The 72,089-nt window shown below is 38.0% G+C and overlaps 1 pseudogene; it reads left to right on the top strand.

Moving 5' to 3' along the window:
- RPL23P10 (ribosomal protein L23 pseudogene 10) lies at positions 33,697-34,088 on the top strand (annotated as a pseudogene).

Genomic DNA, 72,089 nt, shown 5'->3' with positions numbered 1-72,089 from the left:
TTTTATACAAATTTTAGGATTTTTTTTCTATTTCTGTGAAGGATGTCTTTCGTATTTTTATATGGACTGCATTGAATCTGTAGATTGCTTTGGGTAGTATTGTCATTTTAACAATATTAATTCTACCAATCCATAAGTATGAGATGTCTTTCCATTTTTTTATGTGTGGGTGTGTGTGTAATCATATTAATATTTTTACATCAACAGCCAGATAGAGGAAATACGTAATATTTTCTTAACAGATGTGAGAAAACTGTCTATGGCACGTTGTAGTTACAATTGATGAATATAATTATGTGAACGTCCACTTGACATATCCTTTGTCATTAATGAAAGGTGTACAGAGCACATATTATATCACATAGCTTACAGACTTTTTGAGAAAGTACATAATTCATGTCTAAATTTTTTTGCTAAAAACAACATTTTTAAGATAGAAGAGAAAGACAGATAATTATGAATCACATTGTGATCAGGAATTACATTTGGTAAATATTAAAAGTAAAAAGGTATGGAAGAAATTAGCCATATCATCTTAGAATCTGTAATGATAAAGATAAGGAAAAACATATAAGCTTGTTTATGCTAGTGTTTACGAAGACACATTTTGAGAACAGGAAACACAAGGGTATAATAAAATACTTATCTTGTATAAATATTGATACAATATTGATAAGTATATAAATATTGATAAATTTACTTAAAATGAACAGAGAATAGATCTTTAAAAAAGATCTAATACAATAAGATATGACTTTCAAATGAAAATGGTATATTCAATTGAAAGAAGGTGACAATGTTGAACTATCTGAGACTACTCTTCCCACTTTTTTGTGTCCCAAGAAAGGGCTTATTGCAAAGAAATACGCTTCCCCATGTGATTTTCGTAAGACTCGCAGATTTCCCCTCTTTTTTTAAACCTATGACTAGGCCAGAAACAGACTCTCTACATTCCCATTCTTTGCCTCAAAAATAATAAGCTATACTGTTTGTACCCACAATCAATCAGAAAAAAATACCTGCTAACTTGATTTGACTAAACTTTTGTCAGCCATCTCTCCTTCCTTAGGGCCTTGAACTGTGAGGCTTCCTCAGCCTGAGCCACCATTGTAGTGGGGAATGCTGAATGTTTAGGGTCTCCTTTATGGACTCTCCCAAGAATCTGCTGAACTTAATTTAAGGAAAGGCATTCCTGCTTAACGGTTCCATTGCTTTACCCTTTTATTCCAGTATCCTATACCAAGTTTTTGTAGGCATACTTATTCCTCCTTATAAAAGAAAATCCCTTTCTGCCCAATCTTATGGACTGAGAATTTTCCCTTTTATAATTTTCTTTACTTATTGTTATAATCTTTTTGAATAAAGCCATTTCTTAATTAAGTCTACATTTGTTTTTTATTTTACTCAGAAAAAAATTTAATGAGAAAAGTTAATGGAAAATGAAAAATTATATGATGAAACATAAATCTACTAAAAATAGGGTAGTTATAAATGGATTAGACATACCAATTAAAAAAATGAAAACTCTTAGATTAAATTAAAAACAAAACCTAAAAACTTGCCTGAAAGACACATACTTAAAACAAGAAGAGAAGGATTAGAAGTGAAGGGATATAAAATATCTCAAAGAAAACAGAACCAAAGGAAAGCTGGCATTGTATTCATAATATGTGAGTAAATAAAATTTAAGGCAGAAGTAGCATAATGTTCAAAGGAGAATATTATATACTTGTATAAGATATAATAAAACAGTGGCATACACATATATGCATCTAGAAATATAACCTCCAAATGTATGAAACATTGACTGGCAGAAATGATGACAAAAAGAGAGAACAGTTATCAGAAATCGTAACACCTGTTTTTAGAAATTAAGACCTTAAACTAGCAGAAGAAGCAAAGATTTTGAATACTAAAAAGCATTAAAAACAATCTACACTCAACAGAGGTGGTATTTTTTTAAACATGTACAAACATTTGGCCAAAAAAAAAAGGTCTGTATTAGGACATAACAGAAGTCTCAATAAATGTTAAAGAATCAATATAAGACAAAATATCGTTTTTATAAAATCCAATATTTTTGAAAACTAAATAATAAAGATTATTAAGTAACCCTTTGGTTAAAAAGGAAATATTAAAGAAAATTAAGAAGTTTTCAGAATTAGTGATCATAAGCATGTTAAAAATCAAATTTTGGGAAAGAGCTAAAGCAGTGCTTAAAAAAGATTGCAGAGCTATAAGTACAATTATCAAGAAAGAAGAAAGGTGGAAGGTAAATTATTTTCACACTCAAGTCAGAAAGTTAGAGAGGAAAAAACATATCAAACTCAAAGAAGCAAGAAACAAGAATATAACCAAGGTAAAAGAAGATATAACACAATTTAGATCATAAACAAATGAGAAAGAAGATTAGCAAATGGGAAACTGACTCTTCCAAAAGATTATTAAGACATACAAACTTCTGTCAAGACTGACCAAGAAGAAAGAGGGAAAATATGCTAACAGGCAAAATAAAGAATGAAAAGGTAGAAGTAGCTACAAATTAAAAACTAAAAAGGAAGAAATAACTATTGAGATTTTAACATGTATTGTGAATTACCATAAGTAATACATTTGAAAGCCAGATGAAACTGGTAAATTTCTTAAAATTATCCATACAATTTTAAAAGGTCACCTAAAACAGTGTAAGTGAATGAATGAGACTGCATTTTCCTTGACTCTGACTTGCAACAGGGATTCTAATTAGTTAGTTGAATAAAATAATAAATGAATGGGGGAAGGATGATACTCAGATATCCTCTGTGATACTGAATGAAAGTACAGAGGTGGTTTCAGAGTACTGTTGTGATGGTGAAAATGCATTGGAGGAGAATTGAAATGGCTGAGATTGAAATGGACAAGAAAAGCAGTTAGAGGAATTCCATGCAGGAGGAGGAACGATGTGGTGAGCAAGCAAGACGAATAGCTCTAAGATTTAAGACCTTTATAAAAACAGACTTTGAGAAAAGTGTTCGTGCAAACAACCACCACCAGCACCACAACAACAAAACAGATTTCCTTTTCATGAACCACTTTAATTTTGGGATAACTAAAGTAAACTTTTCCTTTTACCTTTTCACGCACTGCATCCTAAAGCCAATTTCCATGATATTAAAAGAACAGAATTACTAAGAGCAAGACACTTTTGGGCAACATTAAAATGCCTGAGGGAAATCTGAATAAATAAAGAAAGCGAGATAATGAAGGTAATCTTTTTCCTCCCATTGTGGAATGGCAATTGACTCTATATGCAAAAAGTGAGCTTGGAAAGAGAAAGACACTGTGGTGGCAATATCTTTCAGGAAATTGGCTAACAGGTTTATCATCATAAATTTCAGATAAAATTAAACGGAAAACAGTCTAGTGGCATGGTATGTTGTTAATAAGGACATTCTCAATGGGCACTATTTCAAGGCATTCAACTCTGGTTGGGAAATGTGACAGATCCAGGAGGCATGAGTTCCTGTGTCTGTGCCAGCTCCCAGGGTGCACAGCTGGCCTCCATCCTGAGAATATGCACATATGACAAAGACCATGATTTTGTAAGGAAAATATAGATCCTCCTCTTCTATATTTTAGGTTTGGGTTTTAAAGGCTTTGCTTTTTGAAGTCTGTTGACTTTTTTATTCAACTCACTAGGGAAACCCAGATCTAACTTGGTCTGTGGTTGGGTTAACACCTATATTTAGGGTCTCAAGACTAATGTTGGGGAGGAGAAACACCTTTTCCTCACCCATCTAAGTTCATGACTTAAGCCCTGAAACAAAAGACAGACTAACAAAAAAAAAAAAAAAAAAACACATGTCAACTTATTTAATATAAGTTTTATGTGACATGAGACCCTCATAAGGAAATGAAGGCCCTAAGAAACAGTTAAACTTGTGTTGTATTTATATGCTAAGTTTGACGACAAGTGGACAGTTGTAAAGAAATTGGACAAAAGAGATGTGATCTAAGGATAATGAACTGGGGGATACTTAGCAAGGCCATTTGTTCAGTTTCTTCTCTCTGACCCTGTGTCTTCAGAGGCAAGGATGTTCCTTGCCTTTACTTACAGGGAGGGCACCTCTCTAATGAGGGTCTCATCCCCACTTCAGGGAAGGTCAGAAAATCCATCCTAGGTTTTATGATTTGCTTCAGGAGAGGGTGAGAATAACCCTCCTGCTTCTGTTGTTTTCTCAAAATCCTTCAGCTTAAAATAATCAATATTCCAAAGTGCCATTATTTTGGGATAGGGTGTCCTAAACCCCACGGCTAACTTTGTCTCCACAGCTCTCTCTTTTCTCTGCCCTGACCAAAGTGCTCTTCAGGGGATATTTTCTCAATTCCCAAGCTTCACAGAAGTCTTAAAATTTAATTGTGTTCTCTTTAGCATCTGTCCTTTTCCCCTGACTTCTCCTCTGATATTAGATTAAAAAATCTTTTTGTATTTCCTTAATGTTTATGGCTTTAGAGCAGAGATGTGTGAGGTTAAAGGGTGCAGGTTAGAAACAAAAATGTCTAAGATATCAAAGATGGTCTAATCCTTAATTCACTAAAGATAAATGGCTGTCTTATGCTCTGCATCTGGTGTCTCAGCCATGACTGACCTTGCTTTTCTAGAAAAATCTGCACAAGTCTGGGTAACTTGCTTTACTAAATCCTACTTCCTTTTGATCTGTAAAATCCTGAATGCTTTATGCTCCACTTGAACTCTACTCAGGCAAATTTTTAATTCACTTTGCTTTAGTTTTCCCACCTGGGCCAATTGTTAGTACTTTCTGCTCTCTGAAGGAAGGTACTTTTCTATCCTATCATAGATTTATCTTTTGGCTTCAGAGCCTTTACTGTTGCTGATATTAGGTCAAATATTCTTTCTAAAATCTGTAGGTAAGTTAAATATTTGAAACAAGTATAGATAAATGGTTAATATATTAATGTATAAAAATGTTATGCAAATAGATGAGAACAAGACCAAAAAGAGAAAAGAGAAAATATAAATGCATAAAATATAAAAGATAATGGAAATGTGAAATATTAATGACTCTAGTAACCACAGAAATGTAAATAAAAATATTGAGATTAGCCTTTTTCTCATAAATGAACAACAAATAAATAAATTTTATTAATGTTAGGTACTTTGAAATTGTTCTTCTTATAAATTCTATGAATATAAATTACACAAAACTTCTTAGGAAGCTAGTTAGTAGTAAGACTTGATAACATTAAAAATATTTATCCCTTTTAAGTAGTTTCTCCCCTACTAAGAGTTCACTCTAAGAAAGTAATCAGAAATGTTGCAAAAGACTAATTCATAAGCATATTCATTTATAAAAAAAATTAAAGAATAGTTAAATTAGTTATGATCCCACCAGAAAAAGTAAAATATTATTCCACATTTGAATATTATATTTATAAAGAATCTTAATGATATGAGAAAGTATTTAAAATATTAAGTGAAAAAGCAGGGTAATATAAGATATACAGTAAAATCTCAAATATGCCTGTTTTATATCTCTGTGGCTCCTATCCATCTTGTATTTCTTTTATGCAGCTCATCTATTCTCATTGTCTCTGCTTAAATATGGAGAGTTGATTTCTTCCTCTGTCAACATTCTCTTGTTTTACTTAGTTTAATACCTCCTCCTACTTTCTCAAGTATGAACAGAAGGTCTCAATAGTATGGATTTTTAATAGTAGGCCTTCAAATTTTAGCCACTCATCATTTAGTCACTTATAAAATGTTTGCAGATCAAAAGTGATGTGTCAAATATAATTTAAGTCCTAGCAAGTCAGCAGTGAAGAAGATAGAGTTACTGCTATAAGGGGCTTATACACAGGTATCTGTAATATGTGTCTGATGGGAGAAGGGTGGAGACAATACAAATAAATAATAAAAATGTTGAGAACCAAGAAGTGATAAGAAAGAATATGATAATAATAATGAGATAGCTAGAGTGTGGGGTTGGCTGGAAGAGGCCTCTTTGAGTAAGTGATACTAGGTTTAACATCTGAGTAATGTGCAAAGGAAAGAACAAATGCCAAGGATTTGGAATGATACAGTAGAAGAATGGAAAGAAGGTTAATATCTCTATTGAAAGGGATATTAGAGAGAGATGGGACTGGAGAGCTGGACAAGTGTAAGTTTATGGACCATAATAAACAGTTGTTTTTTTAAAAAAATATTTGGAGGCTGTTGGAGAACTAATAGCAGAGGAGAGACATGATCTGAGTTATTCTTAAGAATATCCTGAGGGCACTGTGGCAAATGCACTTTGGATGAAAAGAGTGGAGACAGGAAGAGCTGATGGGAGACTGTAGCAGTAGTTCATGCTGGAGAAAACAAGGGTTTGGATAGACCCATGACATTGGAGAGAGTGAAATGCAGTCAATTCAGAGTATATTTTGAAGTCTATCTTATGGGACTTGGGAATTACTGATGACTTAGATGTAGAAGGTGAAGAGATGAAAGAAAGCCAGATTTCTGGCAGGAACAACTAGATTGTTAGTACATTGTGGGTAGATACAGAGGGCATAGATTTGAGGATTTGGTAGCATCTACTAAAGATAGAGAAACCAATACAGGAGAGAAGCCAGTGATGAAATGAAGTTCTTCATAAGACATCCTGGGGATAGAAAGCAGGGCTCAAGTGTAATGAGGTGTCTAGAATATTAGTAAGTGTACATCTTTCATTGAGATGGGCAGGAAGAAAGAGCACTGTGCATAGAAAGAGCTTCTGGTGGAAATAATGAATAAATGAGATAACTTATCTAATGTCTCTACTAAGTCCATGTTGAGGTTATCAGATGCATATAGGGTATAAAAAGTGGGAAGTTGGATGATTTGAGGAGAAACATGTATAAAATAATCACCTAAGATTGTGGAAAATAAATTTAATCAGTAAAGTGAAACAAAGTCTTATGATATTGAGTACCTGTTTTAGAATTGTAATCTGAAATTTGAAGTGAGTACAGTCACCATGGTTCTGTGACTTTTCTCCCCAGTGGCAAAATTCAGTGGACCATTTACAAGTGTTGAATAAGTAGACATTTGAGTTTAAATAAAATTGAAGTTGTGTGAGATAAGTAGAGTGGAGAGAAACAGATTGGGGGTGGATTAAAGAGGGAAGATGTTTCTTATGAATTCTAGACAGGATAAGGAGGACAGGGAGGAAGGTAAGGAGGAAAATGAAGAGTGGAAATGTGGAAGTGTCAATAGATGTAAGACCTCACTGGTGGAGTGAGTAAGTGGGGTAGAAAACTAGGGCATGATTGACCTTTAAACTAAGAGTTTGGTGAAATGTAGTAATTGATGATTACTCCAGAAGTGGGTATCAGGTAGGATAAAATGTAACACTAATGAGTTCAAGAACTGAGAGGCCATCTACATAAGGTTTAGTTTCTGAAAATTAATACTAAAAGTGTGGCAGGGAGAAAGTGAACAAGATGTTGAAATTATAAATTCAGGATGGGGCGTGATTAGAAGATATGCAGTGAAAACAACCTATTAAGAAATGGTAAAATCTGATGACATTTACAATAATGGGGCCCTGAGTTTTGAAGGAGAAAGTAGGAAAGGCAATTTGGAAACATCTGTGGAAAGCAAGAGGAATTCCTACCTCAATCTTAGGCCTGTAGATCTTAGATCTTAGAGGTGTATAGATTATGGGAAAAAGACAATCTATACCTGAGATGTTGCAGGCAAAATGGTTTTGGGTTTAGTTTCAGTTAGTGTCCAGAAGATGCATTTTGAGAATGTTTTTGGAGTTGTGGGGCTTGATGGCAGATTCTGAATTCCAGAGTGTGCAATGGAAGAGCTTGGGAAGGCAATGAAAGATGAAAGATTAGGAGTAGTACAGAGAATCACTTCAGTGTAAAAATGAGAAATCATATGATGAGGCTTGGAATCCATAGGTGCCTAAGGAGCCCAGGGATGTGAGGCTGATGCCATTGGCCCTAGATGCTAGAGCACTCCACAACTGAATGTCAGCTTGCTCTATTTGCAAACACAATACTTTAAATACATCCAAGTATAATATGAATAATGTTTAGTAGGAAGTGATTTTCCTGCAATAGTATTGCACTTCCACTGGCATGGTGGGAGGGAATTAAAGGGACCTGGCCAGGGTGTCAGGAATGCTGAGGCAAGTCATCATGAAAGAAGCAAGTGACAGTCAGGGTGGGTGATTCCACATGGTTCTGAAGCATTGAGGTTGAGGTGGTTAAAAGACCAAAGAAACAGGAACCGGAAAACCAAAGTGAGGACTTTAGTAATAATAATGTATCGTATTTACAGGTATATTGTATCTTATTGTGCTTCTCTTTACTGTGTTTTCACAGATATTGTGTTTCTTACTAATTGAAGGTTTGTGGCAACCCTGCACAGTGCAAGTCTATAGATGCCATTTTTTCAACAGCATGTACTCACTTCATGTCTCTGTATCACATTTCAGTAATTCTCAAAATATTTCAAATTTGTTTATTATTATTATATCTGTTATGGTGAACTGTGATCATCGATCTTTGATGTTACTATTGTAATTTTTTTGAGGCATCATGAACAGTGCCCATATAAGACAGCTAACTTAATCAATAAATGTTATGGGTGTTCTGATTGTTCCATTGATCAGCCATTCCACAGGCTTCTTCATTTCCTGATACACAACAATGTTGAAATTAGGTCAATTCATAACTCTATAATGGCCTCTAAATGTTCTAGTAAAAGGAGGAGTCACACATCTCTCACTTTAAATTAAAAGCTAGACATGGTGAAGCTTAGTGAGGAAGGCATGTTAAAAGCTGAGATATGTTGAAATCTAGGTGTCTTGTAACAAATAGCCAAATTGCGAATGCAAAGGAAAACTTCTTGAAGGAAATTAAAAATGCTACCCCAGTGAACCCATACATGATAAGAAAGCAAAACAACTTTATTGCTGATATGGAGAAAATTTTAGTGGTTTGGATAGAAGATCAAATCAGTCACAATATTCTCGGCTGGGCCTGGTGGCTCATGCCTGTAATCCCAGCACTTTGGGAGGCCGAGGCGGGTGGATCACAAGGTCAGGAGATCGAGACCATCCTGGCTAACACAGTGAAACCCCATCTCTACTAACAATACAAAAAAAATTAGCCGGGTGTGGTGGCGGGTACCTGTAGTCCCAGCTACTCAGGAGGCTGAGGCAGGAGAATGGTGTGAACCCGGGAAGCGGAGCTTGCAGTGAGCTGAGATCGTGCTACTGCACTCCAGCCTGGGCAAGAGCAAGACTCTGTCTCAAAAAAAAAAAAAAAAAAAAAAAAAAAAAAAATATATATATATATATATATATATGTTCTCTTTAGCCAAAGCCAAAGCCAGAGGAAAGCCCTAACTCTTTTCAATTCTATGAAGGCTGAGAGAGGTGAGGAATCTGCAGAAGAAAAGTTGGAAGCTAACAAAGATTGATTCATGAAGTTTAAGGAGAGAAGTCATCTCTGTAACATAAATGTGAAAGGTGAAGCAGCAAGTGCTGATGTAGAAGCTTTAGCAAGTTATCCAGAAGATCTAGTTAAGCTCATTGATGAAGGTGGCTACACTAAACAACAGATTTTTAATATAGATAAAACAACCTTTTATTGAAGAAAGATGCCATCTAGGACTTTCATAGCTAGAGAGAAAAAAATCAATGCCTACTTTCAAAGCTTCTAAAGACAGGCTGAATATTTTATTAGGAATGAATGGAGCTGGTGACTTTAACATGAAACCAATGCTTATTTGCCATTTCAAAAATATAGGGCCCTTATGAACTATGCCAAATCTACTCTGTCTGTGCTGTAAAAATGGAACAATAAAGCCTGAATGACAGCACATCTGTTTACAGCATGGTTTACTGAATATTTTAAGTCTACTGTTGAGACCTACTGCTTGGAAAAAAGATTTCTTTTCAAAACATTACCCCACTCATTGACAACATATCTGGTCACCTAAGAGCTCTGATGGAGATGTACAATGAGGCAAATGTTGTTTTCATGCCTGCTAACACAATATCCATTCTGCAGTGCATGGATCAAATAGTAATTTCTACTTTCAAGTCTTCTTATTTAAAAATGTGTGTCATAAGGCTATAGCTGCCATAGATAGTGATACCTTTGATGGGTAATTATGTATCAAATAGCATAATAAGTTGAAAACCTTCTGGAAAGGATTCACCATTCTAGATGCAATTAAGAACATTCATGGTTTATGGGAGGAGGTAAAAATGTCAACATTAACAGGAATTTGAAAGAAGTTGATTGCAATCCTCACAGAAGACTTTGAGGGGTTCAAGATTTCAGTGGCAGAAGTAACTGCAGGTGTGGTAGAAATAGCAAGAAAACTAGAATTAGTAGAGCCCACATCCATTTAGGGAGATGTGACTGAATTGCTGCAATCTCATGATAAAACTTGAACAGAGGAAGAGTTGCTTTTTATGAATAAGCAAAGAAAGTAGTTTCTGGAGATAAAATCTACTCATAGTGAAGCTCCTATGAACATTGTTGAAATGACAACAAAATATTTAGAATATTACATAAACTTAGTTAATAAAGCTTTAGTGGGATTTGAGAGAATTGACTCTCATTTGGAAAGGAATTCTACTGTGGGTAAAAATGCTATCAAATAACATTTCATGCTACAGAAAAATCTTCTGTGAGAGAAAGAGTCAATTACTGTGTCAAACTTTACTGTTGTCTTTTTCTTAAGAAATTGCCACAGCCATCCCAACCTTCAGCAACCATCACCCTGATCAGTCAACAACCATCAACATTGAGGCAAGACCCTCCATCAGCAAAATGATTACAGATTACTAAAGACTCAAATGATAGTTAGCATTCTTTAACAATGAAGTGTTTTCTAAATAAGGCATATACATTTTTTTCAGACAATAATCACCCTGATAAGTCAACAGCCATCAACATTGAGGCAAGACCCTCCATCAGCAAAATGATTACAGATTACTAAAGACTCAAATGATAGTTAGCATTCTTTAGCAATGAAGTGTTTTCTAAATAAGGCATATACATTTTTTTCAAACATAATACTATTGCACGTATAATAGACTATACCTACTGTAAACATAACTTTTTATATGTACAGGGAAACCAAACAAATGTTTGTGACTCATTTTATTGCAATATATGCTTTATTGCAGTGTTCTGAAACTGAACAATTTCTCAGAGGTATGTTACTATGAATAAGCTTTTTCTATGTATTTTATGTGCATTAACCCATGTGGTCCTCAAACAAGTCTCTAATGGAGATATTTACATTTAACCATAGTCTATAGATTTGAAAACTGAGGTACAAAATGGTGAAAACTGGTAGAAGACATCCAGCTAAGAAGTAGCAGTGTTAGGAAGGAAACACAAAGCCTGGTTTCAGGGCCCATGCCTTCACCACCCCTCTGGGCTCCAGGTCAAGGAGTACCCAAGTACATGTTACCCAAGCCAACAACTATGGAATCATTCCAAAGTCCAAGTTCTTCCTCATTGAGTTAATCACCAAGAGCAATTTGTTCTGACCTGTAAATATCTCTTATTCTGTTTACTTTTTTCCCATCCACATTACTACCATTCTACCCCAATCCTTCATCACCAGGATTACAGCAATTACTGCTTCAAACGTTTCCTTGTACCTTACCTTGGCCCCTCCAAGCAAAGGTCTTTAGTGGAGTTAGATCTTTCAAAAGCTCAATCTTATCACACCACTTTCCTGCTTAAAACTTTACTATTGCTTTTCATTGCTCTTGGGGTAAAGTCAACTGTATAATAAACTATTAGAAGTTCTCCATGATTTCACGCCAGCTTACCCCTCCAGCTTTACTTCTCTCCTCTCTATTCTGTATAATATATACTTTACTTTTATTAGACTTGTTTCAGTTCTTTATCAGGTGTGTAAAGGTGTTCTCTCAAATCTTGGCTTCTTTTTGTTTTTTTCTGAGATGGAGTCTTTCTCTGTCACCCAGGCTGGAGTGCAGTGGTGCAATCTTGGCTCACTGCAACCTCTGCCTCCTGGGTTCAAGCAATTCTCCTGCCTCAGCCTCCCAAGTAGCTGGGATTACAGGCACACGTCACCAGCCCGTCTAATTTTTGTATTCTTAGTAGAGACGGGGTTTCACCGTGTTGGCCAGGCCAGTCTTAAACTCTTGACCTCGTGATCTGCTCGCCTTGGTCTCCCAAAGTGCTGAGATTACAGGCATGAGCCACCATGCCTGGCCCACATCTTGGCTATTGTATGTTTCTCTGCCTACATGTTACCCTGCTCTTCTCTTCGTCTTCTATATGTTAAGATGTTTTCAGTGCAAGTCACTGAAAATTCAACTTATAATGGCTGCAATGAAGAGATACCTAAAGTATCCCATAAGTATCCCATAAATGCTCTAAGAGCTCTAAGTTAGGTATTTCCAGGATTCTGTCATCCAAAAGACCACCAGGACAGCTATACTAGAAAAGAGTTTTATTAGTTTGCAAACCAGGAAAAGACAGTCTCTAGGCATGTGCTTAAAGTGCTCTCTCTTTGAAGAGAGGAAGGACAAGTAGGGTTTTATGCCTCACAGGGCCAGTATCATACATATTCAGCAGGTTTGGGGGGAAAGCTATACATATTTATTAGGGGAGTCAAGTGCATACAGATTGGGTAAACATATATGTAACATACATCCCATGTTTACCTTGGGTCAGAGTTTTAGCATTAAAATGAGGTGGAATATGGCTCTTTATGTCAAAAGGTGAACTATAGGACACAAAGACAGTTTGTGCACAGCCTCTATAAGCTGGCTGAAACTGGCTTAAGGTCTGCAGTTGCTTATCAGAAAAAAAGAATGTTTGTAAGGCTGGTCCTGTGTCCAACCAGAGTTTTAGTGGTCTGGGTTGTAAATCAGACCTGATGGCTCCCATTGTTCAGGAGTTTAGTCACAGACATTCAGAAATTTGCTATGCAAGCAGGTCCCTGAGCTCTTGACCTATAGGTAACTTTGTTTCCTTAACCTTTGGGTCTGTCTCAGTTGATAGATGGGTGTCTATTTTGGTCTCTTACATCACAGTTCTAAGAACCAGCCTCTTTCCATTCTGCCATTTTTAGAGTGTTGGCTTTTACCATTATGCTTATCACTGCAGGGGCCCAGATGGAGTATGTAGCTTGTGAAGAAGCCACTCAAATCTTCTTTAATGAAAGGACCTGTTGGTTCTAGTTTTGGAAATAGCCTTAGCAGACACCCTTTAGCTGTCAGCTTCTTTAGGGATTGTCTCAGTTGCAAAGAGCGACATTACAAAAATTCAAGACCTTTCTGGGGTGGCCTGTATGCAATGACTGATTGATATGGGTTCATAAACACCTGGCTGTCTAGTCCCAGTGGGGGACAATTCTGAAGGGCCTTTCTTGTACCAGAGTTCCTGGTTGGCTAAGGCATTATATTCAACCTCTTACTCTCTCTGATCCAGCATCTGCTCTTTTTCTTTCACAGGTTTTATCCCAAGGGTATTCCCAAACATCCTGCATGCTAAGCTCTGTCTGAGAGTCTACTTCTGAATGTCAGTCGTTGGTACCTGGATGGTCAGGACAGCAACCATTAAGAGGGTGTTTTTGAGCTGGATCACTTGCTGCCAGGCTAGTGATGAGGATCCCCTTAATGGAAGTAGACAGTCCCTGGCACAACTGGTGATCAGATGCTAGAACTCTTACCAGTGGTGAAGTGGGCTGGTATATCACCAGAAGAGAATGCACTGGCTTGTATAACTTATAAGCATTGGAAAAATATAAAGTAATAACTATAAGAACAATAGAACCAGGCAAAGTGGCGTGTGCCTCTAGTCCCAGGTACTCTGGAGGCTGAGGTGGGAGGATCCCTTGAGGCCAGGATTTCAGGAACAGCCTAGGCAACATAGTGAGACCCTGTCTCTACAAAAATAAAAAAGAAAATTAGCCAGTCATGGTTGTATGTGCCTGTAGTCCCAGCTACTCAGGAAGCTGAGGTGAGAAGATCAATTCAGCCCAGGAGTTCACAGCTGCAGCGAGCTATGATCACACCCCTGCACTCCAGCCTGGGCAATAGAGTGAGACCCTGTCTCAAAAGCAAACAAACAAAACTATACTAAACTACTTGAGCTTTGGAAAAAGGTAATAAAAAATATAAGGGAAATTAATAGTCGATTGAAAGATAAGGGTGAAGTCCAGATGTCCCTGTTGAAGGCATATAAAGAGAATCTCAGCTTTTCCAAAAGCAGGGTAGAGACCATTATGAAACAGACCTAGGACTTAATTTTCAGACTAGTGGGATTCTGAAAGCCAGTCTCTTTAAGATTTCTCAAATGCATAGGACTCAAACTCTGCACTTTGTGTCTCCTGTGTGAGACGGCAGTTGAACTTTCTTGCTCAGCCTTTACAGCTGACATTCTGTTGCATTCCTCTAAGCATCTTGTAATCTTCGCTGAGCACGTGCAGTTCAGGGTTTAGCTTAGTTTTTGAGGGGATCTTATGAGCAGAGTGGGAGCACCCCTCTGTAGCTCATGCTCTTTAAAGGATTTTCCCTCTTCATTTCAATTTCTAGCCACTTGTGTCCAATAAGACTGAGGTTTTCTTCTTGATTTCTAACTGTCCAGCACCATGTGCTCTTGGAGGAAAAGCTATACCATAATGGGCCTCACTCAATGTGATTTTATTCTTTCAATAGTGAACCTTCCAAGTTTCTTTCTGCCTTTGGCTTCTTTTCGGTGACTTTGAGTAGCCGCTTTTTAAATATTTTGTCCAGAGCTTGTACAGAAAGGATTAATTTCATTCCAGCTCCTCCAGTATTATTCAAATGAGAGCTGTCAATATTACAGTTTTCTGAATAAGAAAGAAGTAAACCATCCACCCATTACCACATAACACAACTTTGCCTGGCTAAGTCCTCCTCGATATTTAGGTTTGAGATTAAACATCCTTGTCCATATGTGATCTGTCTTCCTGAGTTTTAGAGGAGGTTAGGTCTACTCACTTATGATGTATCTTCCTATATTTCCCTGTATACCTACCATGACAACACTCATCATGATTTTTTTGAAGTGATGTTTTTAATGTCTGTTTATCTGAATAGACTAAAAATTCTCTGAGGACAGCAATCATGTGTCTCATGTTTTTTGTTGTATCCAAGGGCCTCCCACATGGTAGACAAATGATAAACATAAATGAATGAAAAAGTGAATAAATCCAGATTGGTAGGGAAAATCACATAGTTTAAGATTAAAAAATAGAGCAGAAAGAGAGAAAAGGCTCTGTAAGCCTTGAACACTGACGTTGCCTCCACCAACTGGACATAGCTCATTGGACAGCTCTTGAGTCTCTACTCGATCTCTTGACCTTTGAGATCCTCACAGGATCCCATGAAGACACCCCATGTGGGTTGAGGCCAGGGTTAAAAAAATTCAGGAGCAGATGCCACTGAGAATGGTGCTTGTGTTTTTTTCCAAGAAATTTGGAACTTCTGTCTTGTATGAGAGAAACCAAGCCTGGGCAACATATTGAGACCTCATCTCTACAAAAATAAAAATAAAAAAATAGCCAGGCATGGTGGTGCATGCCTGTAGTCCCAGCTACTTGGAAGGGTGAGGTAGGTGGATCACTTGAGCCTAGGCGTTTGAGGCTGCAGCAGTGAGCAGTGATTGAGCCACTGCACTCCAGCTTGGGTGACAGAGTGAGAACATGTCTCAAAAAAAGAGAGAGAGAGGGAGAGAAAGGCTAGACATCACCAGAGAAAAGAAAGTCCAAAGTCTTAAATACCAAGCCAAGTTTCTTTGTTAATTGTTCTCCTGTCCTGGCTGATAAGCCAACCCAGTCAGCTGGCAATCACCTAAATACTCTCTAAACAGATATTAAACTCCTCATGCTTTGAGTAATTCTGACCCATGCCTTTTGTGTTTTAGTTTTTGTTCATGGAGTAGGGGTTGGCAAATATATATATATATATATATATATATATATATATATATTTGTATTATATCTTGAAACATTGAAAAATGAGCCTTGGGAAATAAAAACACTTCAGTCAGCGCCTATAATCTATTAAGGCAATTAATCAAACACACACTTTGTCAACTTCCTCTTTTTCTGTTATGTTTTATGACTCTATTATTATTTCACCAACACAGTAAAAGGAATTAATCTTTATTGCATGGAAAAGTTTGGGAGATAAAGGAAAGAAACTTAGCTGCCAGCCTCCATATTGTGGTTCAAATCAATCATCTGGCAGATTGGATTATTTTTAACGGTAATGCATTCATTAGGCCTTATTGGAAACATTTTAATGAATGATAGGATTTCCTCTCTACCAGAATACAGATCTGTCACTCGGAATGAACTTGCTTAACAACTCAGATGCCCTTTCATTAGCTCTTTTCTGTAATAGGATATGAAAATCTTCAGAAATCGATAGTTGAATAACAGTTACATATTTACAGGAATGCTCCTAAGTGCCTTGAGAAAGGCATATAGGTAAACTCAGAAGAATTTTTCAAATCTAGAAATAATTAATACTAGAGGGGATTCAAGGTTTCTCAAGAGAAGAGGACACTTATACACGAAGGGGTTCATTTGTTTCTAGGTCTAGCTCCTCAGGCAACTGGATTATTTCTCTACGTCTAGTGCAATATAATCATAGACACCCATAAAAATAAGCACGTCTTAGTATATTAACATGTACTTACTGAACATCTATTATGATGTGAACAATAAATTAGGCTCCGTGGATCTAGAAGTAATTAAAACATGTAGTCTCTATGGACAATGAACTTTAATCTAGTTGGGAAGATTCTTATGTGAGTACAATGTAAGTTGATTGTTTACATCAGTATATGAAAAATTCTAACAGATTGATGTGGACATATGTGTCAGTCAAGTGCAGAAAGAAATGAATTGGAATATACTGTGGGCCTGAGGGATCTTGAAGACCCAGGAGGTGGGTTCGATGAGTCTTGTGGGCCTAGAAGTTGAGGAAAACCACTGCAGTCATACTGAGGATCTTGCAGAAAAGTTTTTAAGTGGTTTTACACATTTTCTCCTCTCTAGTATGATGAAGTTTCAGCTCTGAAAATTTCACTAGGATAAACCTATGTGAAAATCTTAGTTTCAAGATATGTGTTACTTCCCTTAAATTCCCTTAAAAAGAAAGTCATTCAAAATGACTCTATTTTGTCCTAGAAAATGCTCTGAACCATCCATCAGGTCCCTGGATAACCTTGGAGTAATTATTTTACCTCTCCGAGCCTCAGTTTTCTCCTATGATTAAGAGAGCACCAAACTAGAGAGTCATCATGATCTCTTATTATTCACAAGTAGTTTCATGAAGACTACTTTTCACTGGGTAGAAAACAGGTATCAGAAAACCCAGCTGACCTATTCTTTCTGTTAGGTGGATCCATCTCTGCATTTCAGTCAGTGCCTTGCCCTGTTTTCCTTGGCACGGGCAATTCACCCATGCTGTCGAGAGAGGGTATGGAGGTGAAGTGAAGTGTTCTGTTCTAGTTAGTTATTCAGTCCTAAATTATTAATGCCATTCCTGTTCTCCTATCACCTTGAAGTTGTTGGATGCCGATGGGTATTAATAAAGGATAAGTTTCATGAGGTCAATGGGAAAGACTCCAAAACATTTTCTATGGTCAGCCAAGCAGAAGGCTAGGAGAAACAAGGTTAGGAGAAAAGAAAGAGTGACAGGAAATAAATGTTTAATCTAATCCTTGATTCTCAAGTATATAAAAATGGAGAAATATTATAATTGAAATTCTCCATACAGAATTAAGTCTCCAGTATATTCATATGTTTGAGGACCAGTCAATAAAAACAAGGTTTACATTAGGCTGAAAAGTTCACTTTAAAACAGAAATGTTTGGGCTTGTTTTATTTCCCTTAAAATTAACCTTTGCAGAAAAGAGCAATTTGAAAGGAGCAGAAAACATGCAAATCATCTCTAATCAAGAGGTTTTGCTTTAAACTACCTCTAGAAAGTCCAAGGCCTGGCTCTGTGACCCAAAACGTGAAAAGGAGTGATGACCCAATGTAGCAAGAATCTCAAAATTTGAAGCATGCAGTGGCTTCCCCAAGTGTGCAGTCTGTTTTAGGGCTCTATATACCACAGTTGAGTCAAGCTGTTTGATATGTGCTCTAGGCACTGAACTGAGACCAGGAGATAATTTCACAAAACACATGTGGTTGGGGCAACAGAGACTGGCACTGTGTCTACAAGGTACCAAAACAATTTTTTAAAGGCTCTCTTTAGAAAGCAAGTTATTTATTTATATGTATATTTTCATAAAACTGATGACAAAATATGTCAAATTTCACAGAAGTGGATGCTTCTTTGTGGTGTCTGCACAGAATAAAGTCTACAGATACCTCTGAAATTCTGGAAATGGAATGCTCTCTCATGGAATACTCTCTCATTCCAAAAGTCATGAGTGACATCTCTAGAGCAGTAAAGGAAAAAAATCTAATATTAACCAAACAATAACTATGTGTCAGACACTGTATTAAGTGTGTTACATATGTTATTATAGTAAATGCAATCTGTCAATATCGTTACAATTGCTTTCTCCATTTGGGCATGAGAAATCTAGGATTCAAGGTTACACACTCAATGCCAGAGCGGAAGTCATCTCTGCCTACTACAGAATCTGGCTTTGTAAACACCATCATGTATTACTACTCTGGTAATAATAGTTAGTAGTGAAATTTCACATATATTCTGGTAATTCTCACAAATGTTTGAGATATATAATATTCTCTCAAATTTACAGATATTATAACTGAGCCTTAGAAAGTCTAGGAGACAAAGTCACATGCCAGTGGAAGTAAGACAGCCCAGGGGCTCCTGTCCGGCCCGTAAGTTGTCATAGTTCAGAAGACACTTCATAAGTGCACATCCTCTAGCAAGAAAATGAGACATAGGGTATTGGCAAGTATATGTTTTGACAGTGTGATATTAGAGTGTAACTAGGTATACAGAGCAATGGGATTGAATGTTCAGAACTAGACCTCAGTACATGTGCAAATTTGGTATATGACAAATGCAGTATCTCACATAACTAAGGAAACAAACTTTTTCACAACAGCATTAAGACAAATGGGAGCCATTTGGGAAAAGATAAAACTAGATCAGAGATCTAAATGTAAAAAATAAGACCACACAAGTACTATAGGAAAAACTTGGGTATATTTCTCTTTAGCCTCAAGTGTAGGAAAAAGCTTTTTAAATATGGCTTAAACTTAAAAGATATGCCAGGTGCGGTGGCTTATGCCTGTAATCCCAGCACTTTGGGAGGCTGAAATGGATCACAAGGTCAAGAGATCGAGACCATCCTGGCCAACATGGTGAAACCCTGTCTCTACTAAAAATACAAAAATTAGCTGGGTGTGGTGGCACGTGCCTGTAGTCCCAGCTACTTGGGAGACTGAGGCAGGAGAATTGCTTGAACCCAGGAGGTGGAGGTTGCAGTGAGCCAAGATCATGCGACTACACGCCAGCCTGGTGACAGAGCGAGACTCCGTCAAAAAAAAAAAAAAAAAAAGAATATAAGAAAAGATAATAAATGTAATGACATAATACATTTGATATAAGCATGGAAAAAATAAAAAATAAAAAATAACGCCGTAAACAAGTTAAAAAAAAAGCCACTGGGAAACTGGAAGAAAACAACTGAACACACATCACAGTTAAAGTTTATTGCTATCCTGGTAATATATAGAACCCTTCAAACTGAAGAGAAAAAGACCAGAAACTTGACAGAAAAAAATGAGGATATACATAAACAGACCATTCACAAAACCATTAAATAATTTCCTGCAAATATGCATTTTACCACACTTATAATGATATAAGTATAAATCAAAACCACATAAAAATACTATTTATCATTTTTCATATTGGCACTTTTCCCAAATCTGATAATATATTCTTGTTAGTGAGGCTTTCGGGACCAAAAGGTCTCATACATTGCTGTGGGAATGTAAAATGCAAACATAGACAACCCTTCTGGGCAAGAATTTGGCCATAACTGACATTAAGTACATAGTCAGTTATCTTTTGTTCCAATAACCCAGTTTTAGTAACTTATCCTTAAGGTATACTTTGAACAATACAAAAATACACTTGCACAGGTTACTCCGTGAAATATTATTTGTAATCTCAAAGAATTAGAAACAACTTAAATATCCACACATGGGAGAATACTGAAATAAACTATGATACATCTCCACAGTGGAATATAATGCGCCTTTAAGAAGAATGAGGAAGATTTCTATGAGCAGAGATGGAAGGATTTCCAGAATATATTAAGTAAAGCAAAGTTCAAGAAAATATCTGTATGTTACTTTTGTGTAAGAAGGAAGTCAACATACAAAGGTGTGCATGATTCAGTGGAAATGGAAATAAAGAGCAAATTGGAAAATACTAATATTAGTTACTTACAGAGTGTGGATGGGAGGGGAGGAAGAGGTAGAGAAATCAGAATGGAGTAGTCAGAACCCAGGGTAAGTAAATAATCAAAATCCAATGAGAATGAGAGTTAAACTCAAAATAGAATCAAAACACAAACAAATGATTCTAACTCTGTTAAATGTGAAAAACAACCACACTGGAGGGATTGGAAAGGAAAGCTAAGTAACATTGGGAAACAGTATTTTGATTATAATCTCCAAGGTAAGAGGTAAGAACTGTACATAAGCATCATAATCATATTAATAATTTATTTTGCAAGGAGGTACAGGTTACACATTCTTAAATTGTTGTGTGTATATTCTATGATTGAATAAATAATTTTTATAGATACTGAGACTCGGGTGTCAGAGGAAAAAGTTAAAAAGAAAGAAAAGGGAAAGGCTATAACAAATCTTATGGTGTTGAATTGGAATTGCAGATAGCTATGGGAAATCATAAGATAGGTTGAGAGGAAGGAAGGAAGAATGGAAGGGTGGGAGGGAAGGAAGGAAGGAAGGGAAGGAAGGATGGACTACCCACAAATATCTCTCACTAATATAGATACAATGGTTCTTAACAAATGTTAGTAAACAAAACCCAGCAATATATAAAAAGAATTATAAATTATGACCAATTCAAATTCATTCCATGGATTCAAGGCCTGTTCAATATTTAAAAATCCATCAATGATTGATTAACCATATTAACATCACCATATTAACAGGCGAAATAAGAAAAATCACATGATCATGTCAGTCGATATAGAAAAAGATTTTGACAAAATTTAATACCCATTTATGATAAAAACTTTCAGAAAAATATGAATACAGAGTAGCTTCCTGAACTTATAAAGAACATATTCAACTAAACTACTGCTAACGTTACAGTTGGTGAAAGGTTGAATGCTTTTTGCCTGATATTGGGAACACGGCAAGGATTTCCAATTCTATTCAACATAGTGCTGGCAGTTTTGTTCAATGCAATAAGGCAAGAATAGATAATAAAATATACATATGTAGAGAATAGGAAGAAATAAAACTGTTTCTATTTGCAGATGACATAACTTTCTACATACTAAATCCGAAAGAATCTACAGAACAAACCTCCTAGAGCTCACAAATTAGTTCAGCTAGGTCACAGGGAACAAAATAAACATATAAAAGTCAAATCAATTATATGTCTATATGCTAGTAACAAAAGCATGAGCCCCATAATTGAAAACACGGTACAACTTACAAGCCAAAAAAAGCAAATAAGACAAGTGTACATTTCATAATATAAGTATAAAACTTGCATGCTGAAAATTACAAAATGCTGATGAAAGGAACAAAAGGAGATCTAATAAGGAGAGATACCCTGTGTTCATAAGTTGGAAGACTCAGTGTAGTAAAGATGTCAATTCTCCCCAAACTGATATACAAGTTTACCATAATTCCTATCAAAATAACAGGAAGATATTTGGTGGGTATAAACAAGACTACTCCAAAATTTACGTGGAAAATCAAAAGAACTAGAAGAGAAAAAGCCATTTTGAAGATGAATAGGAGAAATGATTCCATTCTTTGTATAGCTACAGTAATCAAGAATATGGATGATTAATGAAGGTAATCAAAGTATTGATTATGTGATGGGAGCATAGATCAATGGAATGAATCAGAGAACCCAGAAATAGCCCTATACAAATATGCCCAACTGATTTTTGGCAAAAGTGAAAAACAGCTTAATGGAGAAAACAGCTTTTTCAAGAAACTGTGCTAGAACAAGTGAGCATTTCTGAATTAAAAACAAAAGTAAACTTCAACATAAGTCTTACACCTTAGACAAAAAATTAACCCAAAATGGATTATGGACTTGAATGAAAAACATAGAACTATAAAACTTTTAGGAAAAAATATGCAAAAATCTTCAGGAGTTAAGGTGAAGTGAAGAATTCTCAAATGTGACCCCAAAAGTAGGATTCATAGAATGAAAAATTAGTAAATAGGCCTTCCTCAAAATTAAAAAAGAAGCATAGGAAAAGATGCTAAACATCATCAGTCATGAGCAAAATGCAAATTAAAACCACAAGATACCACTACACACCAATCAGAATGACTAAAATAAAAAATACTGACAATACCAAATGCTGGGTTTAACCTGAGCCACAGAGAAATTGAAAAATTAATGAAATGTGCAGGGCTGTAGATTAAATAATGCAGTCAATTCAGTGTTAATTTCTTGATTTTGATAATTGCACTGTGTTGGGGGGAATCTGGGTGAAGGTTATACAGATATTTTTTATACATTTTTTTCAAGTTTTTTATAAGTCTAAAGTTATTCAAGTATAAAAGTGTAAAAAGTTTTAAATAGTTTTAAATTCAAAATTGATGCCGGACAAAATAGATGAGAAACATCGACTTGTCATTTGTTTATTGTTGGGTGAAATCTAAGGCCTAAGTACTCTTCCTCCATTAGGGTAGCCAAGTATCTCTCACTGGCACAGACGGGGTGATAAACCATGGGCAGTCTTACTGGTATATTGCAAGATGCTCATTTCATAGTGGGGAGTGGCAGGAGTATTTTGGAAGTTTTGGGAGTTTTATTGGTATGATGAAGAATCATATGCTTTAGAAGAATTGAGTTGTGCAGGCTCATAAAATAGATTTTAAGGCTGAGAATGATTTTAATTTTTACTCTCTTCAACATATTTAAGTTGTCTTCTTTTCTTTACAAGGAAAACTTCCAGCTCTGAGCATGTTGCTGTTCTAACGTGCGCAGGCAGTGGTTGTTGAATACATCTTGGCTCAACAGTGGAAGAATCCAATCCCCTCAATGTGTCATCTCTATGCTTTGGTTTCATTTATTTTCTCAGTCTTCCTTTCTGTTCTGTGGAAATAACAGCAAAGGCAATGCAGTCTGTGGCAGCAGTCAGAGTGGCCTAAATATTAGTGATAATTGTATGGTACAGTAATTGCAAATAGCAGTGATTAATTCTTACAATAATAGCCGTCCTAAGAACAATTGATTTCCCTTCCAGTCATGCTCAAGTTTCCCATGAGAAAGCTTTAAAATGGTTATTATTATTAGTTTAAGCTTTGGGGAGAAAAGGGAAGATGAAAAGAATGGTGATTACTTTGGGGTTGTCAGCACTGATTCTTCATTAGTGTGGGGAGCAAGGGCATTCGTGGCAATGCAAGTGGAAGTAATGTCCTACCTTGAAGGAAAATCAACCTGACTCTCAAAGCAGAGGGAAGCACAACTCAGTGAATGTGGATCTCACAATCACAGCCGTAGATTTCCTTAAAACTGTGATGACGCAGCACAGAGAAGGAAGAGACAAATTCCTACTCAGCAATCACTCTCTCTTGCAGAAGTCTTTTCCAGCACTGTGAGATTTAGTTTTGAAACCTTCCTGCTATAGCTATCTAGGTATTATTATCTCCATTTAATGTACACTAATGGACAGAAATATGAAGCAGTAAATTGCCTCTTTTAGACCATTGAAGAAGTCAGCGTTGAATCTGGAATTTAAGATTAAATAGCCATGACTCCCATTTTTATGATCAGATTTAGAAGCTATACCAAAATTTCAGGGCTGCTTTCCCTCACTGACTGCCTTCCATCCCTCTTCTTCTTGGTTAAGCCATATGTTAATTAACACCAGGTAGAATTTATCACCATGTATTCAGTACTCAGCTAAAACCAATCAGTCTATCATATATTAATATGCAAACTTCTCTCAGTGTTAAACATCATAGTTTTATATTGGTAACTCTCCAAATTGGGGAAAACAATTCTTAAATTTATTAACTAGTGTCAAATGTTTCTATCATTGAGGAAAATCACTTGATTTTTGACTGGTATATATATATGCACGCATAAATTAAGTAGTAAAAATAAAATATTTATTTTTAAATTGTTCATTATTTATTTATTTTGAGACAGGCTCTCACTGTCACCCAGGCTGGAGTGCAGTGCTTTGATCACAGCTTACTGCAGCCTCAACCTCCTGGGCTCAAACAATCCTCCTGCCTCAGCCCCCAGGTAGTGAGTAACTGGGACTACAGCTGGGACTACAGGCATGTGCCACCGTGCCGGGTTTTTTTGTTTGTTTGTTTGTTTGTTTGTTTTTTTAGTAGAGACAAGGTCTCACTGTGCTGTTCTTGAATTCCTGGGCTCAAGTGATTCTCCTGCCTTGGAGTTCTGGGATGACAGGAATGGAGCCACCATGCCCAGCCAAGAATTTTAAAAGTTCACAATATGTTTAACATTTAATGGATTTATGTCTGCTTTTACATACTTGCCCTTCCAAATAGACATGCACTTGGAAACTGATTGATAATTTTTCTAACTTCCCCAGATCTTACTAGACTCTCACCCCTACAAAGGCGAGTGCTCATCCTTATATACTCAGCTCATTCCTATATCCTTAGGATCTGGTACAGAATCAAGTACAGTAGCAGGTACTAAATAGTACCTGGTACAGTGTCTAATAAGTACTTGATACAGTGTCTAGTACAGTATCAGGTACCAGGTACTTAGTACGTGGTACAGTGTCCAGAACATTGTGATTAATAAATGTTTGGTAAATGAATAGATAAATGGATTATGTCCACATTATCTCTGTGTATTTCAAGAAATCTGATACTAATGTTTTGGGCACTTGTCTGCCTCATCCCCCAGGAGGCAGGGATTTTAACTGTATCAGTTAGCTATTTCTGCATAACAAGTTACCCCCCCAAATTTAGCAGTGTACAACAACAGACATCTGTTATCTTATATAGTTTCTGAGGGTTAAGAATCTGAGTTGTCCAGGCTCAGGGTTTCCCACTAAGTTTCATGAAGCTGTTGTCTAAGGCTCAAACAGGGCTGGAGAATCCGGCTCAAATAGAGCTGGAGAATCCAGCTCATAGCATGTCTTCCTCCAGCATAAATAATCCGGACAACAGGGGGTGATCAGGTAAACATTAGAGCATATAAAATAGAAATATCAATCTTTTATTACCTAACCTTAGAATGACAAACCATCATTGATTTATTAATTACAAAGACCAATCTTTGTACAATGGATGGGGCAGAAATCACAAAAGAGTGTGAATATTAGGATGTCATTGAGGGACCACCTTGGACCCTGGCTTCCATAAGGATGATGTAACATTTTACATATAGCTCTCCACTTCAAACATATGTAATATATTGTTAGTAAATTGTTTCAGATGAGGATAACTCTTTAAAGAGGAGAGAAACATCTCAGATTTGAGAACCTCTGTAGTAGGCTTTATGCTAAGTCCATTCACAAGATTTCAACATTAATCTTAAGTGTAAAAGCATTGGAGTTAAAGTTGTGGGGAGCAACTAAATGAGGTAGGGGGCAAATGTCAATTTGCATGCCTCTCCAATAAGCGGTCATGGGTACTCATCAAATTCCCATACCTTAGCCTCTTCTTTTGAGCAGAGAAATCTTGTATTTCCACCAGCAGTTGAAAGGGCTGGCTTAGTAGTGTGAAACATGTAGTGGGACGGCTGATAATTAGTAGAATGACTATATAATTTATTGACCAACCCAGCACACTATTTAGAGCAAAATGGAGAACTATTAATAATTATGCCAAGGCAACAAGCATACATTGAGACTGTCTGGGGCAGTCTCGGACACAAATTCACCCTGTAAATTAGAGCCATTTATTTTGGGCCATTTTTACTGTGAGGTGCTTGGAATAGTGAGTTTGGTAAACAGTCCCTTGAAGCTTGCCTTTTGTGTTTTTCACATGACTATCTTGCTCAGAAGAAAGAATTGAAAAAGAAGCAAGCAGAACAGTGTACTGTTTCTTGACAAAGGACAGCCTCTTGGGGAAAGATTGATTTGTAAGGATATTGTCTAAGAATTCATGTCCCTCTCAAGGAAATTACCAGTCATTAGGGATTTGAGCAAATCTTTTACGGCAGTTTTCCTCATATCAGTTGCAAATACAGGGTCTGTTTAATTTTGCAAAATTTCTTTTCATATGCATCTAATTAAAGTATCTGTTGAGTCCATCGTGTTGTGTTCAAGTTAATTGAATAGAAAAAAATTTAATGGCCCTCTATTAGATTTTCCTGGTTAATGTCATAGGCATCCATTGATTTTTTTTTAATTAGGGATTTTTGTTAATGGATTTGCACAAATTAAAATCTGTCTAATAACTGGTGCTCCTCTGGCAGTTCTCAAGACACTTGCTGGGATCTTGGCAAGCCCCCTTGATCGAATTTGGGGGAATTTGCCTTTTCAATGACAATTTCTTATAGAATTGTAAAATGAGATTAGAATTCCTGCTGATAGACTTTGCTACTCCATGGATTTTTCCTCCCCTTAGAAATAATCATGAGACTCTTACTGAGACAAATGTATAAATAGCAACATTCACTTGCACCCAAACACAGAATATTAAGGCTAATGCACTAGAGCCCAAGGACTTCTTGGAACTCTAGGTAGAATGTTATGCTCTGGGTTTTCTCTGGGTACAGTAGTAATAGGAGAGTCACTGAAGGGCTGGCTAAGTTGGATTTTTAGCATGGCTATAATGAGAAGAAACAATTGTATCCTAGGTAATTAAATTGCAATCCAGTCCCCATTTTTCTTTCTTTTTGCATTTTCCAAAAAAAGTAAAAAAAAGCTGCAAAAATTGTCTAAAGGCTTTGAATTAATTTAAGAGAGCACTTTTACTCATGCTGTTATTTTCCAGGAGTAATTTTCAGTCCTAGACTGGATCATAGTTCTGGTCTTGATGGTTTACGAGGGTTTAAGGTCAGAAAGGGGTTAAACAATATTCTTACTGTAACTTGTTTCTTCTCAGCAAATTACTTAACATTCATTCTGGACTTGAGTCTGCTGCAAGACAAAAAGAAACCTGAGGGAAACTCAGGGGTGAAATAAACACTTTTCAGGGTCAGTATCTGGTGTGGGAGAAAGGAAAATACAAGGCCGCAGGGCAAGAGAGAAAAGAAAGCCTTCACCTTCATGGACTGAGTGGCTTTGAAGTTGCTCAGAGCACACCAGTCCCCTCCTACAATTTCCTTTAAAAAGGGAAGAAGAAACATCATCTGATAACCCTCCTCTTACAGAATCAGATCACCAGAGAACATGCAACTCACCACCTTAGTTAGCCTACCACTTGCCATGTAGCCAAGAATACACTGACTTAATGCAATCTCACCTCCACTCAAGGAGAAAACTATTAATCCATTCCCTTTCATTCCTCTGAACTATCTTCAAGGAATAAAATGAAGAAGTCAGCAAAGACAATGACAAAGTCCACTCAATTTTACATATTGCCTATAAAGATAAAAGTCTTTTCATTTATATCTTTTCAGGCTCTGCACTTGTTCTCTATTCATCCAAACCCTACTCATTCTTTCATTTCCTAGGCCTCTATAAAATTTCCCCTGAACACTGCCACTAAAATTGCTTTCCTCTCCTTTATCTGAATACTGGCAGTACATGCAATAGAAAGAATAAAAGTTAGTGCTTAGTTACATGTTCCCTTCCACTATTCTTTAACTATTTCATGTAAGTATACGGAAGTGATATTTAAAAATCATTTATGCAATTTTCTCTTATACTTCTTGTTATCAGCTGCCTCACCAACTCCCTGCCTTAACATACTCCACTCCCTTCTCTCTCTCTCTCTCTCTTCCCCTCTCTCTTTTTTTCTTTTTTTGAGATGGGGTCTTGCCCTGCTGCCCAGGCTGGAGTGCACTAATGCCATCATGGCTCACTGCAGCCTCAATTTCCCAGGCTCAAGCGATCCTCCTTCCTCAGCCTCCAGAGTAGCTGGGACTACAGGCATGCACCACCATGCCAAGCTATTTTTTGGTGGGGGGAGGGTAGAATAGGGATCTCTCTTTTTTGCCTATGCTGGTCTTGAACTTCTGGCCTCAAGGTATTCTCCTGCCTCAGCCTCCCAAAATGCTGAGACTATAGGCGTGAACCATGACGCCTGGCCACTACTCTCTTCTTTCTTTCCAGAAGTATCCATTAGGATTGTTCAAGAAGAAATTCACAGAATAATAGCCACCATCTTTATAGTGCTTATTATGTTCCAGTCACTGTTCTGAGCACTTTACATGTGCACAGTCATAAAATCTGTAGAAGAACTCTTTCATGTAGATGGCATTATTACTATTTTATAGATAAACTGAGGCATAGAGAGCTTACCCAAGATTACAAATCTAGTAAGTGAGAGTGGAGATCCAAATTCAGTGGTCTCGTTTCAGAGCTTGTGCTCTTAAACTGCTCCTACATACAGAGGTGGAGTTTACATTAAGCTTCTGATATCCAAGTTGGATTTTGCAACAAGGTAAAAGTAAAAAATTTAGTTCATGTTAATAGATAAATTCCCGCTTAGCAGACCACAAATCAAACCTAAAGGATCCAATTACAAGGTGTTTTACATTGAACAGAGAAGAGATTCCTTTTGCCAACAATGACTTGGGCAAACATACCCAAGATAGAAGAAATATATGATTTAGTGAAGGTTCAAATTCTGAGTCCTTCCTTTTCAACCAGAGGAATGAAGACGAGAGACAAAAAAAGTAAGAGTGAGAAATCAGACATTAATGATATTGTTCTTGTCTAAACTCAACAATGGCAACTTTAACAATATCTATAAAGTATAGGAAAATCAAAGCTACTGACTTATTTCCCCGGCCATATCTTGGGGTTTTCTATGGCCTTAGTAAAATAAAAGCCTTTACTTTAGGGCTGTATTCCCTATAATATGAGAATGATGGTATGGGAGGGTGAGTAGTGAAGCTGGGATAACTAGCTGGGATTGAAATTATGTCCTAGGCTCCCTGCAGACTGGGCGTGGCAAACTTGTGATGCATAAAGCCCTACATGTTCTAGAGGAGATGAAGAGAGGTTGAGAGCAATGGCAAATGGAGAAGGCCTTGTTTAGGAAAAGAAACAGCTCTTTGCTGAGACCTCAAAAATGAAGCCAATGTTAATAACACCAGCTTACTTCAAAGGGCAGATACAACCATTCACCCCTCACTGGGACTAGACCAGAAAGCAAAACAACTGGTAACTCCTCATAGGGATCTAGGGATGACCTAGATAAATCCAGGTATATCCAAGGTCAATTATTACTCTCCTCAACTTCCATAAAAATGCAGAGCCCCCTTCTCACATCCAGATACCGCTCAGTCAAAGTAAAGGGAAAAATGAAATCTAAAAGACTGAACTATTACTTGAAGAGACTCAATCATCCAAAGTTACTATTAAACTATTACTATACTCTTATGTTTGGGAGGAAAACTTTGTATAGAAACCTAGACCTTTCAGAAAAGATTCCATTGGTACTGAGATAGTTGGCTACCCATATGCAGAAGAATGAAACTGGACCCCTACCTTTCACCATATACAAAAATTTACTCAAGATAGATTAAAGATTTAAATGTAAGACCTCAAACTGTAAGAATCCTAGAAGAAAAACCTAGGAAACAGCATTCTGGACATTAGCATTGGGAAAGAATTTGTGACAGAGCTCTCAAAAGCAATTCCAACAAAAACAAAAATTGGCAAGTGGGGCCTAATTAAACTAACGAGCTTCTGCACAGCAAAAGAAACTATCAAAAGAGAAAACAGACAACTTACAGAGTGGGAGAAAATACTTGCAAACCATGCATCTGACAAAGGTCTAATATCCAGAATCTATAAGGAGCTTAAACGACTGAACAACCAAAAACCAAATAACCTCATTTAAAATAGGCAAAAGATAGGAGCAGACACTTCTCAAAAGAAGACATACAAGGGCTAACAAAAATGAAAAAATGCTCACTATCACCAATCATCAGAGAAATGCAAATCAAAACCACCTTGAGATACCATCTTACCCCAGTCAGAATGGCTATTATTAAAAATCTACTATTGAATCATGAGGTCCTATAAAACAAAAATAAAAAAACAACAGATACTGGCAAGGCTGAGGAAAAAAGGGAATGCTTATACACTGGTGGGAATGTGAATTAGTTCAGCCACTGTGGAAAGCAGTTTGGAGATTTCTCAAAGAACTTTAAAGAGAACCACCATTTGACCCAATAATTACATTATTGAGTGTATACCTAGAGAAAAATAAGTCATTCTACCAAAAAGACACATGCAGTCCCATGTTCATCGCAGCCGTATTCACAATAGCAAAGAAATGGAATCAACCTAGGTGCCTATCAGTGGCGGACTGAATAAAGAAAATGTGGTACATATACACCATGGAATACTACACAAGCATAAAAAATGAAATCATGTTTTTTGCAATAACATGAATGCAGCTAGAGGCCATTATCCTAAGGAAATTAATGCAGGAACAGAAAACCAAATACTACATCTTCTCATTTATAAGTGGGAACTTAACATTGAGAACTTGTGGACATAGCAATGGGAATAATAGACACTAGGGACTACTAGAGTGGAGAGAGGGTGGGGGGCAAAGGTCAGAACACTAACCATTGGGTACAATGCTCAGTACGTGGGTGATGAGATCAATTATACACCAAACTACAGTATCATACAATATACCCAGGTAACCAACCTGTTCATGTACCCCCGAATCCAAAACAGAAGTTAAAATTATAAAAAAGTAAAAATTAAAAAAAAAGTCTTTGAGACACACGCACACATACACACACAAAAGAAAAGATGGCATTATTATCTGACAGGTTGAAGTGCCATTACTACCCAGTGGAGTGGTATCTGTCACAAAAATCACATGTGTTACCGAAAAAAACATCAAGATCATTTTCTTTGTACATCCAAGTTGTTCTTTCAGCAAATTTGGAACCACCCTATGTGACTACATGATTTAATGTTTTCTTCTCACCAAGCTAAACACTTTGAGATTAGGAAGCAGCATATCTTTTTTTTTTTTTTTTTTTTTTTTTTTTTGCATTTACTGCTGGTTCAGCCCACAACTGAACACAGTAGGTGCCCAGGAATAATTGTTGAAATGCTGCTTTGGGTCCCAAAGAAAGGGAAGATATCTCACTGGTACCTTTTCCCAGCCAATTAAAAGAAAGAAATTCACACACTGTATGTGATACTTTTCAGGCCAATTTTTTTTTCTTGTATCTGTCTTGCTAAGTATTGGTTTGGGAATCAGATCCGGCCTTACTACAGCCTCCTCTGATTGTGTTATAACCCAAGGAGCAGCTCCAAAACAAGACAGGCCAATTAGTAGTGCATCTAATTTTCCTAATTTCCAAAACCCTCCATCACAATGAGGCTATTACAGGAAAATTAACCTCTAGCAGTTGAAATCACTCAGTGTGGAGTTTAGCCAGGGGCAGAAAACAAAGCTGGGACTTCCACAGACAGAAAGCATAGAGCTTTTGCTTTCAAATGACTGTGTGAAAAGTCAGCCAAAATGTGGAAACCTTTTTATTCCACTGACTTTTGCAATTCTGTGGCAAGCAGACAATTTTGAGCAGGCAATAGAATAAAGAAGCAATAGAGTGGAATCCGTCTGGAAGGACAGACTTTCACCCAGTGACCTTGAGTGAATGGAAATGGAGAACAAAAAACAGAACAGAGTCAGAGAAAGAGAAAAAGAAAACAGCTTCTAAAGCAATCTTAGTCTTATAGGGTAAAATAATGGAATGCTTTAATGAATGCATGAAGATTTGTAGTTTTATGTGTCAGCTAACATAATAGGTACGTTCTTAGATTGGAAGGTGAATAGATTTTTAACATATAAGTCAATTTTTTATTAAATGCGATTAGGAAAACATACCAAGGGCTGTTATTCTTTAGTAAGTAAAAAGTAGCCTCTGATGAATCTGTTTTGTAAATTTGTGATTCCTTTTACGCATTTATTAAAACAGCCCAGTAAGTGCCCTGATCTCCAATCAGGAATTGGACCCCAAGGAGGAGTTTCACGTACTTCATCCTGCACCTATGCAGTAAAACCCCTCTGACAACTCCCTCCTTGAGACAAGTGTGCAGAAAATATTCACTTTTCTTGCTTTAACCTGGTTAGAGTTTGGGGAAACGGCCTTGTCTGCTCACGTAACCCGAAGTTCCATATTATATTTCTTCAGCAAGGGAACCTGGTTAGAAACGCCATTTTACTTTAAAAGAACTCAGCAGAAAGCTCCATTTACTGCTACTCCATTTACTGGGTTGATTTAAAAACAAACAAACAAACAAAAACCTTCCATCTACTTGGTAGTAAAAGCACCTAGAGGATGTTAAAATTCTTATTGGCCCCATCAGGTCTTCTCTCCAAAATGTACATTTTTGCCATTCATGCAAGCCTGGGCAACGAGGCTCAGGAGCTAGTCACTGTTTTTCTGGCAATAGCAGATAATTAACCAGAGCCCTAGTAAAAGCAAGAATAAAAAGATGTCGAGAGCACGTGCACCTACCTGACCACCTCATGGACATATGTGGACAGAGCAGCCCAAATAATTCAGACAACTCAGGATTGTCTAGAATTCATCAGGAAGGGCATTAAAAAGAGCAATTTCTCTTTTACACGGTTGGTGGGACTGTAAACTAGTTCAACCATTATGGAAGTCAGTGTGGTGATTCCTCAGGGATCTAGAACTGGAAATACCATTTGACCCAGCCATCCCATTACTGGGTATATACCCAAAGTACTATAAATCATGCTGCTATAAAGACACATGCACACGTATGTTTACTGCGGCACTATTCACAATAGCAAAGACTTGGAACCAACCCAAATGTCCAACAATGATAGACTGGATTAAGAAAATGTGGCACATATACACCATGGAATACTATGCAGCCATAAAAAATGATGAGTTCATGTCCTTTGTAGGGACATGGATGAAATTGGAAATCATCATTCTCAGTAAACTATCGCAAGGACATAAAACCAAACACCACATGTTCTCACTCATAGATGGGAATTGAACAATGAGAACACATGGACACAGGAAGGGGAACATCACACTCTGGGGACTGTTGTGGGGTGGGGGGAGGGGGGAGGGATAGCATTAGGAGATATACCTAATGCTAAATGACGAGTTAATTGGTGTGCACACCAGCATGGCACATGTATACATATGTAACTAACCTGCACATTGTGCACATGTACCCTAAAACTTAAAGTATAATAATAATAATAAAAAAAAGAAAAAAAAACAAAAAGCAATTTCTCTCCGACTTTAAGGTGCACAGGAGTTACCTGAGGATCATGTTAAAAATGCAGATTCTGCTTTTTGCTCCTTTCCAGCATTCAAGACATCAAAGTGAGGATGTGGTGGGTTCTCTTGGTGTGAAATTTCGGATTTCCCTGGGTCTTCCAATAGGAACCATGATCAACTGTGCTGGTAACACAGAAGCCAAAAATCTGTATGTCATCTCTGTGAAGGGGATCAAGGGTGAGCTGAACAGACTTCCTGCTGCTGGTATGGGTGACATGATGATGGCCACAGTCAAGAAAGGCACACCAGAGCTCAGAAAGAAGGTAGATCCAGTGGTGGTCATTTAGCAACAAAAGGCAAACTGGAGAAAAGATGGCATGTTGTTTTATCTTGAAGATAATACAGGGGTCATAGTGAACAATAAAGGTGAGATGAAAAGTTCTGTCATCACAGGACCAGCTGCAAAAACACTCTGCAGACTTGTGGCCCCAGTGAATGATCCGCTGGCATATTTGTAATAAAAAATTTTAAATCCATGAAAAAGTATTTGTCAGCCCCCACTCAAAAAATGCAGATTCTGATTCAGAAGATCTGGAATGAGGCAAGAATTATGCATTCCTAACAAGCTTTAAGGTAATGCTGATGCTGCTGGTCCATGGTCCACATCTTGAAAAGCAAGGCACAAGATGACATGACACATATTCGAGATCCAAAATAAAAACTATAGAGTTTAGTTTCCTTGCTTATTTTTCCTCCCTCATTACCATCTAGGTAGGTAGCATAAGTATCAGTTTAAGAACATTCAAACTGCAAACAGTTTTCGTTATGGGAGGATGCTAGTAAAAGTGAACTTCTTTTGGGGGTCCAGTAAACATTATCCTTCACGCGATGCAGTAATTTTTTTTTCTTTTTTTTTTTTTTTTTTTTTAGACAAGGCTCTCAACTTTGTTGCCTAGGCTGGAGTGCAGTCCTAGGAACATGGCTCACTGCAGCCTCAACCTCCTGGGCTCAAGTGATTCTCCTGCCACAGTCACCTGAGCAGCTAGGACTATAGACACCACCACCATGCAGAGCTAATGTTTTGTACTTTTTGTAGAGACAGGGTTTCACCATCTTGCCCAGGCTGGTCTCAAACTCCTGAGCTTAAGTGATCCTTCCTCCTCGGCCTCCCAAAGTGCTGGGATTACAGGTGTGAGCCACCATGCCCGGCCAAGAATTTTTTCTTTCTTCTTAGTTTTGGGCTACATTGACTGAAGGTTTGATGTTCGGGGATGTGGCTTAAACTTTAACCTTTAAAAAGTCACCAGAGAAATGCTGCTGAGGTGGGCATTAATCAGAAGGCTACAGGAGAGTAAGCCTAAATGGCTTCCCTTCAAAGAAAATAATTAATAATCAGCAATTTTCAATTTATCCCTCTCTTTACAGGCTCTCAAACCACTTTGCATATTTTATGCCAGGAACTTCCACAGTACTAAATGATAAAATAGAAGAGCAATACTTCAGTGTTACCAAGCCCTAGGCATGCCCTACATTTATGTTGTGAAACATAAAAATAAATGTGCAAAAAGACCAGTTTCCCTGGTAGGGTCAATAGTCAAGCTATGAAAGAATGATAGAGGTCTGGACTTCACAAGTCAAGCTTAGAGATTCTTTCCTAATGCAACTACAGTATGAAAAACTCTCAGGAATCCAGCACTGGGGAGTGGAGTTAGATAGGGCTTGCACTTGCTGAATTGACAGTGAAGAGGAGATAAGTAGGAAAAGTCTCAGAAAGGTGTATATATGCTGTGAGTTAGAGTTAGCTATTTACTCTTTCTGTTGATAATGAGAGAAAAAAAAGCAAAACAAATAAGTTGAAGAAAAAGAAGATTGATCTCAGGATTATTCAGAAACAAACTTCATTCCACATAGTAAAATGTAATGTATCAAGATTAGATGCTTCAGCCTCATGGCTGTATATTTACACTAAATAAAAGATGACAAAACATGAGAAGCGTAGTTAGGGCATTCAAGTGTCTTTGAAATTCAAAGCCTTAGATTTGAAGAAAAAATTCTAACAGCAACCAGATAGACTACTATTCCAGGGCTGGATATATTTTTTTGTCTAGTGACAGGAAACTGGAAGTAAAGAAAGCAAAACAAAATATGGAATAAGTAAAACACCTTTAACATGAGAAAATGAAAAACAAAACACTCAAACTATAGAAAAAATGTTTTTTTTAAAAAGACACTGCAGAAAACAAATTTAAGTATATATTACTTTGTACTCTCCAAAATTTCAAAGGAATACAGGCTCTATATAATTAGACATTAGAGATAAAATAGTAAAACTGAAAATTAATATTTGATATGTGATGGAAGCTTGCTGAGAAGCACACAATTTTTTAAAAGTAAAAGGCAAATGTATCTATTTTATTTTAAACTTTAATTTTATGTTCAGGGGTACATGTTCAAGTTTGTTATACAGGTAAATTGTGTATTGCAATTTGGTGTACAGATTATTTTGTCATCCAGCTAATAAGCATAGTACCTAATAGGTAGTTTTTCAATTCTCACCCTCTTCCTGCCCTTTACCCTCAAGTAGCCCCTGGTGTCTACTGTTCCCTTCTTTGTGTCCATGTGTACTCAATGTTTAGCTTCCACTTATAAATGAGAATGTGATATTTGGTTTTCTGTTCCTGTGTTAATTCTCTTAGAAAAGGGCCTCCAGCTGCATCCATGTTGCTACAAAGGACATGATCTCATTCTTTTGTATGGCTGCATAGTATTCCATGGTGTATTTGTACCACATTTTATTTATCCAGTTTACTGTTGATGGGCACCTAGGTTGATTCCATGTCTTTGCTATTGCAAATAGTGCTGTGATGAATCTACATGGGCATGCATTTTTATGGTAGAAACATTTATATTCCTTTGGGTATATACCCAGTAATAGGAGTCATGGGCCAGATGGTAATTCTGTGTTATGTTCTTTGAGAAATCTACAAATTGCTTTCCACAATGGCTGAACTACTTTACATTCCCACCAGCAATGTACAAGTGTTCCATAAAAGGAGAATTTTAGAAGGACTAAAGATATAATCACAGAGTTAAGCACTAAAGTATTAATGATCATATTTGGATATAACAGAAATTAAATCAGTGTTATGGAGATCAAACTTGAAAATATTTCAGAATTGAGGAAAGAGATAAAAATGAAATCCTGATGATATACATTGAAGAGAAAGAATAAGGGTCTAACATATAGATAATTGATGTGTCTGCTGAAGAGAACAAATCAAACAGGGTTATTTAAAATGTGATAAACAAAATATTTCCATTGAATGTATTGAATGAGATTAAGTCAAGTCATAATTCTGCAGATTAGAAACACCGATAAGTACATGTGGTAAGAGAAATAGAATACTGGCTTCCACAGTTAACATGGTGAAAGTTTCTACTTTGAAGGATAAAGAGAGATGACTATGAGTTCTGTCCTATTTTTGTTGCAGAAAAGAATACTTCAAAACTTAAAACAGGCTAGGTACAGTGGCTCATGCCTATAATCCCAGCACTTCAGGAGGCCAGAGCAGGAGGATGCCTTGAGTCCAGGAGTTCAAGACCTATGTTACCTGGGCAACATAGGGAAAACCATCTCTACTAAAAATAAAAAAAAATTATCAACATGTGGTGGTGCATACCTGTAGTCCCAGCTATTTGGGAGCTTGAGGTGGGAGAATCACTTGAGCCTGGGGAGGGGGAGGGGGTTGAGGATGCAGTGAGTCATGATCCTGCCATTGCACTGCAGCCTGGGCAACAGAATGACACTTTGTCTCAAAAAAAAAAAAAAAAAAGAAAAGAAAAAACCTAAAAAAACCTTAAAACAATAACCATTTTATTTTGCTCACATATTTTGTGGGCCAGGAATTTGAAAAGTGCTCAGTGAGGGTACTGTAAGAGACAAAATGCACCTGGCAATTAAAGATGGGATTTTACATATTCAGAGTAATGCCAAAAAAAAAGAGGATGGGGGAATATTAATAATGAGAACCATCATAGAGAAAAGAAGGGAGGTCTGGGGTTTTATAGAAGTAGGTAAACACAGAAGTTATCCACGAGTTTTATGGGAGTCATGGTGTGGGATCGAGAGGGTTTTATCTTGGAATATATGAGGGGAGGATGGTTCTTTGTGCTAAGCTGCTTCCTGTCACACAAAGGGTGGGAAGATTTCTTGACCATCACTGTTTTCTAAACACTGTCAATGGTTTATTTCTGCCCCATCACATCTGGGAACTTACCTGGCAATATTTGATGGCTGAAGTTGACTGAGGCTAAAAGCTGAAATCATCTGAAGGCTTCTTTGTTCACACATTTGGTGCTCTGGCCAGGATAGCATCAGTGCTAGGACTGCAAATTAGAATGTGGTCTCTCTGTGGAGCATGGTGGTTTCAGGATGGCCAGATTTGCTACAGAGCAGTTCAAGGCTTCACGTGTGAGTTTTCCAAGTAAACTAAACAGAAATTTACTTTCCTTTTGTTACCCAGTCTTGGAAAGCATAAAGTACTATGCCCACCCTATCCTAGTGACCTGAGCAGTCACAAGCCTTGACTAGATTCTGGATGAGGAGAACAAGATGCCCAACTTTCAAATAAGAAAGTGTGACCTTTGGGGAAAAAATACCCAAAACTAGCATATTGGCTATGAATTATTTATATTCTGACACATGAACCAATGCACTCATTCCCTGTCCTGAGATCCCAAAGTCTCATCAAATTGTAGCACCAACTCAAAGCCTAGGATCTGGTCAACTAAATCAGGTCCAGGTGCAGATGAAGCTCTTCAGGTGTGAGTCTTTAAGTGTGGTTCCTCTCCATCTGAAGACCTGTGACCTAAAGAGACAAGTTATATCTGACACACCCACCAAGCAAACAATAGTGGGACAGGCACGAGAAACCTATAGATAGTCTCATTCCAAACAGGAAAATGGAGGGCATACAGTAGTCACTGTTCCATAACAATTCTGAAACTGAGTTGTGCATGTGTTACTGATTCCCTGATTTGGGCTCCGTCCTATTCCTTGGGAGTTGGTATATTACTCAAGGTTATCGAGAGAAACAGAACCAATAGGATATGTGTATACATAGAGATTTACTTTAAGTAATTGGCATATGTGATTGTGAAGCTGCCAGGAAAATGAATGTGCCGTGGTCAAGAATAGGCTGAGGCAGACATCTGATCCAGTGTGATTTAGTGAGTTTGGAGTGCAGGCGCATAACTCTGCACATTATGTAACCACACCATGTGAGACGCATTAGGTGATCACCCATGTGAGCTCATTCTTGGCTCAAAGCCACTATTGTCTATAAAAGGTATAATTACCCTGCTAATGCTGTACATATGGCTTGGCTCATGCCTGGGCTCAGCTCCTGCCTGGGCTTGCTTGCGCCCAGGTTTGGTTGCACCCACAGAAAGAGTAAAGCCATGTCGAAACTGTCTACAATTCCTCGAGTGTTTTACCAGCTACCTGCCACTTGCCCACTGACTCCCCTCAGAACTCAGTTAGAACCTGACAATTGTCATCACAAACAGGATCCTGAGCTGTGCTGCTCAGATGGGCTCTAGCAGAAACCTAGGGAGTGGTAGATGGGTCCCCACAAGCATGGAGAAGGTGCTGAAGCAGCTGGAAGCACAAAGCACTGAGAAGGAGCGAGCTTTTGCTGACAGAGTTGGATGGGCGTTTTTGACTGTGCCACAAGAAGTACACACCCAGTCCCTGAGGGATGCAGCATGGGTAAGGGCCCTGCAGACGCTGGTGGGGCACCTGGAGGCCCAGCTACACAACTCAGAGAAACAATTAGAAGCTGCCATTAATGGGGAACTCCAGGCACAGGCGGGACACCTGAAGGGCCAGCTACAGAGCTTGGAAAAGGAATTAGAGGCTGCTGTGAATGCAGGCCTGGGTCCATCATCTCAACCAGAGACTCCACTCAGTCTGATAAAGCTGGAGAAGGTGCAGATACTTTATGGCACCCATAGCCACTACAATTTTCCGGTGTGGCCTGTTAGAAAGCCTGATGGAACTTGGCAGATGACGGTGGACTATTGGGAACTGAATAAAGTAACACCCCCTTTGCATGCAGCTGTACTGTCAATCATGGAATTGATGGACCGTTTGGTGGTAGAACTGGCACAGTACCACTATGTCGTGGACTTAGCCAATGCATTTTTCTCCATAGACATCACTCCAGAGAGCCAGGAACAGTTTGCCTCCATGTGGGATGGGTCACAATGGACTTTTACAGTGTTGCCGCAGGACTATGTGCATAGCCCCACCATATATCACGGTCTTGTTGATGATGTTATGTTAACCTTTGATTCTCTTGAAGACTTAGAAGTGGCAATGCTTCTCTTGCCTAGAATTAAGATATTGCAGCTGAGACCGCCTTCCTGGCAGCCAAATGGGCTCTGCAGCAGGCACAAGTCCTATGGGTAGTTAACCAGGGGTGCCTGTTTGAGCTAGATGTGCATGTGACCATAGATGGTTTCATTTGGGGCCTGTGACAGCACATGGAGTACTCGAGAATGCCAGTGGGCTTTGGGTCCCAACTATGGAAGGGAACTGAGCCCCAGTATTCCTTGATAGAGAAACAGCTAGTAGCTATATATGCCACCCTTCAGGCTTGTGAGAGTGTGACAGACAGGCTGCAGTCGTGTGGATAACTTACCCAATAGCAAGATGGGTGCGTTCATGAGTAACAATTCCCTGGACTGGGACAGCACAGACATTCACTTTAGCAAAGTGGGGTGCTTACTTAGAACAGTGAAGTACACTGAATACGAGCCCTTTAGCAACAGAATTGCAAGAGGTCTTGGGACCTGTAGTCCTAATGCAAGATAAGACCATGTGGCCTGAGGTACTACTAGACCTCAAGCCTTCACTGTTGAAGAAAGGGCATCCCTCTAATTCCTGATGAAGTATAGTATACAGATGGGTCTAGCTGGGGTGCTGCTACTGCCTGGACTGCTGTTGCAGTACTGACACCATATGGTTTGATACCAGGTGTGGACAAAGTAGCCAGTGGGCTGAACTCAGGGCAGTGTGAATGGTGATCACCAAAGAGGTGACAACTATGGTAATCTGCACCAATAGCTGGGCAGTTTACTGAGGCTTAACCTTGGGGTTAACTACCTAGAAGCTACAGAGGTGGCTAGTTGGTCTCTGGCCCATGTAGGGCCAAAGCATGTAACAAAACCTATAGGAGGAAGGATGACCTCCTCCAACTAGCTATGGGGACGAACAGTAACCTGTTGCTGCCTGCCCCAGTGCCCCTAAATGTAGGGAAATAAAAACATGGCTTAATGTATAAAGCAACATTGGGGTAACGTCACCATGGGGTGGTTGCCCACCATAACCTAGAGTTGTTTCCCCCTGTGTTACTGCTGTGGCCTCTGGATCCAGGGTTCCACCCTGTAGGCATGTCTCCCCACTAGAAGAACTCCCTCGGCCTAGAGGGTGGAATATAAGGCCTATGTGTCAGACCTGTGTATCCAATGCCTATGTATCCCTTGGGTGTAGGAGGTGGAGTGTAAGGAAAATGGATGTGCTGCGGGCAAGAATAGGCTGAGGCAGACATCCTGTCCAGCATGACTCAGCAAGTTTGGAGTGCAGGCACACAACTCTGCACATTACGTAACCATGTCACATGAGGATCATTAGGTGATCACCCATGTGAGCTTGTGCTTGGCTTGGAGCCACTAAGGTCTGTAAAAGGTATAATTACCCTGCCAATGCTGTACATACAACTTGGCTTGCAACCAGGCTCAGCTCGTGCCTGGACTTGCTTGCATTCAGGCTTGCTCTTGCCCAGAGAGAGAGTAAAGCAATGTCAAAACTGTCTACGATTCCTTGAGTGTTTTTCTAACTACCGCCACTCACCCACTGGCTCCTCTTGGACCTCAGTTAGAACTTGACAGGAGTCCAGGAAGTCTGAAATGTGCAAGGCAGGCCTACAAGCTGGAGGTCCTGGGAAGAAATGATGTTGCGGTCTTGAGTCTAAAGACAACCTGGAGGTAGAATTCCTTCTTTTTGTGGGGGACCTCATTTTTTTTTTCTCTTAAGGCCTCCGATTGATTGGAAAAAGCCCACCCACACTATGGAAGGCATTATGCCTTACTCAAGAGTTCTGGGCTTTGCAGCTTCTTCTAGGCTGGTATTTGACAAAAACAAACAAACCAACCTAGATACCATGGTCTAGCCAGTTGATATATAAAGTTAACCATCACGTTGTTTTTTCTGATTCCAACTTCTGAATCATCCTTCCTTTTCCAAAGAAAATTCGGATTGCAAATGAATGGTCTTCTGGGGCTGAGAGTCCAAGACTTCTGTTTACTCCATGTTTTATATTGTTTTATACTGTCTGTGTCCTTTTGGGGTAAAGCTTTGTCTCTTCTTCTTCCTCCACCTCATCATATAAAAGCTAACTATTAAAAATCTGTACCATTCTAGGTGTGCTACTTGAATTAACTCATTTAATCCTCACAACAGCCCTATGAGGTAGGTATAATGATTATCTCTTCTCTTTCAGGCAGAAAATGAAGCAAATGGGAAATAACTTGCACAAAATTGCATAGCTTACTCAGCAGGATTGGGATTCTAACAGGCATTTTGTCCATAGACTTGCAGCAACTATACATAGCATTGGACGTATTGGAGCATATGCTTCCTTTGGCGGACTGACTCACCTTCTCTTTATCAACAGGGACAGTGCACTTCCAATAATTTGTTAAAATGTAATGAACATGTTGGAGGCAATTGTCTTGGTTATAAAAACAGACATCTGTCAACTTTAGTTAGAGCCTCTGGAAATGTCATCAAAGAACAAGCCTGACCATAGATTGTCTTGATAGAAGAAATCCAGGGGAGGAAATTGGCCCTAAATACCCTAATATGTGGAACCCACAGGTGGAACAGGGCAGGATCTTCTCATTTTATTATTTCTTTATGTTCTTTGAAGAAAAGAGAAAAGGCTGTAGCAGTGGGCATTCATTGTTTAATTACAGTACTTCTCACAGCCAAATAATTGGCCATGCTCCTGCATTTTCAATAAGTTGCAAATATATATCTATATCTATACCTGTCTATCTTCTATCTATCTGTATAGCTGTAATATTATATATATATATATATATATATATAAAACAGAACATGAAGAAGAAAGTAGTGAGACACAATGTAAAACTGGGTTTTTATTTTTGAACTTTGTCTTTTTCTCCTTTCTGTTCCCTTCCTCCTTCCCTTTTGGTTTCTCTATCTTGCCTTTTTTACCTATTTCCTTCTATCTTTCTTTTAAAAAAAATTCTGGAAAAAAAAACCTGTATATATGTTTGCCTCCCTCTCTTTTCCAACAAATTGGTCCTTAAAAATCAAGAAGTCAAGAAGGAAAAAGGAGACAAGGCAAGTGAGGGAGGTGACCTCTATGCCATGGAAAGTCATGAAGGTCTTCAAAAGCTGTCCCAGATTCCAGAGGACATTCTCCCTGGCCTCCCCTGCCCTGCCTGAAGTCAGAGCAGATGCCTCTGCTGGCCGGCCATCTGTTTGGAAATGTGCAAGATCATCTTACAGTTTCCATGTGAGGTCTTTTGCCTGCTTCAACAGTGTGCCAGACTGGGGATCTGAAAATCTAGTGTCCAATAGGGATCTGCCATCATCCATAGCTCTCTTGTTTGTTCCCTTTGCTCTTCCTGGAGTCTACTTTTAATAGAATTCACACATTGTATGTAATTGCCTCACTCCTACAATTCAGCCTCTGGGAGAAGGGGCAGTGGAAACCAGAGAGCAAGAAAAATGCTAGATCAAAGATACTAGAAAAAATATTATTTTAACGAGGTACAAGTCTGGGCCAGGAATCAACAATGCAATAACCCCTTCCAGGAGGCACCTCCTCCTAAAATCTTCCCTTATCCTCAGCATTGCTTTTGTCTAGTCCCCTTACTTGCACTAAAGATTGAGCCAGAATATATCTGTGACATTTACCGTGGAACTCTCCTGAGGTCCCCCATTTCAAAACATTTGAAATAAGCTGTCCTGGAACACTTGGTGAAAGAGCGATCAAATACCACCCTGCATGCTCCTGATTAATTATCTTGTTAGGAACACACTGTAGCACACTGCATCTAAATGCAAATTTTTGTATTTGAGATTTTTATTAAATTTGATCAGTCAAATGATTGCTTCTTTATACTGAAAAGGGTTAGGACTGATTAACTGTAGAAGCTCAAATGATCCACAAGGAGACAACCATCTTCTTGCTTAATTTAAAATAGACCCCCTTGCCTCAATTGAGGAAGTAGAAGATAAATAGTACTTTGAGGAGCAAACTGCAATAAGACAATAACACAGCAGTGCAGGGCAACTTACCCCAAGACTAGTGATAATTGAGTAGGAGTGCTAACCATTATATTGGTGATTTTCAAATTCGGGGGCCATATTTTGCAGCATTACACACACACACACACACACACACACACACACACTGTGCATTTAACATTTTATGAGTCTATACTTTTCCATATGATTGTACTTTATTTATTTTCCATTCTACCCTGCTTTACTTTATTCTTTGTTTTTAATGTTTAAATGCTGGTTGCAAGCCAGTTAAACCTCTATAAGCAAACTTGATCTTCCATTGAAGAAAAACAGAAAGAAAAGAAAATTCCATTAGATGCTGCTCTTGCTCATGGCATTTCTAAGCTTCATTAAAACCCCAAATGAATGATGGAAACAGTGCTCCTAAACAATACCTCCAGCCCGAAGTGCTCGTTATAAAGGGTCAGCCTAAAATCAGATAAAGTAGCAGGGCTGAGAACAGCAACACAACTGTGCAGAAGAATTTGCTAAAGACGGCAGGCTTGGCAGCAGAAAGTATTCCCTGGCGTGTGGCATTATGTTTAAAATGATGCCAGCTTCCAAGGGCATTTTACATTCCAAAATGTAAGTGCTGGCTGTGCTTAAATGGTTTTCCAGCACTGCTCCCCTTCCCATCCCCCCTGCTCAGACCCTTAGACCACTGGGTGTCTGGGAGGTGAGATGGCCTCAAGTCCAAGGCTAGCCATGGCTATCATTTTTCTCACTGCCTTCCAGACTGAGTTAGTCATCATTACCTTTCATGGCATCCTTTTATGGTGGACAGATCTGTTTTACAGATTCTGGCTTGTCAGTCACCATGCATCCTTGTCAAGAGTAGTTCTCAGTTAATCTGGAGGCCAACACATTAATGTCCAACATTCTATTTTGATGGTGGAAAAAGCATTGATTTAATGTCTTCTCTTTGGAACACAATGGCAGACACATTATTTAATTTAAGACTAATAACCCCATAAAAATGGTAATTAATCCTATTTATATGAAAATTATCTTCAGGAAGGTTGAGCTAAATTTTCCAAAGCTCTGCAGCCAGTGGGTGGTGGGGATGAAAATACAATCCTGCCTGGGTCCCCCGAGCATGCTCTTCCTAATATGCATATAGACAGTATAGTTTCGCTTTGAACCAGAGTACATCAACTGGAACTTTCACAAAGAAAAAACTACTTTTAGCCAACACAGTGGCTCATGCCTGTAATTCCAGCACTTTGGGAGGCCAAGGCAGGATGATCACTTGAACTTAGCAGTTTGAGGCTGCAATGAGCCATGATCGTGCAAATGCACTACAGCCTGCATGACAGAGTGAGACCCTCCTTCTAAAAAAAAGAAAAAAGTAACAGACAAACAACTCTTGATCCTGTACTTCCACACTCAAAATTTCCCTATATATCCAAAAACCCTAAGAAGGCATCTGAGATTGAATGAAAGCTGAGTTGGAGATCATGAGACTGAGTTCCTAGATCACTTCACGGGTCAGACAAGATATTTTCCTTGAAACGTGAGCGAAGAGATGAAAAGAGGGGAGTGAAAGGAAGTAGAACTGGAGAGAGAGGCATTTAATTAGATACACCACTCAAGGAGAAAAAAAATGTAAGATATGTACTCTCAGACTACAGGGGCTGCAATGGAAAAGATTTGATTAAAAATCTATTGTTCACTTCATTTTCTGTCCTCTTCTCTGAGATCATTATTCGCAGCGCCTTTACACTTTAACAGATTTGGACTTAGTTCCTGATTAGTTTAGACATGACCTCTTTTCAGAGGCCTAATCCTTCTAAAGCTTTCTGTCAAATCAATTTGACGTTTTTATGATTGTTACTTAATGTTTTTGTGTAAGGAAGTTACCTATTTATAATTGAAAACAAGGAGAAACAGTTTTATTGTGGTTTGGGAAATGCTCCCTAGAAGAGGAGCCCTCTGCCAGGTGCTAATTGCATTCCTATTGTATTTTGGCTTCATGCTTCCCACACTAGGGAGAGGAAGAGTGTTTTGGGGGAGGGGGGAGATTTCAAGATAATTGAACAAGGTGAAAATGAATGCTCATTAAATTGCAGAATACAGGAGGACTCATTTCATATGAGAGGGCTGTAAATATGACTTTTAATGAAGTTATGACATGGTTGCCAATAAAAGTCATTTACTCTGCAGTATTACAGTTAATTATACACAGCTGGAGCCATTTATGGCCTGTCCCTTGTTAACTTTGCCTTCACTGCAGATTAACACTTTCAGCACAGGATCAGCAGGAAGCAGGCAGTTTTACACCCAAAGAAAACATGAAATAAATGTCCTATATGACTCAGAATAATCATGACTAGCTGCAGGAGAACACGCCCACCTGACCCTCCCCTTGGCTGGCCCTTCCTTCCAAGAGCACGTTGGAAGGTGAGATGCAAATAGAGAAGAGAGAAGGAGAAAGAGAGATGTGCTTTTTTCTTTTTGAAAAAAAAGTGAACACTTCTCTTGATTTGTGGGAAAATTTATAGACATAACCATTTTATTACTAGTTTTAGGAGCATTTTATTAAATACATGTCACATGTACTGATAGCAGTGTAACTAAAATACTAAAATAAAGCCATCAAGAAAGAGTGAAACTGACATGTTGTCCTTAGCAGCTTAACCCTGTTGACAAAGAGCCTGTTTACAAAGAGCCTGTTCCACAGCTTGGCTGGAAGAGATTTCTGTTTCTGAACATCTCGCATTCTGAGAAGGGTCGTAATCATAGGAGCCTGTAGGAGAATAGTAGTTACAAATAAGCAAGGCATCCCGGTTGGTTGTACCAGGAGCCAGAATAAAAGCACATCCTAAAGCCTTGTTTCCCGAATACACCATGAACAGCAGAAAGATCCTAGTTTTTATTTATTAAGATAATTTCAACTATAGATGCAGCTTTCTACCTTCATTCTTGGAGTCTCGCTGTTGTGAAAAACTAGAGCAATGCCATGCATTATTTTTTTATTATGGGGTGGGAATAGGGGAGGACCTTACTCTGTGACCAGAACTGTCATAAGGTTTTGGCTTGGGTTTTGATTTGTGATAACAGTTTTCTGTCCATGAGTATTCAGCTGTCCAAGTCACCCAGGTGTGGTGCTGGTATCTTCGTGGGGCCACTCTAATTGGTGGTCTGAATGAGCTGTCATGGACAGTAACATCAGAATCTCGCTGAGTTCATTTCTGGATTATTTCTGGTTCACAACTGTGTGGTTGTCTGGTTTATCTCTGGTTTGTGACTGATCTGAATTATTTCTGTCCTTAATTAGTGGCCAACTGTTTTCTGTCCACCAGTGTTAAGTGCTAAGAGGTTGATTCCGTGTTCTATGTCTGCAGGATTTCACAAAATTTCCATCTCCTCTGGCCTTCCTCTGCTTTTCACAACTGTTTCAAGGGAGCAGCTATTTTATGAGACCACAGCCCAGTCTAAACATTTGGTGGAGAAAATCTCTCCAAGTCACATCATACATCATTGATCTTTTTCTTGGGAGAATGGGGGAACATAGGAAGCACTTTCAAATGGCTTGTCTCAAATTATCTTGTCTATGGAGGGGTTGCTTGTGTTGGGATGCAGAAAAGAATACTGCAAAGTGAAGGCCTCAGAGGCAAAAGTTTTTCTCTCACTTCCTTATACCCTCTTGTCTCTCAGGTCCTATTTTCCCCCAAGGCTACCCATAGAACCTAGTATCCCTCTTCCCCAAGGTGAGTGAGTCATAGAAACCAGAATTCCTTTACTTCAAAGCCAATCATAAAACCTAAAACCATTTCTTTAACTTTTCCCTCATCTTTCTGTGTAAAAACTGGCTATAAAGAAATTATCTGACCTACCTTGTTTGACAGTAGGCATAAGAATCCCATTCCATATAAATGGTTCTATTTCAAAGATACATGCACATATATGTTCACTGCAGCATTATTTACAATAGCAGAGGTCATATAATCAACCTAAATGCCCATCAATGATAGACTGGATAAAGAAAAATGTGATACATATACACCATGGAATACTATGCAGCCATAAAAAGGAATCAGATCATATCCTTTGTAGGGATATGGATGGAGTTGGAAGCCATTATTCCCAACAGGCTAACACAGGAACAGAAAACCAAACACTGTAAGTATGTTCTCACTTATAAGTGGAAGCTGACTGATGTGAACACATGGACATGTGTGGGGAGGGGGTACGAAAACACATTGGGCACCTATGGCGGAATGGGGAGAGGGAGATCATCAGGAAGAATAGCTAATGAATGCTGGTGATGGGACGATCTGCACAGTAAATCACCAAGGCACATGTTTACCTGTGTAACAAACCTGCATATTCTGCACATGTACTCCTGAACTTAAAATAAAAGTTGTATAAAAAAAGAACCCCATTCCAGAGGGGCTCCTGCCCCACATCCAGAAAGAAGGAGTGCTGTTCAGAGAGGCCAAGAAGAATCTAGACAGACAGGCCTTGCTATGTTTCCTCCTGCGGTCTATCACCATTAGATCACACCCTTTTTGCACAATCATATTTCTACATGGCTGTCCAAATGTTGTTAAACCTAAGCCCATAAATGGACAATTTCCCGTGCATCTTTGAGTCTTCATTCTGAAGGCTCCAGGATATTCACATTAAATAAATTTGCATGCCTTTTCTCCAATTAATCTGCTTTTTGTGAGCTGAGTTTTCAGCGAATCCCCAGCACTTGCATACCATCCTCTGTATACTGGCTTTTGTAAAAGCGGATTTTTCTGATGCTGTCCTGTGTGTGTCTGTAAGAAAAACCTCCTCACCCTTTACAGAGGGAATAGAATTACAATGAATGTTCTGTTTCTAATTATAACCCCTCTCCATTTGTAGCTAGATTTTTTTAAGGGGCATGTTTAGACAGTTGCTGATCATGAGAATCTGTCATATTTCCACACCTAAAGACAAACACACACATCTTCCATTAAAGGGGAGAAAGCATAGGAAAATATTTTTTACAAACTGAAACAGTTTGGCATGGTTTGCAGAGCACAGGGCCTGGCTTGGCTTGTCTATCAGGCTGTGGATAAACCCAAAGGATGATGGAATGGGAATGCAGATGGAATTCACAGGGTTTATCTGGAGTCTGAAGACATCTTATTGATGAACACCTTCCTAAGAAATTGAATGACATCTATATAACCTGGCCTTTTCTTGATTTTCTCTTGAAAGATATTAAGAGTTACCCCCTCTGAGAATAAACTAGAAATCTCTACCTTAGTAGTTTGGCACCCAGACAAAGATCCCTACGTGAGGTTCAAACCCCCAATATTTCCCACTTGTCCAAGATTTTGATAAGATTAGTCTGATGCATAATTTAAAATGTTTCTGAGCATAGCTCTAGCATACCTTTGTCTAACTCTGAAGGATATTAACATGTTAGAATACAGCATCTTAAATTTAAAGAAGAGAAGGAAGAAATTGAATCGTTAATGCTTTAAGTGCACTGGCCTTTTAAGAAAAATTTCCCTACCAGCTCAGGAAAAGTCAAGCTGTGCTGGCAATGAAAGATTACTAGATAAGAAACAAAGAAATGCAAATGGTATCAGCCAGCAACAAATGGCCATAAAAATGCACTAATGAAAGCTTCTAATACACATAAAATTAATAAATGTGGTATTATTATAAAGTCCTAGTTTATGTAATATACCTATGAATTGAGGTAAATCCCTTGATAAATTAGGTGGGTTTGATAACTTTGTCTTAAAATTTAGCAACGTGTTTTCTAATTTTATCACAATGAGGAATAAAATATAAATTTAGCATTTTATATAAGATTGGGTATTTTTTATAGAAAGTAACTTTATCTTTCACTTTCTAAATTTCCAAGTCTGTTTTGAAGTCAGATAAATTATCATTGTTTCCATACAGTATTCAGGGTTATGAGAATGTACACATATGTAACTACTTGAATTATAATTACTGTCTTCTTAAAGATTGGTTTTTGTGGACTTTAGACAATTCTGCAAATCATCTGGGATTGTTTTTTTCTACTTGCACTGTCTGAGTAAAAATTTAAATGTCACCTCTCTGATGAAATGTTCTTGTCTGTATACAACAATTTTGTGCTTTATAAAGCTTCAATTAAGATGGTGAGTTCAGTGTGGTAAAGCCATTCTCTGATTAGGTTAATATCTATTGAAGCTAAAATTAAAGGCCTTAAATTTTTCTTATAAATATATATTTGTGTAAAGGAATATTGAAATTATTAAACAAAGCTTATAACCAATTGAAAATTCATCTTGTAGTATTCGGTCAGATATTAACATAGCTAATAAAAATCATCAATTACATATCATGGAATCTACTCGTCCCCTAATATACTCACATTCGAAAGCCTTCTAATATTTGTGTGTCATTTTAAATTTATTTTTGTTTTTAATTTTAGAGACAGGATCTCCCTCTGTTGCCTAGGCTAGAGTGCAGTGGCTTGGTCATAGCTCACTGCAACCTCAAACTCCTGGGCTCAAGTGATCTTCCCACCTCAGCCTCCTGAGTAGCTGGGGCTACAGGTTCACCACCATACCCAGCTAATTTTTAACTTTTTTGTAGAGATGATGTCTCACCATGTTGCTAAAGCTGGTCTCGAACTCCTGGCCTCAAGCACCCCTCTTCCCTTGGCCTCCCAAAATGCTGAGATTACAGGCATAAGACACCGTGCCTGGCCTGTGTGTCTTTTTGATGATCTTTATCAAACTCAGAATTTTTTATTAAGGTATAATTTACATACACAAAATATGGAACATTTTGAAATGTATAGTTTGATAAATTTTGACAAATATATACAACTGTGCAATCATTACCACAGTCAAGATGAAAATGTCGATGATTTCCAGATGGTTCCTTGTGCCCCTTTGCAGTAATTCTCCTTACCACCCTGGTACTAGAAAACCACTGATCGGTTGTTGCCACTGTAGGTTTGATTAGTCTGTTACAAAATTTTATATACTTGGGTTTATATAGTATGTAGCCTTTTGTGCCTGGCTTCTGTTGCACGGCATAATGGTTTTGAGATTCATTTGCACTACATTTTGGGGCTATTTTGATTGAAGCTGCTATGGATATTTACATGCAAGTCTTTTGGAGGGCATGTATTTTTAATTTTTCTAGGAATGGGATACTGCATCCTAAGTATGTGATTAAATTTATGGAAAACTGCTAAACTCATTACCAAAATGATCATTTTTAAAAATAAAAGTTCCTCATTTCCAAAACAACTAAAGTTTCTTATAATTAGGAGAGTAATTTATTCTAGGTTTATATGAAAATCTTTCCTTTCTGATTAAATAAATTAATCAAAACAGCAATCATTTCTTATCTTCAGGTATCTATAACTTATGACCATTTCTCAACATAATGATGGTTGTCTTCTGACAACTCATTTACATATATATATTCAATTTCTATTCATTTCAATATATATATTCAATTTCTTAATAAAGGCCTATCTTTTTTTTTTTTTTTTTTTTTTTTTGTGACAGAGTCTCGCTCTGTCGCCCAGGCTGCAAGCTCTGCCTCCCGGGTTCATGCCATTCTCCTGTCTCAGTCACCCGAGTAGCTGGGACTACAGGCACTGGCCACCATGCCCGGCTAACTTTTTTGGATTTTTATTAGGGACGGGGTTTCACTGTGTTAGCCAGGATGGTCTTGATCTCCTGATCTCGTGATCCACCTGCCTCGGCCCCCCCAAAGTGCTGGGATTACAGGCGGGATTACACTGCATCCGGCCAGGCCTATCATTTTTATAATTCTTTTCCCAAATTTAGGTCCCAAATTTAGAATAACAAAAACATTAAGCTACCTTCTAGAACTGAAGGATCACTTCCTCAAGGGCCTCTGGGTGACCCCAAGATACACTCTCTCAACCCATAAAACAAAAGGATGCTAAAAATAACTAGGATCCTATGTATTCACTATATAGTTATAAATTTTTAATTAAACTTTATTTTTAGAGTAGTTTTAGGTTCACAGGAAAATTGAGTGACAAGTACCCATATTTCCCATATATCCCCTGCCCCAACACTTGCACAGCCTCCCCCATTATCAACATCCCTCACAACAGTGGTGCATTTTTACAATTATGAATGTACTTTGATATATAATTATCATTCAAAGTCCATCATTGGCATTAGGGTTCACCCTTGGTGTTGCACGTTCTGTGGGTTTGGATAAGCATATAATGACATTCATTGCCATTATGGCATCTTATAAAGTAGTTTCCCTGCTCTCAAAGTCCTCTATGCTCTGCCTGTTTGTCTTCACTCTATTTTTAATTAACTCAACACTATATTGAAAGCTGTCCTATTTATCAAGATCAAAATATGGAAAGAGCTATCTAATCAAAAAGAGCAGCTAAATCTTACCTAGATGAATTATGTATAGGTAAAATGTTAATATGAATAAGTTTCAACCACTGTTTACCTTACATGATAGATAAAAACCTACTTGGCTTCATGGGCAAAGATGGGCACAAGAATTTCAACAGATTGAATTCTAAGAAATTTTATTCATAGGTTTGAAATGCCCTTACCAATGGGTAACTATTTTAACACATACTTTTCTGGATGGGTTGGAGGGGCCTGGAAATGTGTTAATATCATTGCTTTTCATGATACGTTCTTCCCATCAGGATAATCATTGTGTAAAGCATAAAGTAGTTATGTGTTATATTCCAATAGTGGTTCTGCTTTCCCTCATTTTAATATTGCTGGTTACTGTGATAAGTTAATCACAACTGTTTGGTCTTAGTGTCAATAGGTGGTTCCTGGTTTTTCTACCACAGTTGCCTAAAGGGCTCTGTTACAAATTTCAGGTTGTAGGAGCCAAGAGGAAAGGTCTCATTGTCTCTCTGAAGATTCGCTGAAAAATCAATTTGCAAAAGACAGATCTGTTGGAGAAAAGGCATACACATTTATTTAACATGTATACAAGGAAGCCTTCAGAATGAAGGCCCAAAGATGCAAGGGGAAACTGTCCATTTTTATGCTTAAGGTGAAAAAAGTATGGACAGCCGTATAGAAATATGACTGGACAAAAAGGATATGAGCTAATGCTGATAGACGGAGTGGGGACACACAGCAAGTTCTTGCTGTCTAGATTCTTCTTGGCCTCTCTCAGCAGCACTCCTTCCTCCTGGGTGTGGGACAAGACCCTCTCTTGGCATGGGGGTCGTATGACCTAAGTCCAATCAGGGAGGTCAGATAATTTCTTTATGGTCAGTTTTTACACAGAAATGTATGGGGAAAGTTAGAGTCATAATTTTAGGTTTTATGTCGCTTTGGAGGAAAGAAGTCCTGGTTTCTAGGACCAACTTTGCGGAGGAGGGATTCCAGGTTCTATTGCTAGTCTTGGGGGAGAATGGAACTGAGAGACAAGAGAGGAGGGGAAAGTCAGAGAGAAAATTTTACTTCTGAGGCTGCTTCTGAGGCCTTCATTTTGGGGTATTGTTTTCTGGATCCCAACAAGGTCACAAATTGAATCTTATGAAAGAAACATAAAATAATAATTTCTGCAAAACCATGTATTAGAGATATTCTTGATATTCAGAATAGACCAGCTACTCATGAGGCTTCAGGACAGGGCCATGGGCACATGATCCCTAGGATGAGCTAGCAATACAGATGTGGCAGCTCTGACTGCGTTTCTCCATCTGTTCAGTGCCTGCTGAGCTGCTGAACTTCCAACCTTTGGGTGCAGGTGGCACAGGCCGAGAGGCTGCTTTCAAGAGTAATATGGGCACATTTATGGAACCGTTTCAACAACAGATTCCCCAACTCAATTTTAGTGCTACTCTTAATGCACCTTTGCTTCGTCCCTCTAATCTGATTAAAGAAATGGCTGCTTGGGAAGGTGTCACCACCTATGTTTCGGGTGATGAGAAGATATACTGAAGGAGGGAAGAGTATGGAAGAAGTTAAAAAAAAAAAAAACTTGCCTGGAATAAACATCAATCTCATCTCAGCAATGCATTTAATGACAACCAGATGTGCCAACTTTTTTTGTTCTGCTAGATTATGTCCCTTGCTAACTGACAGAGTGGGCACAGAATTCACAAAACTGAGACCTGCTGCCTGGGATGCCAGAGCTTCCTCTCAACAGCTGTTACTCTGTAGTTACAGAAACAATGGTGACTCTGCTTAGGAATCCATGGTCAATTTCTTGGGCAGACCTCTTCAGGTCCTTCAAGCCAGTCCTGACCTCTTTAATCTCTTTCCTATCCCCACCAAGATTTTCTGAAGAAATTAAAATATACCTAGTTCTTTAACTTAGGAGAAGAATCATTTTTCACAGAGCTACACCATGTAGAAAGCAGCTGGGTGAAAAATGCTGTTTAACACTTTACCCAATATACAAAAAGGGAAGGAGGCTTTTCCCTGCTCAGACTTTGAGAAAAAGGTTGTCCCATGTGGGCATCTGCAACAGAAGCAGTCAGTACAATGACACTCTGATCTCCTCTTCTGGGCCTCCCTTCCCCATTCACCTACCTGTTTTTTCTTAGGAATGCATTGTGATAAATCACTTTCAAGTTACTACAACATCCTCCTCTCCCAGAACCTGAGAGGTCCGCAGAACCTCAGAGACTTCAGACTTAAGAGTTATGATTTGCTGATCTGGTGCTTGCTAACAAACACCTAACTGGTTTCATGGAAGAAGTAAAACCCCTGGTTTGTTTATATCACTTGAGTGTGTTTGTGTGTGTTTTAATTTTGTTACTCACAATGGAACATAAATCCCCTGGTAAGGAGAGAAAACATTTGTCCAAATTTTGACCTGGGAACCCAGAGTCTAAAAAATTATATATTCTTGCTTTATCTCTGTCCATTGTTTAGATATACCATTGACTTCTCCATGTTTCGCTTTATGTTACAAAGATGAATAGACAGCGACATCAGCTCTGTTAAACTGAAAAAAAAAAAAGATTGCTACCTATGTGATGTGATAGTAGAATTTTTAAACTCCTTTGGTACACACATCCCAACACCCATCAGCAAATTGATTTTTATGCTTCATCAAACTATTCTGTTAAAATGCTATCATGGGACCTGGCATGGTGGGAGAATAGCTTGAGACCAGGAATTCCAGACCAGCCTGGGGCAACATAGCGAGACCCCCGTCTCTACAAAAATATTAAAAAATTAACTAAGCACGGTGGCATGTAGCTGGCTAATTTTTAGTCCTGTAGTCCTAGCTACTTGGAAGGCTGAGACAGGAGGTTTACTTGAGCCCAGGAGTTTAAGGTGACAGTGAGCTATGATTGTGCCACTGCACTCCAGCCTGAGGGACAGAACAAGACCCTGTCTCAAGAAACAAACAAACAGAAAAAACAACAAGATGCTATCATGTAAGGGGAAGTAATAGGATTTTATTTATTAGGCATTATTCCTTTGTGTAAAAACAGCTTTGATGTAGTTGTGTTTTGATGGTAAAGGAGGGAAAGAACAGGCACCAACTGGGGTCATTGAGGTAAAGCAGGAGGTGGCAATTTTATTCGACTCTGCACTGTACTTCCATCCAACATGCATCTTTATTTCTCATTTTTCACCAAACTCCGGATGCCAAGGCATGCATTGATCAAGACCACCCATTTCCACCTCCTCTGTTCATCTTTGCATATGTTTGTGAGGGTTGCTCCCTGCAACAATATCTGGTGTCTGGCAGTTAGGTGGCTTGCGTCCTCCAGGGTCAGATAAGGACATATCTTTCCCACAGTTGTTGATAATGGGGCCAAGGAAAGGCTAATTGTTGAAAGTTCTGTGAGTGTTCTTCCTGATGTGGAGGAGTTGGAGTGAATTATTGCGTGGACCCTGCACTCCGCAGGGGAGCCCCGGGTCCTCAAGGCGGGGAGTTTGATAAGCCGTCTGTTCTGAGGAGTTTGGATTAGTCCATCTGTTTCTGGTTTTCAGAAACCTGAGGTGAAGAAAATAAATAACAGAGAAAACAAAAATGAAAAATGCCCCCAGTTCCTGAATTGCATGCAGTAAGTCTGCTTGTTTTCTTAAATCACTTGATTCTTCCAGATGAACTAGCTCCTGCTGGATTTCCTGGAGAGAGAGAGAAAAGCAGCATCCAGATTTTACTTTCCAGGATTTTTAAATCTCTCAGAAATATGGCCCATTATTACATAAAAAGTGACATTTCCCATTATTTTGTCAAAGAAATAAGGATGTAAGGGTTATTATATAAGATTAATATATAAACTCCCTTTCTCCCTGTTACTTGCTTTGTAAAAGCCATTTACAAGTTTCCAGCCAAGGCCTATTTGCACTTCATTTTTCTGTAAGCAGAAGGATATAGCCATGAAATCAGATATTAAAGATGAGGTAATTATGGCATCCAAATTTCTAGAGTTAACTGTGGAAGAGGATTTATGCTTTGTGGCCTTGGTTCCAAAAAGTAAAATTAAGACTGGCCTATAGGTAGAAATTACAGGAAAGGAGATTTCAGAGCTTAGAGAATATTCCAATCAATCACCTGGTAAGTTTTAAGTGAAACAACTTGGATGACAGTAGGAGTCCATATGTGTTGGAGAGCAAAGAGGAAATGGAAGCTGGGCACAATGGTTCACATCTGTAATCCAAGCAATTTGGGAGGCCAGGTCAGGAGCATTGCTCGAGCCCAGTATTTTGAGACCAGTGTGGGCAACATAGTGAGACCCCCATCTCTACAAAAAATAAAAAAAAAATTAGTCAGGTGTGGTGGCACACACTTGCAGTCTCAGCTACTCAGGAGGCTGATGTTGGAGGATCTCTTGAGCTCAGCAGGTCAAGGCTGCAGTGAACTGTGGTTGTACCACTGCACTCCAGCATGGGTAACAGAGGAAGACCTGTCTCAAATGGAAATAAAAAAAATGGAAATGGAAGGATATGAGGAGGTGAGTAGGATTGCTGTGTAGAAGGTGCTGACTGGCTTGCATGTGGTTCACTCACTCTACAAGTCATTGCAATTTGTTTTCTATTCTCAGACATCTCTGAAACTAATATTTGCTAATGGTGAAGATGGTGTATGTGTTTATAGTTATTTTCCACATGAGTCAAGGCTAAGGCAGATATTTTACTGATTGCTTGCTTCTCTTTTACTGGTAAAATAATTTTTTCAAGCTTACCTTTTCTCTGAGGGTGAGAATTTCAGCTTTGTTCAGGGGTCTCTGTTCTAGATCCCATTCTAGCAGACACATAAGGCTCTGTCTTCTGTCTCCAGCCTGCCATTTAAATTTGAGGTTACAAATCCTCTGTATGGATTTTATACCCCATAGGTACCCCTTGCATTGGAATTAGCTTCCACTCTGGTTTAAAGTCTCTCTGATTTGTAGAATGAGTTGACAAATTACCTCTTACCTTCTATACTGGTTTTCTGTTGCTACTGTAACACATTACCATGAATTTAGTGCATTAAAACTATGCAAGTTTATGCAATTTTATTATCTTACAGTTCTGGAGGTCAGAAATTTGATCAATGTCTAAGTAGGCTAAAATGAAGGTGTCGGCAGGGCTGTGTCCCTTTCATAAAGCCTTGGTGGAGAACCAGTTTCCTCGCCTTTTTCAGCTTCTAGATGCGTGTGGCTCCTTTACTCCATTTCAAAACCAGCAACATGGCACCCTGGAAGCACTTTCATGGTCACTCCTTCCTCTGACTCTGATCTCAGTTGGGAAAGGTTCTCATCTTTTAAAGACTCATAATTAAATTGGGCGGAACACCTGGATAATCAAGATAATCTCCTCACCTAAAATCTTTAACCTTAATTACATCTGTAAAGTTCCTTTCTTTATGTAAGGTAACATATTCACACACTCCTGGCATTAGGATGTGGACATGGGATGTAGGGGGAAGAATGTGTATATTCTGTCTACCGCAGGTTCCTACTAATCCTACTATGGTTTGATATGCTTTTCTAGAAGGATATGGGGTTTAAAGACATTTTACAGCTCTATAAGCCAATCATCCACAAAAGAGCTACAGCTCTTAGAACATTATTATAGAAGGAGATTTTAGAGTACAGTGAGTTCATTTTGACTTTTCATGTAATTGTCATATTTCTGTTTCTGTATTAATCTTCCCTTTAAAAAAGCCACTTCCTGGGTCAGTCTAGATCTCTGTAGTAAATACCCTACTTACAACGGTCTTGTCTAAGCAAATTTATGCATCTAAATTTATTTACTTTCAATCTAATGTACATGTGCTGCATTTCTTAACTTTGAAAGAGCCTGTCTATTTTCCCTGGCATTTTAAAATTCTGATATGCTGCATACGAAACCAATGTTTTGGCCAATTTTTTTTACGTATAAATTTAAGGGGTGCAAGTGCAGTTTTGTTACCTGGATATATTGTGTGGCGGTGAAGTGTGGACTTTTAGTGTATCCATCACCCAAATAATGCACATCGTATCCATTAAATAATTTCTTGTTCCTTACCCCAGACTTTGAGACTCTGATGTTTGTCCTCCCATACTTTATGTCCATGTGTATACATGCTTTAGCTTTCATAAGTGAGAACATACGGTATTTGACTGTTGGTTTCTGCATCGTTTCACTCAGGATGATGGCTCCAGTTCCATTCATGTTGTTGCAAAAGACATGATTTCATTCATTTTATGGCTGAATAGTTTTCCATTGTGTAAATGTACCACATTTTCTTTATCAAGTCATCCTTTGATAGCCACTTAGCTTGATTCTGTATCTTTGCTATTGTGAACAGTGCTGTGAAAAACATACAAGTGCAGATATTACTTTTATATAATTTTTGGGAGGTAGATACACAGTAGTGGAATTCCTGAATAAAATGCTAGTTCTGTTTTTAGTTCTTTGAGAAATCTCCATTCTATTTTCCATAGCAGTTACACTAACCTACATTACTACCAACAATATATAAGTGCTCCCTTTTCTCTATATCCTTGCCAACATCTGTTTGTTTGTTTGTTTTGACTTTTTAATAATGGCCATTCTGACTGGTATAAGATGATATCCCACAGTGGTTTTAATGTGCATTTCTCTGATTATTAGTGATGTTGAACTTTTTTGATATATTTGTTGGCCATTGTATGTCTTCTTTTGAAAAATGTCTGTTCATGTCTTTTGCCACTTTTTAATGGGACTACTTATGGGTTTTTAATTGTTGTGTTGTTTGAGTTCCATGTAAATTGTGGATATCAGTCCCCTGTTGGATGCATAGTCATGAATTCTTTGCCTAGACCCATGTCCAGAAGAGTTTTCTTCTAGTATTTTTATAGTTTAAGGTCTTACATTCAAGTCTTTAATCCATCCTGAGTTTATCTTTTACATGGTGAGAGATAGGGGTCCAGTTTTATTCTTCTGCATATAGATAACCAATTTTTTCAGCACCACTTACTGAAAAGAGTGTCCTTCCCCAGTGTATGTTTTTATTGACTTTCCAAAAATCATTTGGCTTTAGATTTATGGCTTTATTTCTGAGTTCTTTATTCTGTTCTATTAGTCTATGTGTCTGTTTTTGTACCAGTACCATGACATTTTGGTTACTATGGTCTTATAGTATAATTTCAAATCAGGAAATGTGGTATCTCCAGCTTTGTTCTTTTTCACATAGGATTTCTTTGGCTGTTTCCTCTCTTTTTTGGTTCCGTATGACTTTTAGGATTTTTTTTTCTAATTCTGTGAAACATGACATTGGTATTTTGATAGAGATTGCACTGAATCTGTAGATTGCCATGGGCAGTATGGTCATTCTAACAATGTTAATTCTTCTGATTCATGAGCATGGGATGTTTTTCCAATTGTTTGTATCATTTACAATTGCTTTCATTAGTGTTTTGCATTTTTTCTTGTGGAGTTTTTTCACTTCTTTGATTAAATTTCTTCCTCGGTATTTTATTTTATTTCATTTTTGTTGTTATTGTAAGTGGGACTGCTTTACTGATTTAGTTCTTTACTTGATAATTATTGGTATATAAAAACACTACTAATTTTTGTATGTTGAATTCGTATCCTGAAACATTACTAAATTCATTTTTCAAGTCTAAGAGTTTTTTGGTAGAGTCTTTGAGGTTTTCTGGATAGATATAAGATCACCTCATCAGTGAACAGAGATAATTTGACTTCTTCTTTTCCAATTTGTATGCCTTTTATTTTTTTCCCTTATGTTTTGGCCAAAAATTATCTTCAGGTGATTTCTAAATTTGAGAAGAAATATGTCGTGGAAAGGACACCACCAGTCTGGCTGTTGAAGAGACAAGTATTCTATTCTTCTCCCGCCACTAACGAAGTAGGGGACATTGAATTCATCATTTCATTTCATTGGATTTCAGTGTTCTAATGGGTGAAAAGAAGGGATCGGACTAGACAACCTCAAAGGTCACTTCTACTCCAGAAGGAGCACTCACAAGGGAATTCCAGATTCATTACTTTTTGCTTTGGAGAAACAATTCTTTATTTTGGAGGACTAAAACACGAGAAGATCTATTCTCAGCCATACCTGAAATTCCCTTCCTCTGTTCCGGTACACATTTCTGTTTTGATAAGCACATCATTTCCATCCTTTAAGATGAGAGTTGAACAACCTTAAGGACTTAAGGTCTTTTATGTTAGTTTCTCCCTACTTTTCTGCCTCAACTGCCTGTCCTTCTACAAACACACTTATTCGCCAGCCTCACTGAAATACTTAGAGGTTCCAGGGTACAGGGTCTCAAACAATTCTGGACAGTGGCAATGTTATCTGTAAGAAGCAGATCTTAAATGACTTCCTGGGCAACCAAAGTCAACCCAGAAGGGCAGAGAATAAAAAAGCAGTTCTTAGTAATTCTGAGTGTGAGAGATTTTGTGGGAGTCAGAGGTTTGACATTAAATGGGTGGTAAGAACTAGATCCAGTGAAGTTTGAGTTTTTACTATAATAATAATTCTGGGGAACCTCAGGTTACTTTAATAACAGAACTATCTACAAATCTAGGGCACAGTCCTAACTTACTTGTATGAATTATACTGTATTAGACCTTAAGCTATTTTGAATTTCTCTTTTTTGTTTCACTTCTCCACTTTCTGCCAACCCCCTAACACAGAAAACTCACATTCTTAGGCATAACAAGGGTTTAGAAATATACATCAAATAAGCCTTACTCATAGGATGGAATTATAAAGTAAATTTAATTTGCCCTTCAATGTCCATTTAAATTTAGTCAAGAGGGCAACTCCCAATGAAAATATGTGTAATTTTATGGGTTTTCTGAGTTTGCTCAGAAAATACAGATTTTTGACATCTATATTTTCAAATCACAGTCACTTGGTCTTAAAACTTAGATTTTGGTTGTTTTACAAATTAGGCTGTCTACTCTCATAGGATAATTAACAATTCAATCCATTCAAAGCCAGGATTTTTCCCTTCTTCTCACTCTAGGGCCTGTATCAGGAAGAAAGCCTGTAGCCAGGGAAGGAAGGTGAGGACAGAATCTTCTGTCTGTCTCACATTCTCTCACACTCACTAGCTGCTATGTTCCACTAGTGCTGAAATAGGAGTTAAGGGGGTGGGAGGAGCCAGAACTTGAGTTTTAGATTTTCCAGGCAGCCATTCGACACCATGAACTACTAAGCTTTCTGAGAGGTCTGAGTTGAAGGCCTTACGTGCTGACTTGAATTGAGGGAAATAACTTATTTTCCTTCTCCGTGTGGGGTAAGTAGACAACAATAAACCCTCAGCTACCTCCAAATACTCTCTTCCCCATTTCCTTCTTTTGATGTAGGGTGTAGATCTTTTCTACACCTGCATGTTGGTAATAGATATCAGAATCATTCAACTATTCTCTGCTACCTGCAACTTTCCATTTCTACAGTGGGGTCTGTCTTGCAACTCACTGTGATACCTGATCTTTTCACCTAAGGGTCAAAAATGAAACACCCATTTTCATAGTCTGTTGCAGAACATAAGAGAAAGTTTGTAGAGAAGGAAGCCACTGGTAATTGTAGGTTTCAGTCTGTGGAATCACCAGGTCACCCAAGGATAGAAGTCCCTTAATCCTTTGAAGACCATTTCTTGACCAAATGTAATGCTTACCTTTGCTCCCCTCCAGTCCTCCTCTCCTTTCTTCACTGTTATCTGCCTATGCATCTAAATTGAATTATTAACTGTTGTTGGTGCTCCAGCCAACTGTATCTATTTAATTCAAGATAAAGTTTAGTTTGAGAACAAATGGACAAAAAGTCCCAAAGCACCCATTACTGGGCAGGGTAGGGGACCCCTGAGTGTTGGACGCACAAGACCTGCCTGTTCCAAACAACCTCGGGAATTTGCTCTCTGCTTCCTGGGAGCTCACTAATATGAGACTTTTATGGTGGCAATAAAGAGCCTAAAACTACCTCATAAGCCTCTCTGTCAGACAACAAATCCCTTAGCACTTCTTCTAATTAACTTCTAACCTTCCGGCCATGGGAATTTTTTTCTCCTTTAACTGCTAATGAAGTCTAGAATCTCAAAGTCTCCCCTGATTTTACTAGAGCTTTTCTAGTCGTTAATTATGAGCCCTGTGTTTTTCTTGCTCACTTGGATTTTATAAGGTGCACCACTGCAGAAACTTACCTTTCTTTTTTTTTCTTAGTTAGAATAAACTCTTAATTTCCTCCCAGATTTCATCTGCTTGTCTCTGCAGGATCAATAGAAACTTAGGAACAGCAATAATAACAGCAATATCCACAGAGGTGAAAATGGGTAAAGGTATTTTGGGCTATGGGACACATTGAAAAAGAAATTTGAGAATATAATATCTCATTTTTAGAGAAATCATAGCCTAAGCTTGGAGAAAAGAAAGTTCAATGAAGTGAAAGGAACAGAATAACAATACATTCAAATTAGCAGAAAATACATAGCTCACTGAATACATCACTTATTCACTTGTTCATTTATTCAACCAGTATTAATTAGCCATCTTTTATGTGCCAGGCACCGTCTAGATGCTGAGGAGGCAGAATTGAACATTCCTTGTGGAAGATACTGCTTTAGTGGAGATCTCAAGCTCTCTTCCTGAATGATTACATAGGGCTCCAGAGGTCAGTTACATCGTGTTCAGTCCAGTTGCCTTACCAACTAGACTAAACCTGTTATGGGTTCTTGACCCATTATCTTTGGAAAAGTTAAAGAGAATTTCTTACCTCTGTATATGTCACATAGGAATTTCTCCGCTTTAGACATGTTGTTTCTGTATTTCCCTAGTAGAAGAGAGGTAATATTGTAAAAGGCATGTTGATAAATGATGAAATATGTTTTTTTAAGTGTGTAAACTATATCTTAATTTCTAAAAAAGATTTCTTTTTGCAGTAGGACTATTAATAATCATAATAAAATTTAAAAATTTTTAAAAATTTACACCAAATATAAACTCAAATGACCATTTAATAGCTTAGTTATTTTATTCCCAGATGCTTTAATCCTAGCCAAGTGTATGAATTGCCCAAGGAATTTAAAAAGTAGCAAAGCCCAGACTTTATCCATGAAAATTCTGATGCTATAAGTATAAGGTGAGGCTCGGTAATGGGATTTTTTATTTTTTAATTCCATAAATAATTATGATGCGGCTTCAGAAACAAGAGCCATTGAACTCCCTAGAACTAAAAGTGGTTCTGTTCTTTCCATATTCAACAAGTAGCTCAAATGTACACAACTACTTTTTCTGCTTTCTACTGGTGGTGAACTGTTATCTTATAGAACTGTTTTTTGGTCAAAAATAAAGATGTTTTGGTAAATCCCCCATAGCAAAAAATATTCATTAGCTATTAATAGTTTAGATGCTTAGGTTGTTGGAGATGAAAGTGCTTCATAATATTGTCAGATTTTGGCGACCAGAAAAGTCACATGCCAACCATGATTGAATATTCTTTCTCTCAACAACTATTACATTTACCTTAATGTTCTAAGACGTTAAAATTATCTGCCCTTAGAAAAGGGACTCTAAGAATAGCTCATCATCTTATGCTGTCTTTGACAATCTCCTGATATGTGCCTTTGACTTCTAATGTCCTTTGAGGTATGCAGAAGAAATGTGGGTGAGGGAAGGGGAGCAGGGGTTAAAAAATAGCATTTCCAATTAGAATGACTGACCAATGTACTTTGTTTTTTTCAATTTACTTTTGATTGCTATGGTTATTATTTTATATTTTTAGAATTTGGCTGTGTTCTAAGATTCAGAGAGTATGACATTTTTAGATTGCTTATCCAAGATCAAGCCCTCTATCTCTCCCTTTAATGATGCCAGCTGTTCATTACTTCAATTGTGTTGGTATCTTTGGGTGAAGCAAGTAACTGGGTCAGGGACATGACATTTCCTTTTATGTATAAGACAGAAAAATGATTCATTATCCAACAAGATCACTGCAAGGTATTTTTAGCCACAAGACTTGTCTTGTAAATTTACTCACCTGGTTTGTCCTCATCTTCCTGAGTGGTGTGGGGCTTACCAGTGGCTTTTTAAAGACAAAGTGTAATAATTTCCAAAAACTTAAAAGTATGACTCATACAAATATTATATGAGAATATTTCAAAGATTTTATTTAATTCATTAGTTAATAAGTGTTAAAAGAAAAACTTCAGCCGAATTAAATTTAAAAGAGTTTAATTGAGCAAAGAACCGATTTGTGAATCAGGCAGTCTCCCGAGCCAGAGTAGGCTCAGAGACTCTAGCAGCCACGTGTGGAAAAAGATGTATGGACAGAAAAAGGAAAGTGACAAAACAAATGTGAAGTACAGCTGGATTGGTTATAGCTTGGCATCTGCCTTATTTGAACATGGTTTGAACATTTGGCCACATTTGATCAGCCAAAACTCAGTGATTGGCACAAGAGTAGGCTATGGCCTGTTTATACTTCTACTTGTTACAGTTTACGATGTACAGAAAAACCTAGGCTGAACTTAAAATATGTAAGGAGGCAGCTTTAGGCTAAACTTAACTTAACATGAGAAAACCATTAAGATGGTAAGTCTGGTCCAAAGGGCATTTTGAGAATTTGGATTTTTATGGGCATTTTGAAACAACATTAGTGCAAGAATAATAGGATAAAGCAAGCCCAACTAGGGTTCCACAGGCAACCCTGCTTGGGGGTCATCCTTTCTCCCTAACGGAAGCTATTCACATTTCTACTGCACCAAAATCTGTAAGTTAACATATAGTGTATTAAGTTTTTACTCAGTAGAAAACAGTGGGTCAAACCAACCGTATTCCCCTAGTATAAATGATCTTTGGTTGATACTGTTAAACACTGCCTCAGTGTAAGATTGAAAGAAGATGCTGCAAATCCTTTTACCTAATTCTTGTATTTTAAATCATTTTTCATATTATAGTTAAGTGGTAGTGACAATTTCAAAGCAGCATGCTCTGAGATAGGTCTGAGGATAACTTCCAGCCAATAGAAATGAGTCCATTTGTCTCTTTTCTAATGTCATTCCTGTGTATGTGTGTATATTGCACAAATGTATGCATGAAACTTAGTCTGGTGTTGCATAGGCAATGTGACAAACTTTTAAATCTCCTTCGAAAAATAAATTTGCTTCTCAGGAAACAAACTACCCATGTCCTTAGAACCAGCCTTGTTAATTTTCTTTTTCTGCTATCCTCTTCATCTCAGCCCACTCTGTACATTTCCTGTCCTGGAGAAGTAGCAAACATTCTAATCAGATCAGAATTTTTCCTTGGTACTAATTCATGGAATGCATTTCATTGTCCTTCACAAGTGACTTGTACACAGGTGCTCAAAAATCTAGAAAATAAGAAATGGATTTTCCCAGATGCATGTCAAGGGAAGGGGCTTTTTTTTTAAGATTTGCATTTTTCTTTTTAAGATAAATTTTAAGTTCCTTTTACTGATACCGTTTACATTCTCTACTTGGGTTTCTGAAACATAAAAATAGTAAACCTGGCTTTCATATTTTCCATCATCTTGAGGAAGAGAATATTGAAATTAACTCTGCCATTTGCCATTGTGTCTCCTTGCTTTCATCTTGAAAGTTTCTTGATAGAGAGGTCCTTAAAGATATACCTCGTGCTAAAGGATCCACAGTGACATCAGGATCACCTCTACTAAGTGCAAATGTGATTAAGTTTTGGAAACATTTTGAAGAGAGCTCACAGGCTTAGAATTTATTTTTTACTATAGAATATTCAAAATGAGATCCAAACCTTTTGGAACTGGGTCAGACCTGATTCTTAATACTACCAGGCTGTGGGCACATTATAACATCTTACAGTGGCATTGTAATTTTCTCCAATTTGCTAACAAAGACTAATTATCCAAATAATTCAACCTGACTATCTGCTGTTGACCACTGCAAATCTCCCTGCTGTTCCTCAAAGCTCTGTTTGTTCCCCGTTTCTTCTCTTGTTTTAAACCCCTCACTGTTCTGAGTGCCTTTTATTTCAAGAGAAATTGTATACCTACTGTGTAAATTTCTGCAGGGAGTCCTTTAATGTAGACTGTTGCAATTTTCTCCAGGAATATGCTAATAATTACAACGGCTAGGGATTTGGACTTTGTATCTACAGAGAAGGAATTGTGTGAGAAAAAGAGAAAAAAATAATAACTCTAACTCTACAACACTGAAAAGAAAATAAAAAAGAAAAAATAAATAAAGGAGAGAGAAAAACAAAGTATTTGTTAAAGTACCTGCTAAAAGTAGACAGATGGATAGAAGTGGCAACTGCAGACACGTCTTTGTGCAGGCTATTGGGAACAGCCATGCACGAAGAGAGAATCATGATCTTTGGTACCATGGGCAGCAGGCTGAGTTCTGACCTTCATAGTCATGGCAACAGAGCATCCCGTTGTGCTCCTGGGGTGTAGAAATGGGACCCCCTTGAGTCCTCTGTCACCTCTGTCAGAGGTATGGGTGTCTGCTTGGCAACTTTACAATCCTGAATTGCTCATTACAGTTGGCTTAAGGGAACTCTGGTTTGTGTTTCTTATTTTTGTTTAAAAGACAACTTTTAAAGATAAATGCATAGTTGTACTTCAGAGAAGAGTTTCAAGGAAATAAATATGGTTATCTTAGAACCCAATTTACATTGAAGTGATGTTGCATTCCCGCAGAGTTTGTTCAAAACCACAGTCCTATCCTGAGGTTATTTTCCAAGTGGATTATTTAAGGTGACCTGATATGTTGCGTAGGCTGTCCTCAAACTCTGGGTCTTAAGTAATCCTACCACTTCAGTCTCCCAAAATGCTAGAATTACAGGCATGAGCCACTGCACCCAGCCAGTAATTGAAATATTATCAAGAATAATCAACTAACATTTATTGCTAAAATTTATTGACACACACGCACACACACATATATATATGTCTATATATGCTCTATGCACTTTACATCTATTATCTCATTATTTGTTTTTACTTTACTAATGAGGAAACATGGAAAGTTTAAGACTCCTCCCCAAAGTCACCTGGCTAGTAATTAGTATAGTCAGGATTTAAATAGAGGCCATCTGACTCTAAGTCAGATCTGACCAGTATCTGAGTTCTTAATCACTCCACTGCAATCTACTATGCTTTTACAGCATAACTTAAAAATAGATACAAGATTTCTGTGCTATAAAATAACAAAATGCTTATAAGCTGCATCACTGTTTAGATAGAACAGCTACTAACCTTCACCCCTTGCTGAGCTCCCAGTATGTGTCAGACACTGTACTGGGCATTGTGCATATATTATCTCCATTCCTCATCACAAACTTGCAGTGAAAGAAATATTATCCCCACTTTGTACATGAAGAAATGAAGCATGGAAATTTTTAAAAACTTGCTTAAGCCAAAGGCTGAGCTGCAGAATAAGCTCAAGTGTGCATCTATTTTCCCATGCCACTCTGCTAGTTTTCACAAGTTGTTTGCAAGGTGTAGCTTCAGTTTTACCAAAATGACTAGGGACAAAAATCTGTCTTCCTAGTCCCTAACTTTACTTTTGAGAAACAATAATAACATCCTAAGCCCCCCAACCAACTGAATGGACCTCCTCTTGGCCAAAGGGACACCAGAGGAACCTTGAAAACTGAGATCTCAGCCATGACAGGACAGGAGGTGGGACAGGCTTTGTTATACCCCCTTTTTCACTAATCACGATTAGGCTTACTTCCCTAAGAACTAAACAGAAACCAACCCTTTCTTTTTATCTTTTGTTTTTATTTTATTCTGTTTCATTTTATACAAGGTCTTTCTCTGTCACCTAGGCTGGAGTGCAGTGTAATCACAGTTCACTGCAGCCTCAACCTGAGGCTCAAGTGATCCTCCTGCCTCAGCCTCCTGAGTAGCTGGGACTACAGGCACGTACCACCACAGCCAGCAAATTTTATTTAATGTTTTACATTTTTTGTAGAGAGGGGGTCTTCCCTATATTGCCAAGGCTGGTTTTGAACTCCTGGGTTCAAGTGATTCTCCCACTTCGGCCTCCCAAAGTGCTGGGATTACAGAAGTGAGCCACCATGCCTGGCCCAGCCCTTTCAAAAGACTCCACCACTAGTGTCAGCCAACCACCTGATGCTGTCCCTCGTTTTTTGGGTGATAATTGACCACTGACCTTAGAGAGGTTCTGGCCAGTCTCCTGAGAATGCGCAATAAGGGTTTTTGTGTTCTCTGCTTCACCTTTTGACATCAGAAGGCTGAAAACTCCACCCTCAGCTCAGATCATGGGTATGGGTCCCATAAAGGGGAATGAAGCTCAATTGCACACACACACACACACACACACACACACACACACACACACACACACGGTTCTCCTTTCATAAATATTCATGACTTCTCCCATAGCTAATTGCATATGTATATGTGGTTACTCTGTTCTGCATAAATTCCCATTCCTTTAGCCCTTCCCTCGAAATGTCTGTTTCTGGCTTCTGGCCAAAGGCGGTGCTTCTCAGCCTGTGAGAATGGCCATCCTGGAGGCTTCAATCCTTCATGAGAAACAAAGCTCTGCTTTCCAAGCTTATAAACCTCGTCATTCTTCAGATGACACTTTCCTACTAAAGTTGTTAATGAGATAGAAGTATTGTCTCTAGAAAACCTAAATGAAAATATACAAATTACATGAGGAGAGATAGATGACAGTCTATCTTTCTAACTTTGATTACCTTCATTAGTTGATTAACTTGATTTTTATTCTTTAATACTTGAAGAATGAAAAATGAATGAAGGAATGAGTGAATGGGTGAGCAAGTGAAACAATCTAACATCTATTGAATGTCGAGTCAGCAATAGGCACTGTGTAAAGTGATTTCATATTCTGCTTTTATGTCTTTTCCACACAAGACCTGCAATTAGGTGCCTATTTGTATTATTACTATGTTAAGGATGAGGAATCATAGGTTAAGTGAATTGCTCAGTTTCCACTAGTGAATGAGACTGTTGAAAATAGAGCTCAAAGAACTTTGACTCCAAAGTTCAAGCTGTTCCACCCATATGTTTCAATTTCTCTTTTTAATTTAAGAAAGTGTTTAGATACAAAAGAGTATTTTAGAAAAATCTGCCAGAAACAAAGATCAGCTATATAAAAATCACCCAAATATTTATGCTTCAGTATTATAAATAAAATATTGCCTTAATCCTTATTTTTCAATTTTTTAATTATTTCAGTCTATACTGACAAATTATACTTGTATATATTTAAGGCATGCAAAGTGATGTTATGATTTTTTGAATACAATGTAGAATGATTAAATCAAGGTAAATAATCTATCCATAATCTCAAGTATTTGACATTTTTTGTGATGAGAATACTAAGATTTATTCTTTTAGTGATATTAAAATGTACAGTACTCAATTATTAGCTATGAATACCATGCTGTGCAATAGATCTCAAAAAATGAAATAAAATCAATCAAACTTACTCCTCCTATCTAACCAAGGCTTTGTACCCTTTGACTGTCATCTCTCCATTCTACCCAGTCCCCCAGCTTGGGGTAACCACAATTCCACTCTCTGCTTCTCGAGTTCAATTGTTTTAGATTCCACATATAAGTGAGGACATGGGGGTATTTGTCTTTTTGTGTTTGGCTTATTTTGCTTAACACCATGTTTTCCAATACCATCATGTCACAAATGACAGAATTTCTTCTCATTTTAAGGCTGAATAGTATTCCATCATGTATACATTCCATGTTTTCATTATCTATTTATCTGTTGATGGGCGCTTAGGTTTATTCCATAACTTGGCTATTGTATATTATGCTGCTATGAACATGGGCATGCAGAATCTCCTGTGCTGATATTAAGTATTTCAGGTAGATACCCTGAGGTGGGATTGCTGGATCATATGGTAATTTTATTTTTAGAAGCTTCATCCAGTTTTCCATAATGGTTGCACTAATTTGCATTCCCACCAACAGTGTACAAGGGCTCCCCTTTCTCCACATCCCTGCCAGGTTATTTTTCATCTTTTTGATAATAGCCGTCCATTGTAAGAGGTCCGAGTTGATACATCATTGTGATTTTAATTTATAGCTCTCTAACGATTAGTGAGGTTGAGCATTTTTCCATGTATCTGTTAGCTAGATGTCTTCTTTTGAGAAATGTCTGTTCAGGTCATTTGACCATTTTTTTTTTTTCCTTTTGAGTCAGAATCTCACTCTGTCACCCAGGCTAGAATGCAGTGACAGGATTTCAGCTCACTGCAACATCTGCCTCCCAGGTTTAAGCAATTCTCCTGCCTTAGCCTCCTGAGTAGCTGGGATTATAGGTGTGTGCCACCACGCCTGGCTAATTTTTGTATTTTTAGCAGAGGTGGGTTTTCACTATGTTGGCCAGGCTGGTCTCGAACTCCTGGCCTCAAGTGATTCCCCCTACCTTGGCCTTCCAAAGTGCTTGGATTACAGGTGTGAGCCACCATGCCCAGCCCCTTTGCCCATTTCTTAATTTGATTATTTTCTTTCTATAGAGTTGTTTGGATTGTTTATATTTTTTAGATATTAATCTCTTATCAGACTCATGGCTTACACAGATTTTCTCTCAGTTATAGCTAAACTCTTCTCTCTTGATTCCTCTCTTGTGCAGAAGCTTTTTCTTTTGATGTAATCTAATTTGCCTCTTTTTGCTTTTGCTATCTGTGCTTTTGGGGTCAAATCTAAAAAATCATGGCCTAGGCCAATGTTGCGTAGCTTTTCTTCTATGTTTTCTTCTGGTAGTATTACACTTTCAGGTTTTATGTTTAAGTCTTTTTAATCCATTTTGAGTTGATTTTTGTTTTTGGTGTGAGACAAAGATCCAATTCCATTATTTTGCATATGGATATCCAGTTTTCCCAATGCCACTGATTGAAGAGATTGTTTTTGTCCCATTGTATATTCTTGACACCTTTGTTGAAAATCAACTGGCCATAGATTCATGGATTCAGTTCTATGTTCTCCGTTCTGTTCTATTTGTTAATGTGTCTGTTTTTATGCATGTACCATACTGTTTTAATTACTATCACTTTGTAGTATATTTTGAAATCAAGTAATATGATGCCCCCAGCCTTGTTCTTTTTGCTCATGATTGCCTTGACTATTTGGAGTTTTTTGTGGTTCCATATAAATTCTAGAATTATTTTTTCTTTATCTATGAAAAATGTCATTTCATAGATCTCCCTTCTTTTAGGGTTTATTGTTGGAACTTTGTTAGTTTCTTCTGGAGGTATCATGACTTTCTGAATCTTTGTAATCCTCTTCTCTTTGAATTGGTGTTTACACATTTGTAGAGACAGCCACTCTTTGGGGCCTTTTACAGTACTTTGGCAGGGATAGACATACGCTAGTTAGTCTAACCTGTGATTCTGGGTGGGCCACCTGGTAATGGCCCTGGGCAAACAGAATTGCTTTCAGGTTTTCTAGATGACTGGGCTGCTCTCTTCACTCTAAATTTGGGTGAGGTAGCCAGCCAGCTGGACTCTGCTATCCCGCAAGACCCCGTGCTGAGCTGAGCTGCTCTATGGGCACTGCAATTGCCTCTGGTTTGGCTGGCCATAGAGTGTATTCCCTGGCCAAAATGAACTGCTCTTTGAGTTCAGCAGTTGGTCAGGGTTTCAGGAGGGACTCTGAGGTTAAATGGATTGGGATGGATAGACCCACTACTATGCTCAGTACAAATGTATGGTTGAGTTTTCCCTCCCTCCCTTGATGGGGCTG

The sequence above is a fragment of the Homo sapiens genome, chromosome 8, assembly GCF_000001405.40.
Source record: "Homo sapiens chromosome 8, GRCh38.p14 Primary Assembly".
NCBI lineage: Eukaryota > Metazoa > Chordata > Mammalia > Primates > Hominidae > Homo > Homo sapiens.
This window is presented reverse-complemented; position numbering and strand designations above follow the sequence as displayed.